The 70,899-nt window shown below is 51.4% G+C and overlaps 1 protein-coding gene and 1 long non-coding RNA gene across 4 annotated transcripts; both read left to right on the top strand.

Annotated features, from left to right (window-relative positions):
- Nucleotides 1–40,472: 40,472 nt before the first annotated feature.
- LOC132244203 (DLA class II histocompatibility antigen, DR-1 beta chain-like) lies at nucleotides 40,473–47,647 on the top strand. Of its 3 annotated transcripts, XM_059715280.1 has the most exons (7): nucleotides 40,473–40,629; nucleotides 41,013–41,239; nucleotides 41,297–41,342; nucleotides 44,477–44,758; nucleotides 44,933–45,043; nucleotides 46,541–46,564; nucleotides 46,942–47,647. In XM_059715280.1, the coding sequence occupies exons 1-7, from the start codon at nucleotides 40,524–40,526 to the stop codon at nucleotides 46,953–46,955; spliced, it is 810 nt and encodes a 269-aa protein (XP_059571263.1). In that variant the 5' UTR covers nucleotides 40,473–40,523; the 3' UTR covers nucleotides 46,956–47,647. The 3 variants fall into 3 exon arrangements, with proteins under 3 accessions (XP_059571263.1, XP_059571264.1, XP_059571262.1); XM_059715281.1 differs by lacking the exon at nucleotides 41,297–41,342 and having other exon boundaries at nucleotides 41,013–41,282; XM_059715279.1 differs by having other exon boundaries at nucleotides 41,013–41,342.
- Nucleotides 47,648–69,408: 21,761 nt separating this feature from the next.
- Nucleotides 69,409–70,633, top strand: LOC132244202 (uncharacterized). Its single transcript, XR_009455772.1, has 3 exons — nucleotides 69,409–69,638; nucleotides 69,730–69,885; nucleotides 70,058–70,633. It is a non-coding gene; the product is annotated as an uncharacterized LOC132244202 (long non-coding RNA).
- Nucleotides 70,634–70,899: the final 266 nt, after the last annotated feature.

Below are 70,899 nucleotides of genomic sequence, written 5' to 3'. Positions count from 1 at the left end.
AGCATTGGGATCTCCCTCAGTCAATAATGCTCTAATCTCAGTTTCCCTGTGCTCTGGTATTTCTAGGTAAATGCCATCTGGATTACAATAGATTATGCATTCCTGTTTACAAAGTAAATCCTTCCCTAAGAGGTTTACAGGTGCACAGAGGCTTAAAAGAAAAGCATGGCTTTTGGAAAGAGGTTCGATAGAGACTGAAACAGTTTTGGAGATGGGGTGAGGAATAGGTTGACCACCTATACCCATTGCACTGACAGTTTCAGAAGACTGAGGCAGGAAAGGAAAATAAGCAGCCTTGCGGGTGGAGCGAGATGCTCCAGTATCAATTAAGCAAGAGACAGGTTTTCCCACGACAGAGCAATTAACATAGGGACCAGACTGGTCAATAGAAAGTAATGGGGCAATGATGTCACTATCCCTCAGGCTATCCTATCCATCACTGGAGACATTTATACGAGGTGAGGCAAGAGCTGGGAGCGGGTCTGTTGCCCTGGGCGGTTGGGGCATTCGTCACCGCCGAGACAACAGACATCAGACCCGATGCCAGATCATGCAGTGGAAGTGGGGGAGGAAAACACAAAAGGGGTCCCTTGACGTCTGACAGGCAGAAGTTACAGGGCTCATAAATGGAGGAAAGATGTTAGGGATTGCTCATTCAACCAAGGCTGTAAGATTCACGTTGCACCCGAGTCCTTAACCGCTGGAGCAGAGCTCCTTCGTGGCGGGCAGCCAGGCTTGGCTGACGGGTGCCCCTAGGGTGACCCCCCGTCCCGGAGCTCTTCCCTCTCACAGGCTTTTCATTCATCTTTCAGTCATACGGGAACACTCACTCATTTTGACCTCCTTCCCACCGTCCCACTCTAACTTGACCTGAGCCCGGTGTTGTGTTGGATGGAGGTGCTTAAAACAGATTCTCCCTGTTAGAACGATCTTTCAGACCAGATATTATACGCAGGAAGTTTGCCAGCTACATGGTTCTGCGTAGTTAAAGGTCTGAATCCAGTTGCCAAGGGGTGGGCAGGAACCCTATGGACAGTCCTCCTCCGAAACCCCTATAGAGAGTTAAAGAGTCTCTTACCTTTGGGGTGGCGCCGGGGTTCAGCGGGGAACGGTCTGCGGTCCTTCCTACGCGACATGTGTTTTGGAGCCGAGTCACGGCACCAAGAATTGTTGTCAAAACACACGCAGGATACTTGTAGGTCAGGTCAGCAGAAGCTTTTTATTTAGATGAAACTACAGCTGTAGGAGAGACCTCAAAGTGACATGGATTCACCAAGCACTTGGAAGAGATCTCTCTCCAAAAGCAAAATCAGGCAGCTTATATACCTTTAAACAGCCACAACAACTCACATGATCGTATCATGGCATTTCTTAGAACAAGCAGCTATAGACACTAATCGCGTACTGTCTTGCTGTTATCGGGAGGCAGTTACGGGGGAGACAGGGTTTGCTAGAACAAACGCTTTGTGCTAACAACTGAAAGACAAAAGTTGTACTTTTCCACTCACATCCTTTTTCTTACAAAGTCTGGTCAAAGTTTACGGCCAGCGATTTCTGAATTCCATAGAGGAGAACTACATCCGCTGGGAGACTAATGGATGGGTTTGGACCAAGGTGCCTATTAGCTACATCAACCGGAGAAGGAGAGCTTGCAGTTGGGAGCGTGGATAAGCTGTCTTGCTACAGCTGCTATACATGCATGTGGATACAGGCCAGCCAAGTCACCCAGCTTTGACCCTGAATGAAGCAGACTGAAGTCAGAATCATAGACAATTAGAGTTGGAAGGGACCTCAAATGGCCATCTAGACCAACCCCCTGCTCAAAGCAGGACCAGCCTCAAATAGATCATCCCACCCAAAGTTTTGTCTAGTCGGGTCTTAATAACCTCTAAGAATGGAGTTCACAACTTCTCCAGGTGACCTTACAGTGCTTTACTGGCCTCCTCTTGAGAGATTTTTCCTACTATCTAACTTAAACTTTACTTGCTGCAACACGAGACCATTGCTCCTGTTCTTTCATCTGGCACTACTGCGTGCATCTACACATGCCTGCCATGGTGCAGTTGTAATTGTGCCTCATTTAGGATTTCCTAAAACAAGAACTAAATGGTGGCACAGTAACAGCATCTCAAAGGTGCATGGTTACTTTAGCAGCTACGTCGCTGTAGTGACATGCTATGGCAAGGTTGATTGTCTCTACAGTGATGTTGCATTGGCATCACTGTTTGCGCTTGCTGAAACTACATCATCATAGTGATGAGCTATGTCACGGTAGCGCACAGCTGTGGTGCCATGGCATTACATGTAGATGAGTCCACTGAGAACAGTCCAGCTCCATCCTCTTTGGAACCACCCTTCAGGGAGTTCAAGGCTGCTAGCAAATCCCCATCTTGTCCCCCAGTCTTCTCTTCCCCTGTCTCAGTTGTAGCAATTTTGCTATGGCTGCAGAGGTAACACTTCTTTTGGAACAACTCACTTGTCTCCTTTGATTGTGATAGTTGTTGCATCTGCCTGTGCTCACTGTTTCCCCTCTGGCGCAGAATCTTTTAGACGGGCTCAAAAAACCAAACAGACACAACTCAGTTCTCAAATTGATTTTTGAAGGCTGGAAAGACCCCAAAAAATTAACAAGAATTGCAATGCTTCAGTTCTTGGTCAAAAGGTTGGCCTGCGCAGGTGGCCACAGCAACTGGATTGGAACAAACTCCAAGGGTGTGTGCACTGCGTGTGCACCCATATTACTCGCTTTGCTTGCCACAACGAGACCCATAAAATGTTTCATGTGTCCTTCAAGCGTGAAAACTGTTGTGTTGTCTGAGGTTGAGGAAAGTATTGCAGAAAGAAAGTTCAGAGTCCTTGTACCCACCAGACCCCAATAAAGAGTACACATGTCCTGGGCATTTATAAGAGCATTGATCGGTCCCATTTTCTCTGACATGTTCCCATAGACAGCACCCAAGGGCGATATATAATGAAAGTAACAACAGTGCCTGAAGGGAAAAGGACCATGCTTCATGTTCTTTCAACTTTTGCTTAAGTATGAATATGAATCATTCTGGGAAAATGAAGGTTTGACTAACAAAGGTTCCTCTTCCCCCACTCTGTCTAGCAGAGAGAAGGTGTGGACCCAGAAGGAGCTTGTATGTGGCTATGTTAGGGGGTCCATAGGGAAGTTTCTGTTCCTTCCCACCTTGCCCCAATGGATCTGGGCAGTTTCAGCCCCAAACCTCAATGGCTTCTTTACATGGCCAGTGTATCAGTTAGTATAGGGGTGGGCAATTATTTAGGCCTGGGGGACACATGGGCATTTTTGGGGAGTTGCCCATGGGGCAGGTCAGCACCCTGCCTCCACACACAGACACAAGAGTTTAAGAAACTCCCCTGTGTGGAATAGGGCCACGAGTGGTTGGGGAGGATGCGTGGGCATTGGTGGGCTGGCATGGATGTGAGGGCTGCCCAGTGGCTCCTCCCCACTGCCCCACTGGACATAGGGGCTTAGGGTGGTCTGGATGTGGTGCTGGTGGTGGCAGCGATGGCAGTAGGGAGGAAAAGCACTGGAGTGGGATCCAGGTCCCACTTTTTCCTCCTGCAGCCACCGCTGCTCATTATAGCTGGGGTGGATGGGTCTAGAGCACATGCAGGGGTCCAGAGAGCATGCTGGAGGGACCCAGACCCCCAACATGGGGTGGGCTAGGCTGGGCCCTGCCCATGTGGGTCCTGCCTGTTTTCCATGGGGCTGGTGCCAGTGGTGGTGGCAGCCTGAAGGAGCTGCTACTTCTGGGAAATGAAATCCACCCATGGAGCTGCCTTAACCCCAAGAGTGTGGGACATGCCATGTGGCAGATGGTGCCTGGACCAGGTGACACTGAAGGACCCGCTACAGGCTGGACAAAGTCCCTACATGGGTCGGATCTGGCCTACAGGATGTATTTTGCTCACCCTTGGCAAGTTCAATGAGTTTAGTTAAGGTCTTTAATCCTCAGGATATTGATACTCCTGAAACACCTCTTCCAGCTTACACAGCATGGCTCTTAAACTACGGATTTATAGTTCCCAGTGCCATCCTTCTGACCCTTCTTGAAGACTGAAGACCTGTCATGACCAGGACATTTCTCCAGGTTTTCAAGACTTAAGAAACATTGACACAAATGTCTTTCTGAGAACCCCTCAGCCAGGTGCTTTCAGACCTTCTGCTGTCTTGCTCTTTGCTTCCTGACTCACACATTTGCATCTTACCAGATATTTCACATCCTCCTTTGTTCCATGCTCTCAGCTTGCTTTTTCCATCCACAACAGCGTACAGGATGGATACATCCTTCTTCCTGGTTCCAATAAATGCACCACAAAAGGAGCTACCAATAGTTCTGCCTTTTCCTCACTGCTAACTACAGCTTCACCAGCTGTGGCTTGAACTGCAGAAATTAATACAACTGGAGTGTGTGTGTGTGTGTGTGTGTGTATAAAAATAAATTTTAAGAAAATTATCAGTAGCCAATATCTGATTCTTTTTGGCTTCCTTTAGGTTTAGACTATATTGCTTTTATTTGATATGTGTAACTTATATTTAATAACAAATGCAACTTATCAAATAACAAATTAAATAGTAAAAGCTGAAGCCAGTCCTCTAAAATTTACATAAAGAAAGACATTGATCTTTCACCAACACTGCTCTCTTAGTCCAAGTAAATGATCATGGATGAATCTTGCATGCTTTCCTTCTCTTTTCAATCTCTCACCATTCCTTTACGATTTGATCAATGTTCAGCTTGGGGGTTCCTTCACTGCACATAATAATTCACATCTTTTTTTTTTCCCCCCTCAGAAGTCTGCATAGTACAAAACTTACTATCTTCTTCTCATCTCTGCTTCATCTTCCTTCCAAATTTGTTCTTAGGACTTAGCTCATAGAACTTGCTCTTTCCTTCAACATTCAGAAACATTTCTCAAACGTTCTGGTTTGGAGGCAGGAGAAGATTCTTTGTTCTGGAAACCTCAAGAATGTCCATCAATTTTCTAAGCAATCAGCTTACCTCCCATCTCCCCTGTAGAACACAGCCTTAACGGGAACATTTTTCCATTACTTAAAACTTCAAAACCTTTGAAACCAGCTGGTGATTTTAGGGGTGTCACTCATTCCAGAGTTTTGCAAGTGAAATTTTTGCAGCCGCTAGAAGATAAGTTTGCTCATGAGACTCGTGTTGCAGAGGTGTCAAGGAGGTTCAGTAAGAAGAACACTAAGGCCGCGTCCAGACGAGTGCAGACATTTGGCTCTCTGGAAACAACTAGCACTGTTAGCACCACTACCACCTTGTGTTGCTACTGGTTGTCCCCAGGGAACACCCATGCCTTGCACCCTGTGGTGTGCGCCAGGTTACCCCAGGTGGGGTTGGGGATACGGGGGCAGCAACTGTGCTGGCCCAGCAGCCTGTCCTGGGGGCCAGGGAAGCTGTAGCCGCATCGCTCCTGAAGCTGGGAGCCTGGCTGTCAGCCAGAGTGCGGCTTGGGCTGCCAAGTCACTGGATTTTGGTGGTGCACACTGGCTCCATGTGCACCGCACTGCTTTTTTTCTGTGCAGGTTTTTTTGACCCCAGGATGTATTTCTTCAAAAGACCTAAATCTATTTTATTTGAATAGTTGTCCAAAACTTATAATAATGATATGTTCCCAGATATTAAAACTTTGTAATAAATTACTAGTATTTCAATCCAATATTATTATATACTAGCCAATTGCCCTTCAAGAATCATGGTTGGGGGGGCGGGGTCGGTGGGCGGGGGTGGAGCCCCGTGCCCCTCTGCCCCGTCCGGGCCCTCTTCCCGCTCCCCCCCGCTGTTCGAGGTCTGGGTCTGTTCTCCGCTCCCCAGTGCAGCAGTGGTGGGAGGGAGGAGAGGGGAGGAGCGGTCTGGGCCTGATGCGGGGAGGACTGGGCCCCAGGGTGGGGACAAGCTGGGCATCTGCAGCGGTGGGAAGGAGCAGCAGGCCCGGGCCAGCCCAGCAGTGGTGGGGGCAGGAGGAGTGGGCTCAGGGCTGAAACAGGGGAGGGGCGCTGTGGGAGAAGTGGACCTGGGCCCCGGGCCCGACACTGGGGAGGAGCCAGCTCTCCCCCCCACAGCTGCTGCCTGCCCAGGGTAAAAGCATGCCCGCCATGGCGGCGGGGGAGCAGTGGCCCTGGGCGGACCCAGCGGTTGTGGCGGGGGGGGGTCGGGAGGAGTGGGCTTGGAGCCGACGTGGGGGAGGGGGGCCTGGGGAGGAGTGGGATGGGGCCAGCCTCTCCCCCCTTCAGGCCCAGTCCCATTGTTCCCCCGCTGCCCCCTCTCCTCCCTCACCCCACCTCCTCCCAGCGTCGGCCCTAAGCTCGCTCCTTCCACCCCCTCCCACCACAGCTGGGTCGGCCTTGGCCCACTGATGCCCCTGCCATGGCAGCCCTGCTTCTCCCCACCCTCGGGCCTGGTCCTCCCCCACAGCGGCCCAGGCCCACTCCTCCCCTCCCCACACCTCTGCCGCCAGGGCGGCACAACCCCTGTCCCCCCACCACCATTGCATCGTCCTGCGTTGGGCCCTGCAGGCAGCACATGCACGCTTGAGCCAGAGCCTTATGGACAGACAGACAGATTAAGTCCTTTATTATACTAGAATTTTGATTCTTTCAATCAAAGGAGCATAATTAAGCTGTATTATGAGTCCTGCCATTTCTTTCAGGAATATTCCCCTCTTACGTATTTTAATGAAGTATTTACACAAAGAGACAAAAGATACGGGTATCTGGTCCTACTACAACAATGTCCAGGACTTCTGACTTCTTAGTTTTAAATCCTGGAACTTTACCAGATGTTATTATTTCCTTCAGTAGTTCAGATCGGGGTGGATCTGGGATTTTGAAGAGGGGTGCAGAAGGTGTGGCACATCACACATACAACACATTATTTATCTAGTTCATGGGAAACTAGAAGTTTTGCTAATTGTCTAGGGGATAGCACTATGTTATTCAGTTTAAGATCAATGCACAAACAAAAATAACGTTATTAGATTCAGTATTACCAACCCACTGTGTCAAACATCATGAGAAAAACTCTTTAAAAAGACATGAGATTGGCACGTAAATCATGAGATGCTCTTGTTGAAGTGTGTGTGCGTGTGGGAGGGGTGTTGCTTGTGAAGGTGTGGGGGGCTGTGGGTGTGTGTGGAGTTTGGAGCTGGGGGTGGGCGTGGTCTCCACACACTCTGGCAGGATGCAGGATGCCGTGGATCAGGAGTGAGAGGCAGCAGCAGGACTGGGGGGCTCTGGCTTGGGAGTGAGGAGCAGACACACAAAGACAGAGACAGCGCCCAGCTGCTAAGTGGAGGGGAAGGGGTGGGGGGTCAGGAAAGATGGGGGCAGATCAAGGCCCCCATGGTGAGGGAGAGAGTGGGTCAAGAGCAGGGACTGGGGTGATGGGGCCCTGGGGCTGGGGTGGGTTGTCCAGAAGTGCGGGTGAATGGTGAAGCTCCCCTCAGCAGTGCGTAACCTACGGGGAGCCATGGGGGGGGGGGAACATGCCCCCCATGGGGCAGAGATGGTTTGCCTGCTGTGGGCTGGGGCTCTGCACCTTGCTGCCTTTGCCCCAGGAGCTCAGCTGTGCAATGCCAGTGTGCTTCCTGCTGTTGGGCTGGGAGGGGACGCATGGTGGGGCCAGTGCGCCCCACGTCCCCTGCCCACCTAGCAGGCGGCAATGGCATTACACTGCAGAGGTTATAGCCCAATAAAGAAAACACAATGAAATATGAAAAGAAACAGTCAAAGGATACTGTCATAAGTCCTATAGTCATACTTAAATGAAAGCATTTTATTCATATTCATAAAACAAAATTTAGTCTTTTTGCATGTCTTGAGTGCCTCCAGTTGTCAGTCATTTCTACACCTGAGCTAACATGACCACACCTGAGGTAAGGTGTTTAGCTGGAGCTAATAACAGTCTGCCAGGCTTTGAAATAGAAGAGGGGCATTGCTAGGAATGGCTAACAGGCAGGAACACTGAAGAAGGAAACACTAGTGTGAATACTGGAACTGCAAAACCATTACAAAGGAGAGACGGGTGTTATCACCTGTGGAGTAGAGAGATTACCAGGAATCAGGGACAAGATAATGAACCTTGAAGCCAACTGATTCTCTCAGCATTGCCTGAATAGAAACGCTGCTGGCCTTCCCACGAATCTCGCCCCCGCCCCACATTCACCTATGGGTTGGATAGTGGTAATTGGTTTGTTAACAAATAACATAACATCATCACCTGATGCTAGTTTATGATCCTCTTGTCCTAGGTTTATTGTGTATATAGTGCAATAGTTTTTGACTCATTGGGCAGACCATCCCATTTCCATAACAAAAGGAGGTATGATGGAGGGCTCCCTAGATATGGACCTCTGAAAAGGGGAACTTTATTATAATAAGTGTTTGCTTACTGTTATGGTTTGTTTTCATTTAGAGTAGAGAACCAATGGCTAGTTTTGAAAATTTGGTCCTAGTCCAAAAGCATTTAAATAAAATGCTTTTTCTTCATCCAGTGATAAAAAATTGGTGAAGTTCATTAAGCGGTTCAGCATGAAAAATCAAATCTACTACTCTGTGGATCACTTGAGTTCAGGCCTGCTCCTCAGTGAAGATGCACAAGTGAGCAGAAGAAGGAAGAAGTAGAGAAGAAGATGGAGGAGAAGGTGGCCATCAAGAATGCTGGCCACCAAGACCCACCCAGAGCTACATGGAAGATGGTCATCTCAGGCTCCAGGGCATACAGGGCTAGGGCTACTCCCCTGGCACTGCACAACAGGTATGCTCCCCTCACCATACATGAGGAGTCTCCAATGGAGACATCAGAGGAGGAGGTGAGTAGTCAGCGAACTACCACCCCTAGGAGGAGACGCAGGGTGGGGGACTCCCTCCTGCGGGGCACTGAGAGACCCATCTGCCGTCCGGACCCCCTAGCCCAAGCAGCCTGCTGCCTCCTTGGGGCCTGCATCTGGGATATTGGGGAGAGGATCCCTTGTTTTGTTCAGCCCTCCAGCCACCAACCCATGCTCCTCATTCATGTGAGCACAGATGACACAGCCAGGAGTAATCTGGACCAGGTCATGAGTGACTACAGGACTTGGGGACTAGGCTCAAGGGGTTGGGAGTGCAAGCAGTCTTTTCCTTTGTGGTCCCAGTTGCAGGCCATGGACCTAGGAGGGAAGGATGTGTCAAAGAAGTGAAGCGATGACTCTGGCAATGGTGCTACCAAGAGGGCTTTGGTTTGTTAGACCACATGGCACACTTCGGGGAGAGTGGACTCCTGGGAAGAGATGGCATCCACCTCACACAGAGAGGTACGTCCCTGTTCTTGGCCAGGATGGCCAATCTTCTGGATATGGCTTTAACCTAAGATCATGACGGGGAAATTCTGCCTGGATCATGCTGAAGGAATGGCACACAAGAAAGCTCTGATGTTGGGAACACTAGGATAGCCACTTTTGGAAGAGCTGAGGGAATAGTTCTCCCATAGCGTTTCAGGAAATTGAGGATGTCAATTGGAGGACTCAGGTGTCTATACATTAATGCCAAGAGCATGGGGAACAAGCAGAAAGAGCTAGTCCTTCTACTCTCCAGTTGGCATTACAGCCTAGTAGGGATTATGGAGACCTGGTGGGACTCCTCACATAATTGTGTAATCCTGGTGGTACTCAATTATGTACACCCCTCTCCAAATGAAGGGCATAATGGTGGGGCAGGTGCGCTATGGGAGGCAAAACTGCCTGCAGCATGCAGTTTCCCTCCCTCCCCTATAGAGCAAGGCCCAGACACATGATTAGTTTAACTATATACAAATTTAATAAGTTATAAAATCTATAAAATTAACATATTACTGTGTGTGTGTGTGTGTGTATATATATATATATATATATATATATATATATATATACACACATATATGTGGAATCAGAAAAAATAAATGCCTTAAACTTTGATCATATGAGTTATAAGATGACATAACCGATTTGTGGAGAATTGCTGGCTCTGTACAGTAGAACAGATAAGGGAAAGTGTTTGTTCTTTGTAACTCCTCTGCAACTGCTTTGCTCACCACGGCCTTGAAGATTGCAAAAAGTATGTACAACTCTGTTTTCCAGGTGCAAGAAGGAGGTTTGTGAACTAACCTCGCCTCCCCCATAAGTTCCCATCCTGATAACAGCAAAGCAGTATGAGCTAATGTTTGTTTGTAGCTGCTTTTCCTAGCAAACTGCACTATATGATCACGTGAGTTGTAATCGACTGTCAAAAAGTATATAAGCCTCCTGATTTTGCTCTTGTGGGGGAACCCCTTCCAAGTGCTTGGGAAATCCATGTCACTTTGGGGTCCCCCCTACAGCTGTAGTTTCTTTTAAATAAAAGCTTCTGCTGACCTGACCCAAAAGTATGCTGCGTGTGTTTCCATGACATATATATATACACACAGTGATATGTTAATTTTATAACTTTTATATATATAAAAACTTTTATATATACATAAATTTATATATATAATTTTATAATTATATATAGTTACAGGAACTATACACAAACTATTTACATATCTATGCAAATGCTCTATATACAGGTGAGGAATCCAGGGTTCAAAGCAAAGGTCTTATTAAAAGACACGCAATCTTATACTCCAATGGAATGCAAGTACACAAAATATGAGGCGCAGGGTTCACAAATGAAATGGTGCAGGTCTTAGCGAAAATGAAGAATACCCCATGTTGCCATAGAGCAATAACTCTACCCAAAGATGATAAGAGGGAAGGGATACCCCAATGCCATGTGGGCCCCCTGTAACCCTACTTGAAACACCCAAAAGGTTGACCTTAAACCCAGGAGCCCTCCCCCATCGGGGGGAGGGGGGTGGATTCCCTTCCAGCAGCAAGCCAGAGAAATGGCAGGAAACCCTCCCCATGGGAATTCCCTTCCCAGGCAACTCACAATTCTCCGAGCCTGTTGAGGACACTCTCATTCCTCAGACCGAGGCATCTCCTCCCTCAGCAGGGGGACCTCAGCTGCTCAAGGCTCTCCTGGCCTCTGCCCTCTCTTGGTCCTGTGCACCGGTCCATGCACAGGTCGCCCCTATACCCCATGCACCTGGCCTTGTGCCGAGGTTGTAGACCTGAGCTGCCGCGTGCAGCTCCAGGGTCTCGGTCCATTCCCTGACCCTCTGTGCACTGATCTGTGCACCGTGTTCCCTGCCTCATGCAGGGGTTGGAGGTCTGACCTGCTGAATGCAGCTCTGAGGCTTCAGTCTACTCCTGGACCCTCCGTGTACCACCTGTGCACTGAGTGTCTTGCCTCATGCAAGGGTTGGAGACCCAAGCTCCTGCCTTTTGCTCCAGGGTCTCAGTCTGTTCCCACACCCCCCGTGCACCAGCTGTGCACTAACACCATGCTTCCTCGTGGTGCAGCTGGAGAACACAGCCGCTTGTGGTTCCCTGTTCGAAGGGTCATCTTCGGGCTCTTCCGGGGCAACTGCTCCATCTTGCTGACCAGCTCTGCCAGCTCTTCTTTGCCCTCTTCTCCATTCCTCATTGAAGCCGTCCATGTGCTGGCATGCTACCTTTTTATTCCCTTCAGGGGCTCTTCCCCAAATCAGAGAGAGAGGAGGTTAGTCCCCTCTCTGGTCCAGCTATTCACCTCACCCCAGGTAAGGGTGGGGCAAGCCTCTTCTCTGCCATCACCTGATTGGTGGGGGAAGGGGAAATAACCCACCAATCATTTTGAACTTCCTTAAAGCCGGCAAACTCACCACAACTGGAATGTAGCCAGAGAGCGCTAAACTGCACAGAAGGGACCGAGTAGGGAAGAAAGGTGGAGGTGCAGCTCTCTATGTGAGGAAGCAGTACACCGCCTTGGAGGCTAACAATGGCTCCAAAGAAGAATGGCTCAAAACCGTTTGAGTCAAACTATGGGGAGGGGAGGGGGTGGCAGTGCGATGAGAGAAACCTAACTGTAGGTGTATACTACTGACCACCAAACCAGGGGGAGGAGTTTGATATGGACATCTCTTGAGAACTGGCAGAGGCTGCGCACACACAGGACATGGTCATTATGGGCAACTTCAGTTACCTAGACATCGCTTGGGAGGAAACCTCAGCTAATTCAGATTGGTCACATAGCTTCCTGACCTGTATTGAAGAGCTCTATCTGACTCAGGAAGTGTAAGGGCCAAGCAGGGGTGATACTCTCCTAGACTTGGCTTGGCCAAAGGAGATGTTCTATTGAGTAACTTGACTATTTGGTACCAGCAACCACAAGATCATCACATTCACTGTCCATCACAAGGCAGACAAATCAGCTAGCATGGTTAAAGTTTTGGACTTCAAATAAGTGAATTTCAGCAGGCTCATGGCAATAGCAGGGGAAGCGATGCAGGACCAGGGAGCGAAGGTGAATGGAGTACGTGAAGACTGGTCATTCCTCAAGGACATTATGCTTGAAGCACAAAGGAAGACCATTCCTGTGGTAGCAGAGGGCTGGCAAGCGCTCTTAGCTTAATAGGGATATCATGGTCCTCTTGAAAAAGAAGAAAGAGGCTTACAGATAATGAAAGCTTGGGACAGTCCACTAGGAGGACTGAACAGCAAAAGCTTTGTTATCTGGCACCCATTGGGGATACGGGGCCATTACCATTCAATATATTTTGCTCACAAGCCTGAGCCTTGTTCGGCTCCTGTCTCTGCCCTTCTTCTGGGCATGAGACCTGTCTGGCTACATCTCTGCCCTGCTCCTAGGCCTGCTGATACCACCACCACCCACTTCTCACTCCCTAAACCACCAGCCCCTAATGCATCTCTAAGTCTGCCTTGTCTTAACCCCTGGCAGTGCAGCGTCTCCCTCTGTCTATTGCTGTCCGCAACCTCTTCTTTCACCAGCAAGCGCTGCTGACCTCCTCTCCAAACCGTGCTGCCCAACGCAGTAGTGTGGGAGCTGAACTTGCCTGTGAAGACTAAGGCAAAAATGGCATTGAGCACTTCAGCCTTTTCTGCATCTTCTGTTGAAAGGTTGCTGTAATAGGGAGCCCACTTTGTACACATCCCTTCAGGGCTTGATATAACAGAAGCCCCTTCTTGCCTGCAACTCCCCTCCTCCCCCCACTTTTGTGCATTTCTTTTTCCTTCTAAGTATTGGCAGAGACCTAGCACACTCATTGCATGGCTGTGGCAAGGCTCAGAGCAAGCCAAAAAGCTGAAGTGGATTTCTGTAGGAGAACCCTACAAACTCCATCTACATCTCAATTGAGCTAAGTGTCACTAAGGAAAAGAAAAGAGCTGAAATATCCACTTAAAAGGAAAGTTTATAAGAGACAAGAAAAGCCAAGGTGTATTGAACGCATGACTGTAAATATACCCTTATTAACGTGTTCCCCCTTTGATTAAGACCTATTTCCCAAGGCAAACTTCCCATATCTGTCTAAAGTTTTATGCTAAATCAGTCTACGTGACTGCATCTAACCTCATTCACTCACTGTCCCCAGTGGCCTTTGATCCTCACTACCTCTCCTGGCATTTTTATATATTTCTCTCAGCGTGTTTTTATATTTCCTCTGTCTCATCTGTGGCCTGGTATTCTACATTTTATGTTTTATATCTTTTAACTTTTAATGAATGTATTCCTTAGAGTAAGTTATACCTTGTATTACTAAAATTATTATTATAAGAATACATTGGAATTGTAATCACTGGACTTGTATTGCTATATTGGGCTGGTCTCCTAAGTGAATGGAGTATATATGAGTTAGTAGATAATTTAGTGACAAAGCAAGAGCCTCTGGCTGTTAATTGACAGTAGGCTAGCCAGAGGAAATTACCATTACAAAACTCTACTCTACAAGCCATTTTAAGCTAATCCAGCCACCTGAAACCTGCAAGATCACTGCCATTAAGTCAATCAAGTCAAGGGTGGACTCCCAAAACTGCACTGTGGGGTGGAACCCCCAGTGACTGTGACTGACAGCTGTCGTGCGCTATGCAAGACCCACGTGGGACAGCGACCTCTGGACTGGGCAGCCAAGATGATGCTGGGGGATCACAGCAGTCTGCCAGAAAGGGATGAAAGGCAGTGAAGCGTGACCGTCAGTGGTGCCCTCTCATCCAGCACCGGACCTACCACGACAGAAGGACAAGCAGGCAACCCCCTTCTGGAGGAGACATCACCTTGGAGGAAGCTGACCGTCGACAGCAGACTCCAGCGCCCTGGATAGGTATAAACCAACACTGGTACTACACTACTATTGCAGCAATTGCGTGTATGAGTGTATGGATGTGTGTCAGTGTGTGTTAAGGTGGCCAGTACTCCTCATACCTCAAAGTTTGCATTTATGATTTTATTGGTAACTTCACATCCTGTACAATAGGCTAGAATTTATGGTGATCCTGTGAGTTGGTCCTTTGTAGCCAACATTGCCTCCCCCATTCACTAAGGGATCCACACTTTCCCTGATCCTCCTCTTGCTGCCAACAGACCTGTAGAAACCCTTCTTGTTGCCCTTCACATCCCTTGCTGGCTACAACTCCCATTGTGCTTTGGCCTTCCTGACTTCATCCCTGCGTGCCCGAGCAATGCTCTTATATTCTTCCCTAGTTATTTCTTCAAGTTTCCACTTCTTACAAGCTGACTTGTTTTGATTTAGTCAAGCTGTTCTTCTGCCGTACTTGCTAGTCTTCCTGTGCAACACAATGGATTGTTCCTGCAATCTCAGTCAGGTTTCTGTCAAGTACAACCAGCTGTCCTGGACTCCTCTCCTCCTCAGTCTGGCTTCCCAGGAGATCCTGCCTATGAGTTAGTTCCCTGAGTGAGTTGAAGTCTGCTTTTCTGAAGTCTGGTGTCCTTACTCTGCTGCTCTCCATCCTTCCTTTCCTCAGGATCCTGAACTCAATCGTCTCATGGTCATCTCTGCCCAAGTTGCCATCCACTACTACATTCCCCACCAATTCTTCCCTGGTCGTGAGCAGCAGGTGAAGAAGAGCAAGACCCCTAGTTGGCCGCTCTATCACTTCCATCAGGAAGTTGTTGCCAACATTCTCCAAAAACTTCCTAGGTTTCCTGGGCACTGCTTTGTTGCCCTCCCAGCAGATGTCTGGGTGATTGAAGACCCCCACGAGAACCAGGGCCTGTGATTGGGAAACTACTGCTACCTGTTTGAAGAAAATCTCAACCACCAGTTCCTCCTGGTGTGGGGGTCTTGCAGACCCCCACCACAACAGCACCCTTATTGCTCGCCCCTCTAGCCCTAACCCAGGGACTCTCCACAGGCCTGTCTCCAGCTTTGTACTGGAGCTCTGAGCAATTATCAGGTTGCTCTTTTCCCTCTGCCTAAGGGACCCCCATTCAACTACAGGCAGTGTTTACATGAGGCAAAGGATCCCTTGGGGAATGAATGGGGGGTGCATGGGCGCAAGCTCTTCTTTAAACCCCTTATTGGTCTGGGTGTCATGAAGAAGGGAGGAGGGATTGTAAATCAGAGTATATTAAACACATATGACTGAGCTGGTCCCTTTCAATGGCTGCTGCCACCTGTTTGGTTGGCACCTGAAATAAGGTCCACGGTGTCAGGGCTGAGGGTAGTCAGTATAGAGTTTAGATTATGGTTGTGTGGGATGGTTTGGATAGGGATGATCCTGCCTCAGGCAGGGGGCTGCACTAAATCAGTGCTTCTCAATCTTTTTTGTGCCAGGACTCATTTATAAACATCAATGGCAGTCCCAAACCAGTGCCCCTCACTCCTGACCCACTGCCCCCTGGTCCCAGACCTCAGCCCCCACATGTGTGGTAGGGGTGGGCATGTGAGGCGGGGTGCATGTGTGTGTGGGGGGGGGGGGCATGAGGGGCCCTAAACAGCCCCTCAAGGCTGGAACTATGCCAGCCCGCATGGCAAATGTCACTGTTTCCCACGTTTTTATCCTTTAAAGTTTTTTTTTTTGTGACCCCTTCATATATACTTGCAACCCACTTTTGAGTCATGACCCACGGGTTGAGAAATGCTGGACTAGATGACCTCTGGAGGTCTCTTCCAGCCCTACTTCTCTATGACTCTATGATCTTGATGGGACTGGTGAGGAAATGCTTAACGAAGCAACCAGCCAATCAGGATGCAAGCCTTGTTAGGGTTGCCGATAAAATGGAGGGCCAGGAAAGGCTCAGGTTGGCTGCACCTCCTGCCCCCTGACCTGCGGGCAGCATGGCTCCAGTAGAGCCAGTTTGGGGGGGAGGATGCAGGCTGCCTGCTGCAGGCTTGGGGATCCCCACCCTGCTACCCTCCCTCTGGGGGCCTCCACAGCCCAGCGGGTGGGACCCGGCGTGGAAGGTCGGGGAGGCTCGGTGCCACTGCTGGGAGCCCCAAGTCAACTGTGCTGCATGGCAAGGTGCCCCTTCCTGTCTAGCAGCAGTGGTGAAGATTTGTGCCCCTGCTGCTGCTGTGTGGGCAGGGGGCACCTCCCCATGGTGGCATGTGGGGCTCCCAGCAGTGGCACTGAGCCTTGGCACCCCACTCTGTTGTGGGGACCCTGTGGGGAGGGCAACAGGGCAGGTAGTCCTGAGCTGGCAGCGAGCAGCCTGCATCCGCCCCTGCCCTGCACACACATCTGGGGGCACATGCCCCTCATGCCTCCCTTCTCAGGAGTATGCAGAGCAGTGAGGAGCCAGCCCCCTGCCACCACCTGTGGTTGTGTCCTGCTCCCCAAGCCGGGCCTTGCATTCCTACCCCGGCTCCAGGCCCCAGGCACCACCCTGGCTGGGCAGCACCCCCAACCCCAGCTCTGCTCCACTCCCACCCTCAATGTGGGGGCCTCAATCTGCCGTGCCCCCCATAGACTTACCTGGTGGGAGCTGTGGGAGATGCTCTCTATGCTGCCTGGCTGCTAAGTGCATGTGTGTGTGCACATGTGCACATGGTGCCTCCTACCCTATCGCCCTCCTCCCGCTTCCCCCAGCCACACGCAGCCCCTTGCAGGCTGGAACTCTGCCATTTTCCTGCACCGTTTCCTGCTTTTTTCTCCTTTAAAAGAGAAAATCTGTGTTTTTCTGCAATGAAAGGAAAATCCAGATCCCTGTATAATTGAACAACACTGTTGAGTGTCTTTGTGACTCTGTTTTTTATCATTGTGACCCCAAATATGGTCATGACTCCAAGTATGGGAACTTCTGCTGTAGCACCAAGCTAGGAACATAGAGCGTGGGTTGCCCCCCTCAAAGCCTTGAAGATGGTAGGTTTGGGGTTGGTTGGTTGTTTAGTCTTTGCTGTGGGGATGAGGTTGTCCCACATAAAAAAATACAAATAAGAACTGGCTGGAAACCCTGAATGCAGAGCTGACTGACCTAGAGAAGCAACCTGGGAGAGTGACCCACTTCCAGTGTCCTATAACTTACAACTAAATGGCCTATTTTGATGCTGGAGGACGAGCCTCTTGACTTGTGTATTCTGGAGAGCTGTGCTCAAGGGTCCAAGAAGTACATTTGATTATAATAACTTGTTTCCTCCACAGTGGTTGGGGGCAGGATGACCTCAGGAAAGAGCACATAACCCAGTGTTTCTTAACCATGGTGCTGCAGGGGGCCACACAGTTTTAGTGCCCTTAGGTGAGCAGACATGGTTTGCAAGATAAACCCGGAGATTTCCAATAGGAATCCAGAGGGTCATAAGCATCCTTCCCCGTTGTAGTCTTGCTGAGCTCTTTGCAATAGAAGAATGGCTCTATTTTTTTTTCTGTAGTCAAAAAATGAGTGAAAGCTCAGAACTGGCATTTTCTGCAGGGGGGCTTTGAGTCTAAGAAACCAGGGCTGATATCTTCATAGTTTTGAGCAGGAACTGGAAACTGGAAGTGAACATGGCACACGGCATACTACAGTGCAACAGTTGATAAACAATAACATCAAGCATTTGGCATCCATCATGTGATCCCCTACCTATCAGTAAACCTGTATAATGTTGGATCCTAATCCCAGCACCTTTACCCCCACTTGGTGTTAAAGTTTGAACATGCCTTTATGCTAATTGTAGAAATGTTCCAGAAAGATAGGACAATACGGCAGGTGCTAGCAATGTTCACAAAACATGTACTCTGTACCAGGGATGGGTGAGTAAACAATTGACTTTATGCTGACTGAATTTCTAGCATGTTTATCTCGATGAGATAGAAAAATGGTGTACGAGACTATGGAAGGAAGATTCCTTCCTTGCATACTTTTTTACATAACACACTTAACGTTTGGAGTTCATTGCTACAGGAGGTGGGAGAGGCAGGAGCAGAGTCAGGGGCACCAGGGGACTGGATAAATTGGTGGATGTTCAGTCTATTCATGGTTATTGGACAGAGTGGTAGGAGATGTTTCCTTTGGGATCTCAACCCCAGTAAATGGTGGATCTCAGGGAGGGTACTGAACAGGGGGATAAGCCACTCTAGAGAGATCTGGTTCAATGCTCTCCCTCTATAGCATCCAGTTCTGTCACTATTGGAGATGGGATGCTGGGCTAGACGAACCATTGGTCTGACTCAGTATGGCACTTGTATTCTCATTCCATATATTCAGAAGCTGTAAGGAAGAGGTTATAAATATGTATCCAGTGAGATGTAGGGTCTTTCCAGTTGCTGATCTGGCTACCCCCATAAGCCACTCTGGGTTGGTAATGCATTGATTTTTAAGCCTGGGTCACTGGCAGTGGTCTCTCAAGCACTAATCAGTATAGAATCATAGAAAATGAGGGTGGGGAGGGATCTCAGGAAGTCACATATAGTCCAACCTGGTACTCCAAGCGGGACTAGCCTCAACTAGGTCATCCCAGCCAGGGCTTGGTCAAGCCAGGCCTTGAAAACCTCCAAGGATGGAGATTCCAGCACCTCTCTGGGTAACCTGCTCCAGTGCTTCACCACCCTCCTTCGAAGGACGTTTTCTTCCTAATATCCAACCTAAACCTCTGTTACTGCAACTTGAGACCATCACTACTCCTTGTCCTGTCCTCCGTCATCACTGTGAACAGTCCAGCTCCATCCTCTTTGGACCCCACCTTCAGGAAGTTAAAAGCTGCTATCAAATTCCCTCTCAGTCTCCTCTTCTGTAGACTAAATAAGCCCAGTTCCCTCAGCCTCTCCTCATAAGTCATGTGCTCCACCCCTGCACCATTTTTGTTGCCTTCCACTGGATTCTCTTTGACTTGCCCACATCCTTTCCATAGTGCGGGGCCCAAAACTGGACACAGGACTCCAGATGTGGCCTCAGCACTGCAGAACAGAGGGGAGTAATTACTTCCCTCAATTTGCTAGCAACGCTCCAGCTTAACTAAGCTGGGTTCTTGAATCCTTCATACAGACTTTCTCATTGTGCAATCAGAGAGAAGTAGGGCTGTAGAGGACATCCAGAGGTCATCTAGTCCAGCCCCCTGCCTGAGACAGGATCATCCCTGTCCAAACCATCCCAGACAAATCCATTGTCCAACCTCTTGGCAAAGCGACATTCAGCCCTGACACAACGCAAGATGTCACATCTGCCCCTACCCCAGAGAAAGCACGGGAACCATGGTGGCCACCACCCTGCTGCAGCAAAGATTGTTATAATATGCTCAAGGAAGCCGAGGGAAACATCTAGCCATCAGTTCCCAGCAGATGTAGCTTTTGCTTCCCTGCTTCCTGACGCTTCTCAGTTGATGTCTAAATACCTGCATTGTACAGAAGGCTGACTTTGATCCGGTTCTGACTCGAGCTTAGGTGGTGGGGGAGAGGGATATTTAATCAGAGAACAGGAGTGGCTGCTCTGGAGTGTGCATCTGCTGTGACAAGGTAACACATGATCCTGTGCTGAAGCAAGCACAGCCAAACTGGTGAACTTGAAACCTGCATGAAACAGGGGTTAACAATGCAACTATTTTACTACATGCTTACCTCCACCGAATCCTGCACAGGTAACAACAGTCACATCATAATTGCTTGTTTTGCTGGCATTTGATGCCAATACAGTCGTTGCATGTACTTATGCCCCTAGGATACAGACAAAGCTTCCCTGTGGGTGTGTTTACACATGCAATTATGCACCTGAATTGTCTGCACAGAAAATACAGGGCATTAAACTGTCCCAGGGCATGTGTCTGAACGTGTGCTTGTGTTGGGAGCAAATTTGCTCCTGATGGGAGCAGTTCAGTCCAGAGCTTCTGCACTGCTCTGCCTTCTGATGTTCCCAGCCCCTACCCATCCCCTGGAACTCGTGTGGTTCAGCACATTAGTTTAACGCACTGTTTTCTAATACTTGTATCTACTAATACTAGAAAATGAGGAATTAATCTACTGTGCAGTAATTGCTGCACACATGTAGAGGGTGATGCTTTACTGTACTGCACATTAGATTAGGCTTATATGCAGCAAAACATCTCATGTAGATGCACCCTGTAACTGTAAAGTTACTCTTCCTACCCATAACACAAATGTGAATGGGGACAGTGACTGGAAGTCCCACCCCATGCCCATGGCCAGCTCCCCCACCCGGCATGCTGTGCTTCTAACCCTTTGGGCTGATCATGATGTGAAAGGGTTTTTTGTGGGGACAAGGCTACTTCACTTGCCTACTCCCCACCCAACGCCCCACATGGGTCCATAATCCAGTGTCCTGAAATCTCGCTCTGCAGCTATTCTGGATGTCAGTCATCAAATGGATTTTGTGAGATGTTCCTGAGGATCTGATCATCCTCACCGGGTGGGAAACTGGTTCACAAGATTGTGATGCATGTTTGGGGTATGCAGTTGGTATAACTATGCACACCTTGAAACAGGGCTCAGATTGTGACATTGAGGTGAGGGAGCTACAGCAATGGGTGGATCCTTTTGGGTGACTTGGAATGACTGAAAGAAGGTCTGACGTCATCCAGAAATGCTGGTTTTAATGTAGTGCTGGATGGATGAAATGGGGAGCCTCTGCTAGAGGTGTGGCTGTGATCTCACCTCGGTGCCCAGCACTGGTAGGACCAGGCTTAGGACACTGCATCAAATTCGAAGCTTCAAGAAAGATGCACACATACCGGAGGGACACAGAAATAACCAGGGGGATGGAAAACCAATGTCACAACCCGGGGGTGTCAGAAGCTCAGTCTCCTTAGCTTGAGGAGAAGGGCTTCTATCCCTGGGTGCAGCCACTCACAAGTAGCAAAGGGGAGGCCTTATGCCCTTGTTCACACCGGCATAAACAGAGCCACCAGCTAGAAATTGCAGTGTATAAGGTAAGTGTTGACATCAGACCAACTTTTCTAGCAGCAAGTGGTTAATCACTGGAACAGCATTACCAGGGTGGAGTGGACTCGCTGTGGCTTGCAGTCTTTTTAGACTTGTGCATATCCAATTTTAGCATGAGTTTACGCAGCAGATACCATGTTTTTCCTATGCCCTGAAGTCAATGGGAGAGGACTTGAGGAGGTCCTTTCTTGCCTTGTGCTTGTGATTTTTCTATTGTGGTGTGAAAGCTTTATCATGACATTGTGCATGCCCCTCAATGGCCTGCTCTACTGCAGTTTCTGGGAGAAACTCTGCTCTTTGGAGGCTGGGTGTTGTTACAGTTCTCTTGGCCTTGGGAGTCTGTGACATCTAACCCCGCTCCTCATTCATCCCCTCCTTTTACTCCTGGGGGTAGCATCAGACTACACTCATCACAGCAGCTCGCACCACTGTTAGGTCGGCTATGAAATAACTACAATCTACTCTCGAGATGCAGGGCAGCAGCCAGCCAGCTGCAGGGACAGGAGTGAGATTTGTGGTGGTGTACAAATTAGCGTGCAGCCTTTTCCTCTTGAAACATCAGTAGATTGGCTATGGCTGGACATGGGACAGGGTGGGTCAGTGCTCTGAGCGGGTGCGGAGAATTCCCTTGTTTGATGACAGGAAGGAGGGTCTTGGTCACATGCTCAGAGTGACCCTGATCATTGGTTTTGAGGCCAGGAAGGATTATCTCCTCCAGTTCAGACTGGCAGGCCCCTGGAGTGCACTGTGTGCGTTTTGGGGGCTTGGTCTGCCCCTATGCAGTTTGGGGCATGGTCACATGCTGAGGCCTTCTGATCACATATTCCCTAACGAATTCCTCCTGCCTCAGTCTTTGCAGGAGGATTGGGCCCTGGGATCTCCTAGATCTCTGCCTGGGGCTCCTCCAGTCTGGTGTCCCGGGGACTGGAACGCTCTGGTCCAACTACAGCTCAGTTCAGGAGTCGTCTGGAGAAGGTCTTTCACCGGAGACACCTGGCAGATAGACCAGGCCATCCATTGCTCTCTGTCTGTAGGGGACAGAACCAGGAGCAATGGCCTCAAGCTGCAGCAGGGGAATTGAAGTTGGAGATGAGGAGGAACTTTTTGACTGAGGGTGGTGAAGTCTAGAGAAACTGTGGAATCTCCATCCTTGGACGTCTTCAGGAGAAGGTTGGCCAGACATTTGGCTGGGATGGTTTATTCAGGGATGATCCTGCCTTGAGCAAGGGGCTGGACTTGATGTGACTTCAGGATGCCTTTTCCAGCCTGGCTTTCCTATGGATCCGTGATCCATTGGTCCCAGCTGGCATGGAAGTCCAGGAAGCTCCCTGGCAGGGGCTCAGCACTGACTACGGAGGCATTCCTCCCTCACCCATCCCAGCTGGGATCTGGGTGAGGGCTGGGGCTGCCTCGACTGGAGGGGGCACACAGACCCGAGTCTCCTAAAGGTGAAAGCAGCCCAAATCTTGGCTCTGGGTCCTGCTTCTAAGCATAACCCTTGGTACTAACTCTTCCCTCCAGCCCCTATTTCTCTCCTTAAGCCAGATCCCAGTGCCAACCCCATCTTTCAACCCCCTGGAGCCCCTGCCTAGGTTTCTAAACTGACCAGTGCATTGATAGTACTAGCCAGGGCACCCAACCTAAATCCTAACTCCCATGTGTACCTGGCTTTGTCACCCCAGCTCCCGACTTTTTGGTATATCAGGGTGAGAGGGAACCCATGGTCCAGTCTCCCCTCGTGCTCAGACCTTCCCCCACTGCTCTGCACTCCTAACCCCTGTAGTGGCTGAGCATCTGCCGCTGCTCAGGGGGGAAGTCTGCACCACTGGACACAAGCATCACCCCCACCCCTGTTCAAGAAAAGGTCCAATTTTCTCAGAATTGCTTCCTCTTCAATGCTTTGCCTGCAAGTTACTGCAGTCTGGGCCAATCCTCCAGCAGCTCTCGGCAGCATCATCAGTCTCTGGCAGACTCCATCCGGGCAGGGTTACAGCAGACACCAATAACACTCCACACAAGCTGCATACGGACCTGCTGCATCAATGTTCAACATTTTACAAGTGACATCTTTGAGGCTGAATCACCAGGTTTGCATATCGTTATTTGCTAATAAATAGCTTGCATGTGTGGTAATTTATAATTTATCACCCGATTAACACATTCATCACAGGAGAGTTGTAACACGTCTTGGTAAAATTGGCTGGAAAGAGTCAAATCTAGTGTAACCCTCTGTTCATCCCTTTCGAAGCAATCCTAGAAAAGTGTGCGTCTCCCAGACCCATGGATTCTGTGCAGACCCCGTTCCAAGGAATGTGACCCTAGGGACTTTGGCACAAAGCTTAAAATTCAGGTCCTGAGATCCCCCATTATTGCTTCCTGACAGGAGCAGGGGTTAGGGGGCGGGGGATGGCGGCAGCGCTACTTCCACATAAGAGCCCTCCCAAATGCAGCAGTGACTTGGCCTTCCCTAGAGCCCAGTTCATTGCAGAGGGATCGGGCGCAGAGTGGATGCCTATTTTTCACATTGGACTGATTCAGTGTATCCTGCAGGCTTAGAAGATGGGGATATAGAGTCCTTCATCCCTGCAGCTCAACTCCCAGCCCTGGAGGATGCTCTGAGAAAATGCCTTTCAGGCACCTACATCTAAGATTGGCCCGTCAGCCTCGTGACTCATGGAAGGCGTCAGCTGCCTCGACCACCCTGCCTGTGATCCCTGCTAGACCTGCATGGGGTTTTGTTGATGCCGTTGTGCCCGGACTCCAGAACAGCTCCTGTGACTTCTAGGGGGTTTCCCACTTTCTCTGTAGTGATGGGATCTTCTCTGCCAGTCCTGTTCTTATAGCAGCAAGGCATGATCTTGATGTCATACCGAGCTTTCTGCTTCTGTTACATCTCATCCTCCTTGAGACTCTGCAGTCTCAGTTGCAAATCTCAGAGAGTCCTTTACTCAACCAGCTTAATCTGACACCAACCAGGAAGAACTGGGGTGGGGAGAAAAGGGGTGGAGGAGAGCTTCATCTGCTGGGAGACTAATGAATGGGTTTGGACCAATGTACCTATTAGCTACTTCAGCCGGAGATGGAGAGCTTTCAGTTGGGTGCATGGATCAGCTGTTTTGCTGTAACTGTGCATGTGGATACAAGCCAGCCGAGTCACCCAGCTTTGACCCTGAATGAAGCAGGCTAAAGTTAGAATAATAGAAAATTCGAGTTGGAAGGGACTTCAAGAGGTCATCTAGACCAACCCCCTGCTCAAAGCAAGACCAGCCCCAACTAAATCATCCCACCCAAGGTTTTGTCCAGTTGGGTCTTAAAAACCTCTAAGAATGGAGTTGACAACCTGTCTGGGTGACCTGTACAGTGCTTTACTGTCCTCTTGAGAGATTTTTCCTAGTATCGATCTAAACTTCACTTGCTGCAACTTGAGACCATTGCTCCTGTTCTGTCATCTGGCACTCCTGGATGCATCTATACATGCCCCCCATGGTGTGGTTGTTACTGTGCATCATTCACTACTTGCTTAAGGTAATACTAAATGATGGCACAGTAACAGCTGTTACTGCGACATCCCAGGGGTGCATGGTTCTTTTTAGCAGCTACGTTGCTGTAGTGATGTGCAATAGCAAGGTTGCTTGTCCATACAGTGATGTTGTATTGGCATCACTGTGCTTGACGACACTGTGTCACCATAGTGACAGGCTGTTACCATATAGCTATGGTCCCATGGCATCATGTGCCCACAGAAAACAGTCCAGCTTCATCCTCTGTGGAACCACCCTTCAGGGAGCTCAAGGATGCTATTAAATTCCCTCCCCCCCGACCCCCCCCCCACACACACCTGTACCCCCCAGTCTTCTCTTCTCCTCTCTAAATTGTAGCAATTTGGCAAGGTTTGTATGGCTACAGAGGTAACACATGCATTGGAACAGCTCACCTGTCTCCTTTGATTGTGATAGTGGTTGCATCTACCTGAGCTCACTGTTTCCCCTCTGGGCAAAATCTTTTAGATTTAGAAGGGCTCAAAAGACCAAATGGACGCAACTCAGTTCTCAAATTGATTTATGAAGGCTTGAAAGACCCAAAACAATTAACAAGAATTGAAATGCTCCAGTTCTTGCTCAAAAGGATGGCCTGCACTGGTGGCCACAGCAACTGGATTGGAACAAACTCCAAGGGAGTGTGCACTGCGTGTGTACCCATATTACCCACTTTGCTTGCAACAACTAGACCCATAACATGTTTCATATATCTTTCAAGCCTGAAAACTGTTGTATTACCTTAGGTTGAGGAAAGTATTGCAGAAAGAAAGTTCAGAGTCCTTGTACCCACCAGACCCCAATAAAGAATGCACGTGTCCTGGGCATTTATAAGAGCATTCATTGATAGGTCCCATTTTCTCTGACATGTTCCCATAGACAACACCAAAGGGGGATATATAATGGAAGTAACAACTGTGCCTGAAGGGAAAAGGACCATGGTTCATGTTCTTTCAACTTTTGCTGAAGTATGAGCATGAAGCATTCTGGAAAAATGAAGGTTTGACTGACAAAGGTTCCCCTTCCCCCACTCTGTCTAGCAGAGAGAAGGTGTGGACCCAGAAGAAGCGTGTATGTGGCTATGTTAAGGGGTCCCTGAACTCATTGCTTTAACACAGCTGGCCTCATAATTTTGTGACGGGCATCTGTCTTCCACAACAGTTCTCCTACAGCAGCAGTGTCAGAGATGGCCACAAAGCCATAGGGAAGTTTCTGTTCCTTCCCACCTTGCCCTAATGAATCTGGGCAGTTTCAGCCCCAAAGCTCAATGGCTTCTTTACATGGCCAGCGTATCAGTTAGTATAGGACTGGGCAATTATTTGGGTCTGGGGGACACATGGGGATTTTTGGGGAGTTGGCCACGGGCCAGGTCAGCACTCCACCCCCACCCACAGACAGAACAGTTTTACCAAACTTCCCTGTGTGGAATAGGGCCACAGGTGGTTGGGGAGGTTGCATGAGCATTGGTGGGCTGGCATGGGTGTGAGTGGCGCCTCCCCACTGCCCCCCTGGCCACAGAGGCCTGGGGTCGTCCAGAGATGGTGCTGGTGGTGTCAGCATTGACGGTAGGGAGGAGCAGCCCTGGAGTGGGATCCAGGTCTCACTTTTTTCTTCTGCTGCCACCGCTGCTCATTATAGCTGGGTCCAGAGAATGTGCAGGGGTCCAGAGAGCATGCTAGAGGGACCCAGACCCCCCAACATGGGGTGGGCTAGGCTGTGCCCTGCCTGTGTGGGTCCTGTCTGTTTTCCATGGGGCTGGCACCAGTGGTGGTGGCAGCCAGAAGGAGCTGCCACTGCAGGGAAATGGAGTCCACCCATGGAGCTGCCTTAACCCAAAGAGTGTGGGACATGGTGCATGCCCAGCAGTGCGGGACATGCCACGTGGCAGATGGTGCCTGGACCAAGCAACACTGAAGGACCCACTACAGGCTGGACAAAGTCACTTCATGGGTTGGATCTGGCCCCCAAACTGTATTTTGCTCACCCCTGGCAAGTTCAAGGAGTTTAGTTAAGGTCTTTAATCCTCAGTCTATTGATACTCCTGAACCACCTCTTCCAGCTTACACAGCATGGCTCTTAAGCTACGGATTTACAGTTCCCAGTGCCATCCTTCTGACCCTTCTTGAAGACTGAAGACTTGTCATGACCAGGACATTTCTCTAGTTTTCAAGACCTAGGAAACATTGACACAAGTGTCTTTTTGAGAACCCCTCAGCCAGGTCCTCTCAGACTCTCTGCTGTCTTGATCTTGGCCTGCTGACTCAAACATTTGCATTTTAGCAGATATTTTACATCCTCCTTTGTTGCATGCTCTCAGCTTGCTTTTTCCATCTGCAACAGCGTACAGGATGGATACATCCTTCTTCCTGGTTCCAATAAACACACCACAAAAGGAGCTACCAATACTTCTGCCTTTTCCTCACTGCTAACTACAGCTTCACCAGCTGTGGCTTGCCCTGCAGAAATTAATACAATTGGATTGTGGGTGTGTGTGTGTGTGTAATACATTTTTTTAAAACTTATCAGTAGCCAGTATTTGATTCCTTTTGGCTTCCCTTGGTATTGGCCAATATTGCTCTTATTTGATATGTTTAACTTTTATATATTGACAAATCCAACTTATCAAATAACAAATTGAATAGTAAAAAGCCAAAGCCAATCCCCTAAAATATACATACAGACAGACATCTTTCATTAACACTGCTCTCTTAGTCCAAGTCAATGATCATGGAGGAATCTTGCATTCTTTCCTTCTCTTCTTTTCAATCTCTAACCGTTCCTTTATGATTCGATCAAAGTTCAGATTGTGGGTTCCTTCACAGTATGTAATAATTCATGTCCTTCCACCACCCCTGTACCTCCCCCTCAGAACTCTGCATAATACAAAGCTTACTATCTTCTTCTCATCTCGTCTTCAGGATTTCACAGTCCTTCCAAATTTGTTTCATAGATTCATAGATTCATAGATGTTAGGGTCGGAAGGGACCTCAATAGATCATCGAGCCTGACTCCCTGTTCTTAAGTGTTAGCTCATAGAACTTGCTCTTTTCTTCAACATTCAGAAACGTTTCTAAAACTTTCTGGTTTGGAGGCAGGAGAAATTTCTTTTTCTGGAAACTCCAAGAATTTCCATCAGTTTTCTAAGTAAGCAGCTTTCCCCCTTTCCCCGCTGTAGAACACAGCCTTAACGGGACAATTTTTCCATTACTCAAAACTTCCAAACTTTTTGAAACCAGCTGGTGATTTTAAGGCTGTCACTCTTTTCCAGAGTTTTGCAGTTTAAGTTCTTGCAGTCGCTAGAAGATAGTGTCATAGTAGCTAGGGTCAGGAGGGACCTGAACAGATCATCTGGCCTGACCCCCTGACACAGGCAGGAATGAATGCTGGGTTCACAAGACCCCAGACAGGTGATTGTCCAACCTCCTCTTGAGTTTGCCAAAGGTAGGAGTGAGAACCATTTCCCTGGGAAGTTGGCTCCAGTTTTTGGTCACCATAACTAAAAAATTGCCTTCTGATCTCTAACCTAACCCTATTCTCCATCAGCTTATGACCATTGTTCCTTGTCACCCCAGGTGGTGCTGGGGAGAAAAGGGCTCTACCTATTGGCTGTTGATCTCCCCTGATTAGCTTGTAGGCAGCCTCCAAGTCCCCCCTCAGCCTCCTCTTGCTGAGGCTGAACAGGTTCAGGTCCCTCAGTCTCTCCTCATAGGGCCTGTCCTGCTGCCCTCTCACCAAGTGGGTGGCCCTCCTCTGAACCCTCTCCAGGCTGCCACATCCCTCCTGAAGTGCGGCGCCCAGTACTGGACACAGTACTCCAACTGCAGCCTGACCACAGTCGCATAGAGGGGGAGCATCACCTCTCTGGACCGGCTTGAGATGCACCTTTGGATGCATGACAAGGTATGGCTGGCCTTGCTGGCTCCGGTCTGGCATTGGCGGCTCATGTTCATCTTGGAGTCAATAATGACTCCAAGATCCCTTTCCGCCTCTGTGCTTTCAAGAGGGGAACTCCCCAGCCTGTATGTATGCTGTGGATTCCTTCTCCCAAGGTGCAGCACCCTGCATTTGTCTATGTTGAACCCCATCCAATTCTCATCTGCCCACTTTTGTAGTCTGTCTAAATCTAGTTGCAGCCTCTCTCTCCCTTCAAGTGTGTCCACCTCGCCCCACATCTTAGTGTCATCAGCAAACTTGGACAGCGTGCCTTCCACCCCCTCGTCCAAGTCGCTGATGAAGATGTTAAACAGTGCGGGCCCAAGGACCGAGCCCTGGGGTACCCCACTGCTCACATCTCGCCAGGTTGAGTACAACCCATCCACCATTACTCTCTGGGTGCGCCCCATCAGCCAATGTTTTACCCGTCCAACTGTGTAGGCATCAGTGCCGCAGTCACTTAATTTGTTGATGAGGATGGGGTGAGAGACAGTGTCAAAGGCCTTTTTAAAGTCTAGAAAGACTACGTCCACGGTGACACCATCATCCAAGGATTTAGTTACTTCGTCGTAAAAGGCAATCAGGTTGGTCTGGCAGGACCTGCCTTTGATGAGCCCATGCTGGTTTCCCCTGAGCGTGATCTCCCCTGCAGGCCCCCCACAGATGTGCTCCTTGATGATCCTCTCCAAGAGCTTCCCGAGCACCGAGGTGAGGCTTACAGGCCTATAATTACTTGGATCCTCCTTCCTCCCCTTTTTGAAAATAGGGACCACATTAGCCAGTTTCCAATCCCCCGGCACCTGGCCAGATGACCACGAATGCTCATACAGCCGGGCCAAGGGCTCCGCGATGACCCCTGCCAGCTCCCTCAACACCCTTGGGTGGAGGGCATCTGGACCTGCAGATTTAAAAATGTCTAGCCCTTCCAGAAGATTCCCGAACTACATCTGTGCTGACTGAAGGCTTGATAGAGCTATAAGTCTTTTGGTTATGACTCTCATGTCGCAGAGCTCTCAAGAAGGTTCAGTAAGAAGAACACTAATGCCGTGTCCAGATGAGTGCAGATGTTTGGCTCCCTGGGGACAACTCGCATTGTTAGCACCACTACTGCCTTGTGTTGCTACTAGTTGTCCCCAGGGAACACCCATGCCGCACACCCTCTGGTGTGTGCCAGGTTACCCCGGGTGGGGTCGGGGATACTGGGGCAGCAACTGTGCTGGCCCCAGCAGCCTGTCCTGGGGGCCAGGGAAGCTGTAGTGAGCTGTCAGCCACAGTGTGGCTTGGGCCACCAAGTCTCTGGTTTTTGGTGGTGCACACTGCCTCCACGTGCAACATGCTGCTTTTTTTGTGTGCAGGATTTTTTGACCCCAGGAGATCTCTCGTGCCCTCCTCCTCCAAGCCACAAGGTAGCAGTGCAAGAAATGCCTGAATGTGCAGTACGTGGGACTGCAGACAAGTCTGTAGCACCACATACTGCACAGCAGTGCTTATCTAGACACAGCCTAAAGCAGGGGTTGACAACATTTTTGGGCAGAATGCCAAAACCATCCATAACTTCAACTTGTACGATGTTGGTGTGCCAGGGACACACAGTGGAGGCCCACTCCTTGTTCTGGCAGTGCAACTCTGGCCCCTTCCCTGCTGTCCGCCCCACGGCGCATGTGCCAAGCAAAATGCCTTCACGTGTCACACTCTTGCACCCATGCTGGGGGTTGCCTACAAAGGCTGACGTCCAAGTAGGGTGAGACCACATCAATATGGGATTTCAAAATAATTTTTATCATCATGCAGATGGATATGTGAGGACCATTTTTCCAGATTGTTCCTGTTCTCCAGCATTAATTTCTGATCCAATGTCAAGTCCTTTTGTTATAAACTTTGTATTTTTTATAAAGCTGTTTAATTTTATTTTTTTTTTAAATACAGACGATAGGCATATACGTTTCCTAGTTGTGATCAATATTTTTTTTCAAATTCTGTTAGATTTCTATCTAGGTTTACCTTTATTTTGGGCATGTGTTGATTAGTGTCTCAATGGAAGCTATGGGGATGGGGAGGGGATAGGATTGTAATGTCTCCTGTCATACCTCTGTATTTCTTCAAAAGACCTAAATCTATATTATTTGAATAGTTGCCCAAAACTTATAATAGTGATATGTTCCCAGATGTTAAAACTTTGTAATAAATTATTAGTATTTAAATTCAATATTATTATATATAGGTGATAGAGGTAATGGTTAATTTCTTTTATGCTTTATCCCAAGTTTTCATTGAGACTCTCATAAATGGGTGTTTTATATATTAAATTTGGCCTGGAAGATTTCTTTAGCCATGGTAATATGTTAAAGTTTGACTGTCGGATAGGATGTTTGATCTATCTGGACCCAGTGTTTATTGTGAAATGGTGTTGTCTAATATATCAGATTTAAGATGATTGGCTTGACAGTAATATTTAATATTTGGACTGATCGATTTCCCCTCTTTGGCAGAGGTCTTTGTGGGGTGGGATTTCTGAATCTTGGTTTCTTATTTTGCAAAATAAATGTATTTCTCATAGTTTGCATGCATCTAAGACTTGTTGGCACTAGTAGGTAGTTTGGAATAGAAAATTAATTTCACCTAGACTGTTCATTTTAACTGGTACAGTTTTATCCAGGGATGACGTTTCACATTTTGATGAATTATTTTCTAAGTCTACTAGCCAACTGCCCGTCATGAATGAGGGATTTCAAAGGAGCATTTCCATGGCCAGTCCCGAGGGGTGCCCCTGCCCGTTCTGTTGCCCCTCACTACCAAGCCACAGCCCCCCCAGCCCTGCTGCTGCCCCTCACTCCCAACCCACTGACCCCAGCCCTGCCAGTGCCCCTCGCTCACCAAACTGCAGTACCCTGCCCCCAATGCCCTGTGCCCCCCTGTAACTCTGCTTGAATCCCCCCAAGGTCTGACGGCAAACCCGGAAGCCCTTCCCCATCGGGGGCTTCCCTTCCAGCAGCTAGCCACAGAAATGGTGGGAAACCCTCCCCTGTGGGGATTCCCTTCCCAGGCAGCTCACAACTCTCCCAGGCCGGACGAGGCTGCTCTCATTCCTCAGACCGAGGCATCTCCTCCCTCAGCATGAGGACCTCAGCTGCTCAAGGCTCTCCTGGCCTCCAGCCCTCTCTTGGCCCGGTGCACCGTCCCACTCACCAATGGCCCCTATACCCCACACGCCGGGCCTTGTGTGAAGGTTGGAGACCTGAGCTGGTGCATGCAGCTCCGGGGTCTTGATCCACTCCCTGATCCTCTGTGCACTGATCTGTGCACTGCATGCCCTGCCTCATGCAGGGGTTGGAGGTCTGAGCTGCTGAGTGCAGCTCAGACCTCCAACACTGGGCACTGCCATACCCTCCATGCACTGCCTGTGCTCCGGGTGTCCTGCCTCATGCAGGGGTTGGAGACCCAAGGTGCTGCCTACAGGTCTGGGGTTTCAGTCCACTCCTGGACCCTCCACGCACTGGCTGTGCACTGACGCCATGCCCCCTCATGGTACAGCTGGGGAACACAACTGCTTGCTGTTCCCTGTCCCATGAGTCATCTTTGGGTTCTTCCGGGGCAACTGCTCTGCCCTGCTGGCCAGCTCTGCCAGCTCTTCTTTGCCCTTTTCTCCATCCCTCGTTGCAGCCACCCATGTGCCGGGCACGTTGCCTTTTTATTCCCTTTCAGGGCTGTGCCCCCAATCAGAGAGAGGGGGTTAGTCTTCTCTCTGGTCCACCTCTTCACCTCACCCCTGGGTAGGGGCAGGGCAAGCCTCCCCCCTGCCATCACCTGCTTGGTGGGGAAGGGGATACACCCCACCGATCCTTTTGAACTTCTTCGAAGCCGGCAAGCCCGCCACAACGGGAATGTAGCCAGAGAGGGCGACACCCAGCACAGGAGGGACCGAGCAGGGAAGGAAGGTGAAGGTGTAGCTCTCTATGCGGGGGAGAAGCACACCTCCTTGAAGGCTTACATCACCTCCAAAGAAGAGCGGCTCAAAACCCTCTGGGTCAAACTATGCAGGGGATGGGGGTACAGCGCAGTGAGAGAGAACTAAGTGTAGGTGTATACTACAGACCACCGCACCACGGGGAGGAGTTCGATCTGGAGTTCTCTCAAGAACTGGCAGAGGCTGCACACGCGGGACATGGTCATCACGGGCAATTTCAATTACCCAGACATCGCTAAGGAGGAACACTTGGCTAATTCGAATTGGTCATGTAGCTTCCTGACCTGTATTGAAGAGCTCTATTTGACTCAGGAAGTGCAAGGGACAACCAGGGGTAATGCTCTCCTAGACTTGGTCTTGGCCAAAGGAGACGATCTGGTGAGTAACTTGAAAATACAGGATAGCCCTGGCAAGAGTGACCACAAGATCATCATGTTCACTGTCCGTCACAAGGCAGACAAAGCAGCTAGCATGGTTGAAGTTTTGGACTTCAAAAAAATGAATTTCAACAGGCTCATGGCAACAGTAGGGGAAGTGATGCGGGACCAGGGGCCGAAGGTGAATGGAGTATATGAAGAGTGGTTGTTCCTCAAGGACATAATCCTTGAAGCACAAAAAAAGACCATTCCTGTGTGGAGGAAAGGTAGCAGAGGGGCTGGCTTACTAGGGATATCATGGTCCTTGTGGTGGTTGTGCTTAGGATGCCTCCTCGTACCCTCTTATGATCTCCCAACGAACTGTAGGTACCCCAACTTTCCTGCCTGCCACATCTTGGATGTTACTATTATATGCTCTAATTTATTATGTCACTAGTCGGGAGGGTTATTATATATAGTTTGGGCTTGGTTTTTTGTGGGGATTTGTTGTTGTTATTTTTTGTATGTCTCTAATAGGGGTCCAGGTACTATGGATAAAATATCTTGATCGCTTCCCTGAATATCCGCACATGCTCGCCGATATATATATTTGCAGTCTGATTCAGATTAACACTTGTCTTTATTTTTATCTTTTATCACTCTGTACAGCTTTCCTTCAGTTTCAGGCAGAAGCTGTCTTTTGTATCTTTCTTTTCTTTTAATCTTATCTGTAATATCAGCTGAGTAATTCTACTTATATAATGCTCTTATGCTATCACTGTTAACCTGGATGACCAGAACTTAGTATTCTTAAGCAACGTCTCTTTTGTTCTGGTTCACTTGCTCTTCTATTCTCGTTACGTTCCTCTGTCTTCAAATCTCTCTGTTTACTCTCCACTTGTCCAGATAACTTATGAATCGACCTTTTATCCCGAGTGTAGTGGATGTCCCGACTCTTCTTGAAGGGTAATCAGACATAGTCCGAGTCAAATTCACTCACTTTTTTTCTTTCTTTATTTTCCAGGCGTGCAGCATGTGATGTGTCCCATGGGGCTTGACTCTTCGGGAGCCCACCCCTCTCCTCGGCGCTCCGTTCTCTCCCGGCGCAGTGAGATGTTTCATGTAAGATGAGGATCCCTTGAGGATCCTCTTTCCTCCTTCTTTTCTCTTTCAGTCTCTACTTTTTTTCCCCTTGAAACTCCTGTCCCACCGCCTTTCCCCAATCTCGGAGCTTCCATCTTAATATAGTAATGGCTCCGAAAGTGGCATTCTCCGGGTCTTTTTGCCGCATCCATGTTTACTCCTTCACAGTTCTTTTGAAAAGACGAAAGAGGCATACAGACAATGGAAACTTGAGACAGTCTACAAGGAGGACTATACAACAATGGCCTGCACTTGTAGGGAGATTAGAAAAGCTAAGGTGGCGACTGAATTTAAGTTAGCAAGGGGAATCAAGGGCAATAAAAAATCCTTCTTTAGGTATGTAGGGAACAGAAGGAAGACCCATGGAAGCATGGGGCCACTGCTTAATACCTAAGGACAGCTGGTTACTGACACTCAGGGAAAAAAATGAACTCCTGAATGACTACTTTTCTTCGGTATTTCATCAGACCAAGGGGAAAATCATGCAAGATAAGGTTCAGAGTGGGCATGGTGGGACTGACTGCCTTCCTATTATTGATGCTGAGCTGGTAAGTGATCAGTTAGAAAAGTTAAACATTTATAACTTAGCAGGACTGAATGAACTTCACCCAAGAGTGCTGAAGGAGCTGGCTGAGGTCGTTGTGGGACCTTTGGCGAAACTCTTCCAAAACTCATGGCACTTGGGGGAGGTCCCTGTAGACTAGAAGAGAGCCAATGTTGTAGCAATATTCAACAGGGCAACTACAGGCCAATTAACTTAACTTCAATCCCAGGGAAAATCCTGGAAAAGTTCATCAAGTAGTCTATGTGCGATACACTTGTGGAAGGTAAGATTCTGAACGACAGCCAGCACGGCTTCATCACAGGCAGGTCTTGTTTTACCAATCTTATCTCCTTCTACAACCAGGTATCTCACCACTTGGATAAGAGAGAGATGGTCGACATCATATACTTAGACTTCCAAAAGGCCTTTAATCTGATATCCCATGATGTTCTCATGGGAAAATTGGAGGATTGTGGTCTTAACTGCTGGTTAGGTGAGTAGGAAACTGGCTGCGAGGCTGGACCCAGAGAGTTTTTCTGAATGGATCTGTATCGTCCTGGTGAGAAGTGGCCGGTGGTGTCCCTCAGGCGTCGGTGCTCAGTCCAGTGCTTTTTGACATCTTTATCAATGACTGGAATATGGGGGTGAAGAGCTCATTGGCCAAGTTCACAGACGACACCAAGCTATGGGTGAACGTGGTCAGGCTTGAAGATAGGCTGCAGATTCTACTTTTTTATACATACGCATACACATTTTTTAATACACTTTGTGAGTGATTGATCTGAGATGAATGTGAGTGATTGATCTGAGGTATAGAATCTGCATATCTGATCTATATATATATATAGAGAGAGAGAGAGAGAGAGAGAGAGAGATCTGATATATATATGATATCTATCTGATATATATATATATTTGTGCGTATATATATGTATACATGTGTATGTGTGTGCATATACATGTATGTGTGTGTATATATGTATGTGTATATAATGTATGTATATACATGTGTGTATATATACAGATATATGTGTGTAGATATATATATGTGTGTATATCTGTATGTTTATTTGTATATATGTGTGTGCGTATATGTGTGTATGTATATACACGTGTGTGCATATGTATATATGTGTGTGTATGTATATACACATATGTGTGTGTATGTATAGATGTGTGTGTAGATATATATATGTGTATATATATGTATATATGTGTATGTATATGTATGCATGTATTATTCATTGACACTCTGGACACTTCTTATTGACAGCCAAACCTGTTTACTGATATGTTTTATATAACATAAATGTAACTCCTCTGCCAGGCCTTGCCCTGTTGCCAGGCCCATTAGAAAGGCTGGATTCTAATTTAGGGGTTCAACATCTCTGTCTGAAATGTGCTTGTTCTTCAGAGTTGTTCTCTAGCAGCTTTGGTCTGCTGAGACTCTGAAGTCCTTTTGCTGTATCTTTTGTGATTTGCTGTTGTCTTTCTTGGGTGAGCAGAAGTGCAAAGGTGTAGCCCCTCCTGCTGCATTTCATTTTTGCTTCTCTGAGTCGAGACAAATGAAGTCAGTCCCAGGGCTGCTGAGATGGACGGGGCACCTTAGATGCTGTGCATCACTGGTGATTCCTCGGGCAGTCTATACAAGATGTTTCTTGCGCAGCACACTGTTCACTGTGCAGTAAAATGGCCCCGTCTACATGTGCAACACTGTTAGGTCTCAGTAGATTGATAAATGCTGCTGCAGGGTAGTCCTGTTAAACACAAGTACTACCCTGGGGCGGCCTGGTTTCATATGCCAGGGTGCACATGTAGATGGTGACAAGGCCGGCTGAGGCAGGAGGATGCTACAGGATGGGGCTGCCAACTAGCTCCACACTGAAGCACCCTCCTGCCTCAGCCAGCCCCCTCCCTGCTGCACATGGAGCCCGGTCAGAGCAGCCTTGGCTGTCAGGCTGCCCCCTGGGTCCCCTTCACACCCAGGCTGCTCCGACTGAACTCCAATGTGCTGCACACATTCAACTGGCACACCCACGAGCAAAATGCTCCACAACAATAAGTTCTGGAGTTTATTCATGTACATTGATTGTACGTGTAGACGTGCCCAGAGACAGCTTTTTGCTTCACAATTTTTTCTTGTGATCTTTGGAGGAGAAACCTTCTCATATATCAGTCTTCTTTATGTGTGGCTACCCTCTAACATGTAGGGGAAAATGTTTCTGAGTCTAAAAGGAAGAACCGAGGCCTTTGCATTGTGTTGGATTCTCCCTAGAGCTCTGGCTTTAAGCAGCCATCTCTCCCAGAGACACCATATACCCACTGCTGCCCAGACTGGCATTTTGGGGCTCTTTAATTTACATTTGTTGCCACTTCCCTTCCCTGCCATCCTCTTAGGTTGCAGACAGATTACATTTATCTAATTGGGACAAACTGTTTTGTCCTGAGACAAAGTACAAGCCTGCAGATGTCCATGTCCGCTGCCAAGGATAAATCCTAACAAAGTTTCCTGGATAAGAGGTAGTAACATTTTATCCCAGGATATTGCCAAATGCATCTGCATGGTTATCCTGGGATGTCATCATTAAATCAGTGACTGAAAAGCAGCACTGCATTCAGCCACTCACTAAACCCTGATTACACGAGTGAAGTGTGTGCACATCAATCCAGGATGTTTTTATCCCAGATCAAACCCAGGCACAACTTATCCAGGGACCAATGCAACTTCTGTGCCTAGATTTAGAGGTTTATTTTATCTCTGCATTTAACACTGCCAGATTATGGCTCACTTTCTCACTTCTGTTGCATTGTGGTTTTGAGGCATTCAGAAAGATGCCTTTGAACAAACCCCAGCTTTCAGTCACATCCTCCCACTTTAAACTGCTGTTCACATGCCGGTGACTTCAACAGCTGCATTAAGCCTTAGAAAATGGTCCCCTTAGAGCCCCCATAGCAGTGTGCATGCTCTTGGCTGTGCCAGATACTGTCTCACAAGGCAAATGTAGGCAGGGAATGCGCTCTACTACCAAGCCTTCCTCTGCAGCTTGCTCCAGACAAGGCTTGCTGAGCTGCTCTGTTTTGGCTTCACCGCTAGGGTACCATCGAGGTACCTCAAGAATAGAGGAGTTACATTTAGTGCATAGTGATTTTTTTTTTTTTTAACTAAATGTAGTGCTAATCCATGAGAACCACATCTTTCGCTTGGGCATTTTGAATTAAGGGTAATGTCAAACTGATGTTGAAGACAAACGTTTAATGACCGCAAGACACAGTCGTAATGTAAGGACCATTAGGAAGCATGACAAATAGGATCTTTATTGGCATTCACAGAACCAATACAAACACAGGATTAATTAAATGACAAATATATTAACCAATGAAGACAAACAATCTGAAGTTCAATAGTGTGGTGAAAAATAGAGGACATCAAGGCATCCAGTTTCGTATCAACAGAGGACAGAGTAGCAGAAAACAGGACAATCCTCTATAAAAAAGGAGGCATGGCCACCCTAGCACCACTCCTGGCACCTCTCCAGGCTGAGGGCTGCTCCCCGATATGTGGCTTTGAGCCTCTGGGAGCTGCTCCCCGCCCCCACACTGGGTTGGCGCCAGGGGCTCTCCAGGGTTCGGTTCCCTGTCCATGCTCCCAGGAACCTGGGACGGGGGAAATAGGGGAGGAAATGGGGAACCAGGGCTCAGATTGGGTCAGGGACTTTCCAGTGGGTGTGCTCCCTGCTCTGGGTCTGCACCAATCCCATGCACCAGAGCTGCTTTGTCACCTGTTACCAGGCAGACCTGATGCCAGGAGATCCCAAGGCTGGACTTGTCTGATTTCTGCAGCTGTATCCTTGTCCTGGGGCTGCCGGCACTGGGGAGAGACGCTCCTCTGCTGGGGGCACCAGTGTCCCTTCAGCTCCAAACACCACAGAGGTGCTCCCTAGACTCCACATTGTGGTCAAGGGGTTCCCAAGTGCCAGACTCTGCCAGGGGGGTTTCCCCAGTGCTGGGTGCACAGGGACCCCCTTGCCCTGCTCCTCCTCCAGACCTGAACCTGCCAACACTGCCCACCTTAAGCCCCCTGCCCCGCAATAACCTAGAGAAGCACCTCACTTCTCAGCACCGGGTCACGAGCCCATGTTCAGTTACTTTCCTGTTTGAACCCACAAAACCCCAATGTCCTCCCAGGAGTGAAGATAGAAACCAAAGCCTGCTGGTGCACAGGGTCCAGTGATGACTCACAGGGGGAATATCCCCTCCCGAAACCCCCATGGCATGCCTGACTCCTGGACAGGCACTGGAAAATCATGGGGCCGGGCCAAGCCAGGTTCTCCTCAGCTGGATGTGGCCCTGGGATGTCCCTGCAGAAGTCCTTGCTCCTCCTGTATACTGCACATGAGTGTCCCGCTGGGGGGAGCGGGGTGTCTGTGGTCCACTCCATGGAGGTTGTGAAGTACAAAAAACACATCTCCTTACCCAAAGCCCTGGGCTGCCTGGGCCCCAGCCTTCCCCTGCAGGGCCATGTTCCCCAACAGGTCCCTCTCCTGCCCCCTCACCAGCTCCTGGTGGGAGCACAGGCTCAGCATGTGGAAAGAGGGGGCTCCACTTCCCCGCTCCCATTCCTGCTCCAACCATTGGTCCAGGTGTCCAAGACCCTGTACTACAAGTGGCTTTGACCACCCTGGTGCTCTGCATTGCCAGCTGGGTGCACAGGGCCAGCTAGGCCCAGAGGAAGCCCCATTCTCTATCCAGCTCCTCTCTTGGGGGCACTTGCACTGGGCACAAGGTCAGGCAGCTACAGAGAGATCAGGGTGGTGGGGACACACACAACTCTCCCCTGGGCAGACAGCAGGGGCTGGGAGGGATCCGCTAATGGGAGAAATTCCTTGTGCTGATGAAGCGATGGCAGGGAGAGCAGCAGCCCAGAGGAGATGGACAAACTCCCACCAGACAGCAGGTACCATGGATGGGGCTCAGGGGAGATGGGACATGGGGCCCTGCCTTTCACCAGTTCCAGTCTGGTCCCAGTGACCAAACCCCTCCAGCCCTGCACCCCTCTTTAGTCCCTTTGTGCACAGAGTGGATGGGATTCCTCAGCGCGCACCCTTCCTGCCCACCCTCAGCACCCAGTTGCTGCCTCCGTCTGTGGGACTGTGTGGCCACAGGAGGCTGGGCAGAGGGGCAGGGAGTGGAGATGGGTGCACAGTCCTGAAGGTTGCCAGGGACTTTTGTGCACAGGTCCTGACTTTGCCCCAGATGCCCCATGTACCGCACTGCACAGCATTGTTCAGTTCTGGGGCTCAGCTCCCACCTGTGACATGGGGAGAACAGCCCTGCCCAGGTGCCCTGGGTGTGAGGGGGAAATGCAGAGGGGAGGGGAGAAGTCAGGGTTTGGGAACCATCTGGGAGATGAGCTGAGGGAGCCCTGGGGTGGTTGAGCCCTGGAGACAGGGCTTCCCCCTGGGGTGGGTCCCTGGGAGCAAAACTGACTCCTCTGTGGATGTGGACCCTGGGCTCCCCCCTCCCCCCAGCACCACCCAGCTGCCATGGGGCCAGTGCAGGTGCTGGGGCCAAGCACCGACTCTGCTGCAGCCGGGACAAGTGTGGAGCGGAGCCCTGCTGAGCCCGGCTTTACCTGGTGACAGATGACACCGCTCAGCCCCGATGCTGATTGGTGTGCGGGGCTGGTGCTGTCCTGTCCCCGGGGCTGGGCAGCGTCCTGGGAGCTGGTGCTCGGAGCTGGGCAGAGCAGTTCTCATTTCGGGACATCGAGGGGTGTCAGCTGTGTGTCCTGCGCAGCGATGGGGCCCGGGGGGATGCCGGGGGCCGGGAGGCGCTGGGCTGGGGCTGTGCTGGTGACACTGGCGGTGCTGGGACCCCACGTGGCTCGTTGCACGGAGCCCCCAGGTGAGCAGGGCTCGGGGTGGGTCCGGCAGGACCTCGAGCCGCGGCAGCTCTGGGCTTTCCTGCAAGGGGAACCGATCTCCGGCTTTAGGGACAGGGATGTCGGGGGTTTCTGTGCGGAGGGACCGCAATGCACGGCCGGGCGATGCTGCGGGGGAGCAATGACCCCCGATGGACACCCGGGTGCTGCACAGGCAGTGGTCTGAGGTGGGGTCACTGGGGGGGCAGGATCGGGGGGCAGGGGGGGGGCAGGCAGGAGGGGGGCAGACGGCCGGGGGGGGGGGCGCCCCCTGTGATCCCAGAGCAGTGAGTGCCCGGGCACTCTGCCCCCCGGGGGTCTGCTGTGGGGAGACCCTGACCCGCCTCCTCTGTCCCTCCCCCCACAGAGCACTTCCTCTTCCAGGGCAAGGCGGACTGTCTCTACACCAACGGCACCCAGCGCGTGAGGTATCTGGAGAGGTACGTCTGGGACAGGCGGCAGGACGTTCACTTCGACAGCGACGTGGGCGTGTACGTGGCCGACACGGTGTGGGGGGAGCCTGAGACCAAGTCCTGGAACAGCCAGAAGGACGTGCTGGAGGATGCACGGGGCGCAGTGGACACGTTCTGCCGACACAACTACGGGGTGTACGAGAACTTTATCAGCACGCACAAAGGTGAGTTCTGCCGATACAACTACGGGGTGTTTGAGCGAGGCCACGTGATCGGCCGCAGCGGTGAGTCCCCGGGGTCTGGGGCCGTCGCTGGGTGCGGAGGCGGTGGCGGTGGCGGTGGCGGTGGGGGCGGGGGCAGGGCCAGGCCCTGGGGTGATTGCCGGGCGCAGAGGACAGGTTTTGCCGACACAACTACCAGACAGCGGAGCAAGGCCTTGTGGTGCACCGCAGCGGTGAGTCCCCCGGGATCGGCTCCTTGCTGGCCCCACAGAGGTTGGGGGCAGGGCAGGCACTGGGGCGACACTTCCCTCACCGCTCCTCACTGTGCTCCCAGCCCGTGCCCACACAGACCGGAGGGGACATGGGTGGACGAGCGATGGGAGGGACCAGGACACGCGTGATCCCAACTTTTTCCATGGTCAGGATTGGTGCATCCCCGGGGTCTGCAGCAGTCATAGCCCCCACACTGCTGGGCAGTGGTGAGCACCAGTAACTGCAGGGGAGCCTTTCCAAGTCCCCCTCCCCACATCCATCCCCGCTACTGCCCAGGGACATCTGCCTCCACCCACACCGCCAGGGCAGGGGCAGAGCTGCGCCATGGGGCGCGGGCAGAGGAAGGGGCAGGTGTTTCGGGGAAGGGAAAGAAATGACATGGTGGGGCACAGGAGGAGGTGGGAGTGCAGACCCCAGGGGAGGTGTGGGGGGCACGTGGTGGGTGCCGGGTGGTACTTGGGGTCACACTGTCACACTGTGGGGGCACGACCCATGGGGCAGTCAGGTCACACCTGGGGCTGCAGAAGTGACCCAGGAGCATCAGGCCCCCAGGGCTGGGAGGGGGAGGGGCGCAGGGGTAACTCATGGTGAGGACGGACAGGAGCCCAGGCACGGCCTGCGATGCAGTGATGGGAGCTGTGGGGTCAGAGGGGCTCTGCCCGTCTCCACTTGCAGGACTGCTTTGGCTGGGGAGTGGCTGTGGGCCCTGGTCCCGGGGGCCGGCTGCGCAGCATCCACCAGTGCCTGAGATCAGAGCTCCCTGCCCTAGAAACCAGTCCCTGCAAAGAGCTTTGCCCAAGGCCTGCAGGTGGGTCCAGGCAGGGGCACTCGCGCCACAGGCAGGACCCAGGGGACTCAGCCCTGTGGAGCCTTTCCCTGGGGCGGGGGCAGGTCCCTGCGGTGTGGGAGGGGGCACCACAGCTGGGGGTTTCCTGGGCCCAGACAGCTTTGCCTGCCCAGATCCTGGGGAACGTCCCGTTTCCAGCAGCGTAGAAAACCAGAAGGGTCAAGCTCATCTCCTACAAGACAAGCTTGTTGTTCTTGGCATGAGGCAAGTGGCTGCATTCAGGGGTAACGGGAATCTCATCCAGATGAGCCGGGGTCCTGGTGTCCTGCGTTTAAAAATCCCAAATTCTCTGATTAAAAAACCCCAAATCCACATTTTTCCATGATTAAAATGAAACTCCCCTGTATATAGAGGTGTCAGCTGCACACAAGGTTTATTGAGATATTTACTGTTTTAAACCAATTTGGAAACCAGCCAGTGCCTCAGTCCTTACAATAAAATAACATCTAAATACCTCTATATTTTGGCATTTGATTTTGGTCATTGATCATGGAAAATGAGAGCTTCCCCTGCCTCCTTCACTCACCAGGATGTGGGTCCAGCTGCAGCTGCTCCCCCCGCCCCTCCGGTGCTTTGTGCTACTGAGCAGCCCTGATATGCCAGTACCCCTCACTATCAAGCTGTAGCCCCCCCAGCCCTGCTGGTACCCCTCATTCCTGACCTGCACCCCTCATCCTCACCAATGTCTCTCACTCCTGACCCACAGCCCACCGTCCCCACCAGTGCCCCTCAATCCTGACTCACAACCCACTAGCCCTGCCGATGCCCCTCACTTCTGACCTGCACCTCCCCATCTTCACCAGTCCCTTTGCTCTCGAACCGCAGTCCCTCATCCACACTGGTGCCCCACACTCTTGACCCACAGCCCCCCATCCCTGCCAGTTTCCCTCTCTCCTGGCAACCCCCCATGCACCTCAGTCCTGCTGGTGCCCCCACTTTCAATTCACTTCCCCCTCCCCCAGGCTGCAGCCCCTCTGTATATTGGGAAGGGGGTTGTATGGGGCAGGGGAGGTGCCCAACCATAGGCAACAGCATACGTGATGAGTTGGGGTGGTATGGGGGGACATACCCCCCCCCCCAGATTTGTATGCCCACAGCAGGGCATGAGGCTATAGCTTGGCCGGACCACCAGGCAGGAGCTGCCTTTGTGGCCCAGCGGGTGGGACCTGGCACAGGAGGGTGGAGCAGGGTGGCAAGACTCACTGCTGCCACTGCCGCCAACACCTCTGCACCAGCCCTGCCACCATGGAGTAAGGCCGCGCCACCAGCAGGGTGAGGAGTAGCAGACCAGGGGAACTCACATGCGGGGCTGCATCTCTACCCGGCCACCTTTTCTCTTTAAAGGAGAGCATCAACATTCTTTTGCAGTAAATGGAAAACCCGAACGTCTGCTTATGAGACACATAATGCGGTCTCCTGGGGACAGGGCTAGGTCCCAAACCTGGGATATCTTTGCCACTCTCTGGCACTCCCAAGCAAAGCCCCTGGCTGTCCACAGCTGGAAGCCATTAATCCAGGACAGGACACTTGGTGCTGCAGCCATAGAGCTTGGCCTCCAAAACGGAGAGGTCTCCCCCTCACATCTTGAAGGAAAAAGGGAATCCAGAGCCTTTGAAAGACACTCCTGGATTCAGGTCATTTGCAACTAAGAAAAAGAAACTGCAATACAAGTTTAGCTTTAATGATAAAAAAATAGCATATTTTCTTGAATGCAACATGCAGCAGCAACAACATGCATCAGGGGAGAAAAACACATTTTCTTAAAATAAATAAGCAAGTAGTAGCAGGGAGGCTCCCACTTGCTCCGCTTCTTGAGAGTCCAGAAACTGCTCTTACCGAATTCCTCAGTTCAGATTCACATTGCAAAGTCCAGTTATTTGTTCTTGGGGAAAAGAATGTGTGCTGCATGTGAGGAAACACAGCAGTTTTATAGTGGCACCAAAGTAAAGATTTAACTAAACTCATTGCTCAGGGGTGAGAGAAACTGTGGCGGGCAGGGGTTGGGGGGAGAAAACTTTCCCTGATTGAGGAATCGCTATTTCTCCCAGCTCATTCTCTCCATCTCTTTCCCCCTCAGTGAAGCCCAAGGTGAAAGTCTCCCCAACAAAATCAGGGGCCCAGGTCCACCCAGACACACTGATTTGCTCCGTGACGGGGTTTTATCCTGGCGGGATCGAGGTGAAATGGTTGAAGAACGGGCAGGAGCAGACGGCCGGAGTGGTGTCCACGGAGCTGATGCAGAACGGAGACTGGACCTTCCAGATCCTGGTGATGCTGGAAATGACCCCCCGGAGCGGGGACGTCTACACCTGCCAGGTGGAGCACAGCAGCCTGCCGGACCCTGTCACTGTGCTCTGGGGTAAGAAACTGGGAGCCTGGGGCAGCCCCTGAGATCTTGGAGGGGACGCGTCTCCCTTTGTGCAGCCCCACAAGGGCTGTCCGTGGTCAGACCCCTTTCCCACAGCGCACAGGGGTGTGAGCAGGGGGTGGAAGCCCAGACTGAGCCCTTCACCTCTGGGTCCTGTCTCCACAGAGGCGCAGTCAGACTCGGCCAGGAGCAAGATGCTGACAGGGGTCGGGGGCTTCGTGTTGGGACTAATCTTCCTGGCTCTGGGACTGCTCATCTACCTGAGGAACAAGAAAGGTGAGTGGGGCACGGCTGGGGTGCTGGAACCAAGGCATTGTTGGGGCAAAATGCTCAGCCTGTCGGTCTGTCTGCAGGCTCCCCTCCCTTTCAGACCCCAGTATGAACTGCCCTGGAGTCTGGCAGGGTCTTCCCAGTTTCTCACCTCCTGGGGCTGGGGCTGGATCCTACTGTTTGTCCCTCCTCTAAGGGGCAGGGCAGAGCAGGGGCCATAGGTAGGCAGAGCTGCCACTGCCTTGACTCTGGGCATTTCCTCTCCTCTGCTTAAAGGCAGTGACCCTGGGTTCGGAGGTGCCAGTCCCAAGGGGGTGGGGGCACCTGAGTGTACCCCACTGTGGGACTTCATGGGGCTGAGGTATCAGGGGGGTCTTTCTGCCCCAAACTTCTCTCTGTCCTGTTGCTTGTCTGCTGGCACAGAATCAGGTTTGCCCCTGGGAAGACTTCGTATCCCAGCAGACCTTAATCTCAGCTGCCCTTGTCTCGGACTTTGTTGCTCCAACAGAGAAAGCTTTGGCAGCTGGTGGGTCAGACTCATTTTGTTCAACCAAATATAATGTAGATCCTCAGCCCTGCAGGTGTGAAAGGCCTGCAAGTGTCAGTTGTTCTGGACTCACCATTACCCTAGACAGTCAGGGAGGGATGTGGGACAGGAGAAGGATTCTCTCACCTACAACAGACCAAAGGAGAAAATGTCCCCCTGCATTGTGACTGGCAGAGAAGAGCATAACAGACCTTTCCTGCAGTCAGGAGATGAGGAGCAGCAGCAGAAAGGAGAAAGCACTGCTCCTGGCTCTGCTCCCTGTGGGGCCCATGCAGCTTTCATGCCTACCTGGGAACTAGTGGAAGCTGCTCTTACCATATTTCTCACACATACTGCTCACTGCAATTTCTTGCACGTGGAGTTTTTGGTGTTATTTTTTCTTCCTTAAGGAAAAGTCCCTGCAGTATGAGAGGATAGTACATTTTCTCTTGCACCCATGCTTATTGGAATCAGTTTCCTTCTTTATGATACCCCTCGCCACTTTCTTCTTCCCTAAATTTTCAATTGCAGTTTTTGGCAGAAAAGAAAAACATAGCAAGGGCTCCTCCAAAATGTGCACAGCCATGGTCTGGTCTATGGGTGTACTGAACACTTGATTCAGCCCACATCTCCCTGCCTGCCCTTGGTCATATAGTGAAGATACAGACATACCTTCCTAGCTGACACTGTGGCTCACACAAGTGAGACCCTGGTAGAATTCATCCTCGCTGAATGTTCTCTGGGAATAGAGACCAAAGCACTGAGTAGTGAATCCAGTTCAGGGAAATATCTACACGTGCACACAATGAATCCCTATATCCAGCCCTGTTTGGGTGAGCCTGTCATTGGGTTTTTAATGGGGAAGGTGGGGTCCCTAATGTGGTCTGCTTTGCACCTCAGGGCTAGGGCAGGATCTCTGATCTCTCAGAGGGGCTGCCTCTGCTGAGACTCTCACCATGTTTCTCCTTGTTTTCCAGGCCGCCCCGTTCCCCAGCCGACAGGTAATTTCCATCTCTGTCTACTCCTATGAAGCCCCCTCCCCCTCAGGGACCACAGGCTGTACAGGGAGTCCATGGTGGGCTGCCCCTGCCCTTTCACCCCAACACTTGCCCAGCCCAGCATGGGTGGGAGCTGGAACATGGAGCATTTGCAGTGAGGAAGAGGAGGAGTCTCCATCTCTCTCATTAGTGCCATTTGGGCCAAACCTAGAGCTACTCCCAGGGTCAGAGCATCCTGGGCCCTGCAAAAGCATCTCCCCACCCGGAGGCTCCAGACAAGCCTCTAGGGAGGCCCTGGTGCCTGTCAGATCCCTGCTCTGGCCCTTCCCCAGTGCTGCTAGTCCCTGCCCTGGGCTGATGTCTCCCCTCTCTCCCTGCAGGGCTCCTCAGTTAGATCCTGCAGCTTCGCGGCCTGCATTGCCCAGCGTGATTCTCCAGCCCCATCTCCTGGCACCTGTCCCTGTATCTGGAGCTCTTCTCACTTTCCCTCTGTCCTCACCTGGACCCCTGGGGCTGATTCCTCAGAATTAACCCTTTATCTGCCTATGCCTGAACCACATCTGCACTCAGAAATGCTACTGCTTTTGGGGGGACCTTCAGGGGACTCATATCTGAAACACGGGGAGTTGTAACAAGGCTGTTTGCAGCAGTTGTCACAGCCCTTTGGATTGAGACTCCCGTGGGGCCCCAACTTAAGCTAATATGCCCAAGAAAGGACCAGTATCACCCTCAGCCCGAGCGGTGGAAACATGTTGTTAGGAAAGGACAGGATGGAGGAGCCCAGCAATACCCAGGGAACACATGTCCTACCCTTGGGCCAGGGTGGTCCTGGGGGGTCTCTGAGCTTGTAGCCACCTCGTTGCAATTGAGATCTGGTAAGCCTGGCCTGGGGTCCCAGGTGTCCCGTGGGGCTGTTGGAGAGAAACAGGTGAGGGGTGAATTGGGTGCATTGAAACATGTGCTGGAGCTTGTGCTATTTAATTGTTCCTGCTACTGCTCTGGATCACTCCTTTGGGATGAAAAGGAGCAGGTTTCTGTCCTGCTGGGGGCGATGGTGTTTCTGACCAATACATTGTCTCACCAGTGTCTGCGGTGTGTTGAGCCCTCCCTTTTCAGAGCTCCATTTTCCTGGGTCTGTTTCTGAAGCCTTGTGGGTTTACACCCTATGTAGCAAAGTCAGGCTCCCCCACACTCTCCTAACTGCACCTGGTGTTTCCCTCACCCCGTGGCTGCTACATTCCTTTTGATGGTGGGAGTTGCAATCAGGAATCAAATGGCAGCGAAGCTGTAACAAGGCTGACCTCGGGGGTGCCGCCAATCCCGCTGTGATTCACAGGCCTCGCTTCAAGTCACCTTTGGTGCCTTCCCCTGGGCTCACCCCACAGCTCTGCACAGGCTGTGCTCGGCTCCCCATCAGCAGGTGCCACCAGAGGCTGTCCCTGGGCCCTGCCCTGAGGGCTTTCCGCTGGCTTTGGAGGACATCAACTACTGTGAGTGTGAGCTTGTGAAGGTGTTGAACATGCACATGAGAATATCTGGTTCTTGTTCCTTGAACCTGCTAATGGTAATACAGGTCTCATGTCCCTGCATGGTCACAATATAGTCTGTGCCGGCCAGCCTGGCAGCTCTTTCCCATTCTCCTGGCGGTGCGTGTTGGTTTCTGGGTGTCCTTGGACATCATGAGCATGGCTTGTCCCTTACTGATGGTCTGCGAAAGGGGAGATCAGATCAGCCCACTTGGGAAATTCTGTTCTGGAGAAGGGGACCTGCCATTTCTAGCACAAATGAGGTGAAGGGTGCGATTCCCTAAGTTGGCAAAATTTCCCTCACTGTGATCAGGCACTGACTGGATGAGTCCGGTGCAGCTGAGGCACTTTGCACTGAAGAGTTGGTCCCTTGGGTCTAGCTCTCCTTTGTAAAACAGCAGACAGCAGAGAGGGGTCTGGGGCTGAGGGACTCCTGTGAAGGTGTGAGGGCTCCCCAGGGTTTCCCACAAAGGATGGTACTGTGGGCTGGTGGGGCACGTCTGAGCTTCAGGTGAGGGCAGGGATAACGCTGGGGCTTTTAGAAACCGGGGGAACCCATCACAGAGTGATGTGCCTAGAGCTGTGCTGAGACTTGTGCCCCAGGAGAGCAAGGGCCATGTCCCATCCTGCAGCTCCAAGTTGTTGGAGCCCCTTCATCCCCCTCCCTGGCAGGACCCTGGGGGTCTCCCACATGCACTCTGGAGACCCCAGGATGAGGAATTTCCTGAGGGCTGAGGTCCCGTCCAGGCCTGAATCCACACAGCCCTCCTTCGTGTATAGAGCCCCTCAGGGGTAGCCTGGGTCTAGGTCTCTTCCCCCAGGGGCAGAGGGCCCTGTAGCCAAGTCAGGCAGTCTCCAGCCCCGTAACTGCAACTGATGCTTCCTCCCTCCCCATGGCTGCCAGAGTTTCATAGATTCATAGTTGGTAGGGTCGGAAGGGACCTTAGGAGATCAGCAAGTCTGACCCCCTGCTATGGGCACGACTGGATGCTGGGGTCAAATGACCCCGGTTAGGTGTCTATCAAGCCTCCTTTTGAAGACCCCCCGGGGTAGAAATTCCCTTGGAAGTTGGTTCCAAATCCTAGCCGCCCTGACAGTGAAGTAGCGCCTCCTGATGTCTAGTCTGAATCTGCTCTCAGTCAACTTATAGCCGTTATTCCTTGTTACTCCCGGTAGTGCTCGGGGGAACAGGGACTCCCTCGGTGCCTGCTGGTCCCCCTTGGCCAGTTTATAGACGGCCACTAGATCCCCCCTCAGCCTTCTCTTGTGGAGGCTGAACAGGTTCAGGTCCCATAGCCTCTCCTCATAGGGCCTGTCTTGGTTCCCCCAGATCATGCAGGTGGCCTCCTCTGGACCCTCTCCATGTTGTCCACATCCCTCCTGAAGTGCGGCGCCCAGAACTGGACGCAGTACTCCACCTGTGGCCTGACCAATGTCACGTAGAGGGGAAGGATCACCTCCTTGGACCTGCTCGAAATGCATCTGTGGATGCATGACAAGGTGTGGTTGGCCTTCCTGACCGCATCCCCACACTGTCGGCCCATGCTCATTTTGTCATCAATACTGACTCCAAGATCCTTTTCTGCCTCTGCACTGACGAGAAGGGAGTTCCCCAGCCTGTAGGTCTGCTGCTGGGTCTTCCTCCCCAGGTGCAGCACCTTGCACTTGTCAGTGTTGAAACCCATCCTGTTCTCATCTGCCCACCCCTGTAACCTGTCTAGGTCTGATTGCAACCTATTCCTCCCTTCTAGCATGCCCACTCCCCCCACATCTTTGTGACCCATCTGACTGTGTAGGAGTCGACTCCACAATCTCCTAATTTTTTAACAAGAATGGGGTGAGAGACTGACTAGGTCCTCTCTGACCCTGGGCCTGGCTGCGCCTCCCCTGGGGCCATTGGGGGTCCCGGTGGTGGGGATGACCTGGTCCCTGCTCAGAAAAATGGAGGCAAAGAAATCGTTAAATAAGTTAGCTTTGTTATCTGGTGTGACCACCAGATTCCCAAGCGTGTCATTCAGAGGCCCCACATTACCCAGTACCCTCTTTTTACCCGCTTCATATTTAAAAAAGGATTTCTTGTTGTCCTTGATCCGGGCTGCTAGACCCAGTCCCATCTCCGCCTTGGCCTTCCTGACCGCCCCGCTGCAGCCCCGAGCAACCGAGGTGTAGTCCTCCCTGGTGATGGCCCCTCCCTGCCACTGGGTGTACGCCTCCCTTTTAGCTAGGAGACATTCCCATATGCTTTTGGTGAGCCATGAGGGCTTTTGAGCACTCTTGCCCCCTTTGATCCGTGTTGGGATTGCCACCCTTTGGGCTCGGAGGACCTTCTCCTTCAGGAATGACCACTCTTCTTGGACTCCCAATTCCCCACCCCTCTGGGACCTCAGTGCCTCTGTGACTAGTCTCCTTTGGTCAATTAAATCCACCCTCCTAAAGTCCAGGGTTGCTGTCTTGCTGCAGGCCTTTAACACCCTGTGCTGGATGGTGAATGCCAGCAGGCGATGATCATTGTTGTCCAGGCGGTCGAGCACCCGCAGACCCCTCACCAGGTCATTGCCTGTGGCCGGGACCAGGTCTAACAAGGCATTTCCCGTGGTGGGGCTGTGCACCTCCTGGGTTAGGGAGAGGTCCTGTAACATGGCAAGGAACCTATGTGAGTGGTCAGACCTGGCTGACTGCTCTTCCCAGCAAATGTCTGGATAGTTTAGGTCACCCATGATAACCACGTTCTTTGACTTAACTGCCTCCGTGAGCTGACATGAGAATTCCCAGTCCAGCTCTTCCCCCTGGTTGGGAGGTCTGTAGCAGACCCCCACCATCAAGTCCCTTTCCTCCCGACCCCCTTGTATTCTAACCCAGAGCACTTCGGTGTGTCCCTCCTCTGACCCAGTGCTGCTCACTGAGGATGTGAATTGTTGTTTGACGTAGAGCGCCACACGCCTGCCTTTCCTCCCTCTTCTATCCCTCCTGTACAGCCTATAGCCCTTGATGTTCACCGCCCACTCATGTGTTGGATCCCACGATGTTTCAGTGAGCCCCACTATGTCTGTGTTGGCGTCAGCTAGCAGGAGGGCAAATTCTTCCTGCTTGTTCCCCATACTATGAGCATTAGTGTATAGGCATTTAAGGCCTCCTGAAGGTGTATGCACCGCCCCTCTAATCCCAGGACTATCTGGGTCTCTTACCTGGGTATTTCTTGTGCTCATTGTCAGTCTTGGCTGGGCTCTTCTTGTGGGTGACACTTGGTTTGGTGGTCCAGGGCTCCCTCCGACCTCATCCTCCCCTTCCACCAGAGAGCCTAGTTTAAAGCCCGCTGGAAGAGATCAGCCAACCTGAAAGAGAACACACGCTTACCTTTGGGGAGATGGGAAGCCCATCCCACCCGAGCATGTCTCTCGTCTTGAAGTATGGGTCATGGTCCAAGAAGCTGAAGCTCGCCTTGAGACACTGTTCACAAAGGCGCAAGTTGACCTCTCTGACGCAGGTCTCATGGTGTCGTCCACGTCCACTGACTGGAAGGACAGATGAGAAGACCACCTGTGACCCTGTCTCCTTCAGCTTGCCCCCAGTGCATGGTAGTCCTTCATCAGATGATCTGGGCTTCTCCTGGCCGCATCATTAGTGCCCACAGGAATTAGTACCATGGGGTAGTAATCAGTGGGATGGATAAAGGCCGGGATCATCTCCATCACATCCTGAATCCTCACTGCGGGCAGACAGGAGCCCTCGCATGTCAAGGGATCCTGGTGACAGGTGGGACCCTCTGTACCTCTCAGGGTGGAGTCACCTATAACAAGCACTCGGCGTCTCTTCTTCCAGGTCAGCTTGCCTCCTTCAGTCTGTTCAGTGCGTGGAGTGGCCTCTTCTCCAGAGGTTTCCTCCTCTCCTTCTTCCTCCTCCTCCAGTGTAGCCAGGGCCTCATACCTGTTCTCCAGCTGGACTGGGGGAACTGGTAGTGCACCACTGCGACCAGCCCTGGCTCTGAAGGGAACCTTCTGCCATTCTGCTGTGGAGGGCATCTCCCGGGGTGCTTCTCCCTTTGGTGCTTGGCCCTGCAGGGAAAGGCGATACCCACTAATTTTGTCCTCAGCTTGTCTGATCCCCCTCAGCCTGCTAACCTCCTCCTGGAGCTCCCTCACCTGCCCCTCCAAGGCCCTAAGATGGGCACCTGCAGGACAGGTGTGGGGGCCCCCATTCCCTGCCCTGCCCCAGCCCCCCTGGGAACTATATTCCTTTTGTCTGTGTTGGGCAGTGGAGGGGGAAACATTGGCGATCAGAAATCCACCATGATTGAAGCGCTGGCAGGGGCTGGTCTGGGGGTGGAGGGGCCACCAATTCCTGCCATGTTTCACACTAGGAAGCAGGGGCAATGCGTAGGGGATGCACACGGGTGCACATGCACCCCTGAACGTGGCAGTGCATCCCTGGTGGCATCTGCAGTAGCTCCCAGCTTATTGCCACCACGCTCCCACTGCCACCAGCACAGCCGTGCCCCCAGCCACCGGGGACATGCACCATTCATGCAAGGAACTTCTTGAGTCTCCCCCATGCGGCTCAGCCCACAGCTCAGGAGAGGCCGTCTGGACCTGCGGAGCAGGGACCTGAGCAGAGGCAGCTCCTGGTGCCCTGTTCTGTGGGCTCTTAGCTGACTTTTGAGGACGTCACCCCCTCGATGCAAGTGGGGGGGGGGTGTAACATGGAGGTGAAAATCTGAAGTTAGGTTTTGTTGAGTCTACTAATGGCAAACCAGGCCCCTAGATGTTCACAACACAGCCTGTGCTGTCCAGCCCGGCAGCTGTTTCCCACGCTTGTGGCTGGAGTCCTGTATTTCTGCCTGGCCTTGGACAGCCTTACAGAGCTTGTGCCTTACTGACCATGTGCATTAACTGTGAGATCAAAGCACTTGGGAAATCCCTGCTGCCTCTGCTGTGGAGGAAGGGAGCTATAGCATGAACATAATGAAGGGAGTGGTTCCCAAATCTGGCAATGTTTCCTCTGCTACGAGCTGCCAAGGCCTGAATGAGTCCAGTGGAACTGAGGCATTTGGCACCTGCGACGTAGCCCAGGTTGTTCTCAGTGCTCAGACAGGAGACAGCGGAGAGGGGTTTGGGGCTGAAGGACTCCTCTGAAGGTGTGAGGGCTCCTCAGAGAGTGTCCCAAAGGATGGTAATAGGGGAGCGTGGGGCATCTCCAAGCCCAAGGAGATGACAGGGGTAGTGCTGGGGCTGCTATGATCCAGGGGAGCCCTTCACAGAAGATACCAACTAGAGCCCAAGGGCTGGGCTGGGAGTTGTGACCCAGGACAGCACTTCCTTGTGCACCAGGCAATGAGCCCCCAAGCTGAGGATCACCCCTCCCTCACAGCCCCTCATGTCACTGGACCATGTGCCACATCCTGTCTTGCAGCTGCAAGTTGCTGGCATCACTCCATCACTCACAGGCTGGAGGTAGTGGGTCTCCCATGCCCATGGTGGGGACCCCAGGACCCAGAGAGTTGCAGAAATGTCCCATGTGGAGGGGTCCCCATCCAGTCCTTCACTAATCATGGGGCTGGGGCACCTTTGTAGCTGGTTACAGGGTGATGGTGCTAAGGACTTACACTGTGCACTCTCCTCCTGCCTTCCCAGGCAAGAGCAAGGGAGAAGCTTGAGTTGGGAAAGACCCTCGTCCAGCTGCCAGAGAGGAGATGACCAGCTCCCTGCTTCAGTGCAACTCTGAACCTGTACACTGGCACCCACCCCAGCTGCCCTGCCCCTGGCACCCCCTGAGACTGCATGTTAGTGCCCCTCCCCGTGTTGACAGGAAGGGTGGGGAATGGGCACACTTGTCCTTTCCTGTCTTTGAGGTCCAGTTCCAGTCAGACCCCAGTGATGGATGACTGTGAAACTCAAGCTAAGCTGGGCCTACTCACAAAAGTTAAAATACAAAATACTGATGACAGCTGCATAGTGCAAGAAGATGTGAGTTTGTGGCCAGGCTGTCTGACAAAAACCAATGAGATATTGCTTCCTGCTTTCCTTACTGTATTCATGATGAGTTTAAGCAGGCTCCTGTTGTCTGGTATGTAGATGCATAAAATGTCTGTCCTTGAATAATTAGTATGGTAAATATTTCTTTTGCAAAAAGTTAATGTTTTTGTGCAGGAAGAGTCATTCTCCATATGTGCTAGATGTTTCCTCCTGATTTACTCTTGTTTTACCTTAGTGGTTCCCTTAATCTCTGGAGGACGATTCCTCAAAACCTTGTGTTTTCCCTGGTTGTTAATCAATTACTTGATACATCCCAAACTTAGTAGAAATGGATAACCTCTTGTCACTGAGATGCCTCCTGGCTCCGGGGGGGCACACAGTTTGGGGGTGCAGCCCAGCACTGTCCCCAGCGGACCTGGAAATGGACCAAAAGCGCTTCCGGTCCACTTCTGGGTGTGCTGCTGAGCTCAATGGGGACTCCCCCACGTTCGCATAGGACTCTCCCTCCACCCCAGCATCTCAGCATTCACGAGCCATGCCTGGTACCTTGAGGTAGATAGAAAAAACATTGAAAGCTGTGTCCATGGCTGAATCACTGATTCTCTGAACCAGCATCAAATCTTCAGATTTGGATTTGGCCAAATTGAATCGGGACAGTGATCCAAATCAACGAATCAAATCACTGTCCCCAATTTGAGCCAACTCCAAATCTGAATCGAATACAGCCTGTTTTGTACACCCCTAATGCCCATCCCTCGCAGCCATTACCACTCAACATACCCTGCTCACAACCCTGAGCCTTCTCTGTCTCCTGTCTCTGCCCTTCTTCTGGGCATGACACTTGTCTGGCTACATCTCTGCCCTGCTCCTGGGGCTGCTGAGACCACCACCACCCACTTCTCACTGCCTAAACCACCAGCCCCTAATGCATCCCTAAGGCTGTCTTGTCTTAACCCCTGGCAGCGCAGAGTCTCCCTCTGTCTGTTGCTGTGCCTAACCTCTTCTTTCACCACTGAGGGCGGCTGACCTCCTCTGCAAACTGTGCTGCCCAATGCAGTTGTCTGGGAGCTGACCTTGCCTGTGAAGATTATGGCAAAAATGGCATTGAGCACTTCAGCCTTTTCTGCGTCTTCTGTTGAAAGATTACTGTAATAGGGAGCCCTCTTTGCACACTCCTCTTCTGGGCATTGATATAACAGAAGCCCCTTCTTGCCTGCACCTCCCCTCCTCCCCCACCTTTTGTGCATTTCTTTTTCCTTCTAAGTATTGGCAGAGACCTAGCACACTCATTGCATGGCTGTGGCAAGGCTCGGAGCAAGCCAAAAAGCTGGAGTGGCTTTCTGTAGGAGAACCCTACAAACTTCAGCTACATCTCAACTGAGCTCAGTGTCACAAAGGAAAACAAAAGAGCTGAAATATCCACTTAAAAGGAAAGTGTATAAGAGACGAGAAAAGCCAAGGTGCATTGAACACATGACTGTAGATATACCCTGGTGAACGTGTTCCCCCTTTGATTAAGACCTACTTCCCAAAGCAAACTTCCCATATCTGTCTAAAGTTTTATGCTAAATCAGTCTACATGACTGCATCTAACCTAATTCACTCACTGTCCCCAGTGGCCTTTGATCCTCACTACCTCTCGTGGCATTTTTATATATTTCTCACTGTGTGTTTTTATATTTCCTTTGTCTCATCTGTGGCCTGGTATTCTGTATTTTATGTTTTAAATCTTTTAACTTTTAATGAATGTATTCATTAGAGTAAGTCATACCTTGTATTACTAACATTATTATTATAAGAATACACTGGAATTGTAATCACTGGACTTGTATTGCTATATTGGGCTGGTCCCCTAAGTGAATGGAGTATATATGAGTCAGTAGATAATTGAATGACAAAGCAAGAGCCTCTGGCTGTTAATTGACAATAGGCTAGCCAGAGGAACTTACCATTACAAAACTCTACTCTACAAGCCATTTTAAGCTAATCCAGACACCTGAAACCTGCAACAACACGGCCATTATGTCAATCAAGTCGACTTCCAAAACTGCACCATCGGGGCGGGGGTAACCCCCAGTGACTGTGACTGACAGCTGTCATGCGCTACGCAAGACCCATGTGGGACAGCAGCCTCTGGACTGGGCAGCCAAGTTGATCCTGGGGGATCACAGTAGTCTGCCAGAAAGGGATGAAAGGCAGTGAAGTGTGACCCTCAGTGGCATCCTCTCCTCCAGCACCCAACCTACCAGGACAGAAGGACAAGCAGGCGACCCCTTTCTGGAGGTGACATTGCATTGGAGGAAGCTGACCATCGACAGCAGACTCCAGCGCCCTGGATAGGTATAAACCAACATTGGTGCTACACTACTATTGCAGCAATTGCGTGTATGAGTGTATGTATGTGTGTGTCAGTGTGTGTTAAGTTGGCCAGTACCCCTCATAACTCAAAGTTTGCATTTGTGATTTTATTGGTAACTTCACATCCCATACAATAAACTAGAAATTATGGTGATCCTGTGAGTTGGTCGTTTGTAGCTAACATTGCTTCCCTCATTCAGTAAGAGACCCACACTTTCCCTGATCCTCCTCTTGCTGCCAACAGACCTGTAGAAACCCTTCTTGTTGCCCTTCACATCCCTTGATGGCTACAACTCCCAATGTCCCACTTCCAATAAGCTTCCTTGTTGTGATTTAGTTAAGCTGCTCTTCTGCCGTACTTGCTAGTCTTCCTGTGCATCACGATGGATTGTTCCTGCAATCTCAGTCAGGTTTCTGTAAAGTACAGCCAGCTCTCCTGGACTCCTCTTCTCCTTGGTCTGGCTTCCCAGGAGATCCTGCCTATGAGTTCCCTGAGTGAGTTGAAGTCTGCTTTTCTGAAGTCCAGGGTCCTTACTCTGCTGCTCTCCATCCTTCCTTTCCATAGGATCCTGAACTCATTTGTCTCATGGTCACTGCTGCCCAAGTTGCCATCCACTACTACATTCCCCACCAATTCTTCCCTGGTCGTGAGCAGCAGGACAAGAAGAGCAAGACCCCTAGTTGGCCGCTCTATCACTTCCATCAGGAAGTTGTTGCCAGCACTCTTCAGAAACTTCCTAGGTTTCCTGGGCATTGCTTTGTTGCCCTCCCAGCAGATGTCCTGGTGATTGAAGTCCCCCATGAGAACTAGAGCCTGTGACTGGGAAACTACTGCTAGCTGTTTGAAGAAAGCTTCAACCACCACTTCCTCCTGGTCTGGAGGTCCTGCAGACCCCCACCGCGACATCACCCTTATTGCTCGCCCCTCTAGCCCTAACCCAGGGACTCTCAACAGGCCTGTCTCCAGCTTTGTGCTGGATCTCTGAGCAATTATCAGGCTCCTTTACACACAGTGCAACCCCTCCTCCTCTTCTCCCCTGCCTGCCCTCCCTGGACAGTTTGTACCCATGCATGACAGTGCTCCAGTCGTGCGAGCTCCCACCAGGTCTCTGTTATTTCAATTCTAATATAATAAAAGGCTTAGTCTGTCTGTCTGTCTGTCTGTCTGTCTGTCTGTCTGTCTGTCTGTCTGTCGATATTGATCCAGGCCAACTTCACATGTGCTGCCAGGAGGATGGGCATTGATTGGCTGGGCAGCCCGGGCTGCGTGGGTGAACAAGCCATGGCCATCCAAGCAACTAGGTTTTGCCCTCTCGTCTCCCTGCCTGAGGGTGCAGGGGGGGATGATGGTGGCAGCCCCCACTGCTGCCCAGCCCTACCACCCGCCAGAATAGCCGGCAGGGAGAGGGAGGCAGTGGGCAGGGATGGAGGTAGGTGTGGGGCTGGGGGGAGCAGGCTGGGGCCTGGCCCACCACGACTGTCATGCCGCACCATGCCTTGGGAGAGGTGGTGCACAGGGAGGGTGGGGAGTGGGGAGGGGAGGCAGGTGGATGGGGGTCAGGCAGACCTGGAGGGCAGGGTGGGAGGGGAGAGGCATCAGACCCAAAGTGGTGGCGGCAGGGGGAGGACCAGACCCGAAGTAGTGGAAGAGAGGGGAGGAGTGGGACTGGAGCCAACGCAGGGGTAACAGGGGAGGGGGAGTGGTATTCAACCCAAACAGGCAGGGGGAAGTGGGGGTTGGGGGGAGGGGGGAAGCCAGACCCAGACCCGAAGTGGTGGGGTGGGGAGAGTGAGGACAGGGGAGGAAGCTGGACCTGGACCTGAAGCACCTGGGGGTTGGGGGAATCAGGTCTGGATGCGAGGCAGAGGTGGGGAGGGGGGAATCCAGACCGGGACCCAAAACAGTGGTGGGGTGGAGTGGAGCCTGACCCAGACCGAAGTCATGGAGGGTGGGGAGGTGGACCCGGACCTAAAACAGCAGGGTGGGGATATAGACATGGGCCTCTGTCCCTGTCCCCAACCCCAGTCATTCTTCACAGACAATTTGCTAGTCACATCCCAGTGCAATGCCTGTGAAAGGACTTCCAACTCTTCCTCCTTGTAGAGTCCTTGAGGATCTGCTCCATGATTTTTCCAGGGGCTGAGGTGAGGCTGCCAGGTCTGTATTTCCCTGGACCCTCCTTTTTCTTTTTCTTAAATATGGGCACTATCTTTACGCTTTTCCAATTATCTGGGACATCTTCCAATCACCATGAGTTATCAGAGATGAAGGCCAGCAGCTCTGTAATTATAAATCCATAAGCTGTAAGGAAGATGTTATGTATCCACTGAGATGTAGGGTCAGTCCAGTTGCTGCTTCATCCCCCACAATAAACCGCTCTGTCTGGGTTGGTAATGCATTGGTTTTAAGCCTGTGTGACTGGCATTGGTCTCTCAAGTCCTAATCGGTATCTTTAACTAAGCCAGGTTCTTGAGTCCTCATAAAGACTCTCTCATCATGCAAACATAGAGAAGTCAGGCTGGAAGGGACCTCCAGAGGCCATCTAGTCCAGCCCCCTGCCTGAGACAGGATCGACCCTATCCAAACCATCTCAGACAAATCCATTGTCCAAGCTTTTGGCAAAAGTACAGTCAGCCTTGACACAACACAAGATATCATACCTGCCCCTGCCCCTGCCCCTGCCCCTGCCCCAGGGAAAGCAGGAGTACCACAGTGCCCAGCAACCTCGTGCTGCAAATGTTGTTAAAAATATGATCAAGAGATCCCAGGGAAACATCTGGTCATCAGTTCCCAGCAGATGTAGCTCCTGGTTCCCTGCTCCTGACGCTTCTCAGCTGGCATCTAAGTACCTTCACTGCACAGAAGACTGACTTGGTTCTGGATCTGACCCCTAGCCTAGACGATGGGGGAGAGGGGTATCTAAAAAAGGAACAGGAGTGCCTGCTCTGGAGCATGCATTGGCTGTGACAAGGTAACACACAATCCTGTGCTAATGCAGGCACAGCCAAACTGGTGAACTTCAACCTTGCATGAAATGGGGGTTAATGTTGCAATTGTTTCACTGTGGTCTTACCTCCATGGGATCACGCCCAGGTTACAACAGTTACATCATAACCCCTTGTTTCCCTAGTATTTGACATAGATAAAGTTTTTGCATCTGCCGATGCCCCTAGGACACAGAGAAAGCTTCCCTGTGGGTACGTCAGCATGTGCAATTAATGTGCTTGACTTTTCTGTACAAGAAATTTAGGTGTGTTTAAATTGCGCCCAGGCACACGTCCGAATGTGAATCTACAGCTGTTCAGTTCAGGGCTGCTCCTGCCTGCCCTCCCCTCCCCTCCCCAAAAGCAGCTGTGGGGAGGTCCAGACTGTCCTGGGTGCCAGACCAGGGTTGGCAGGGGACACTTGGAGCAGCCCCAGGCTGGCAGAGGACGGTGTGTTGGGGGTGGTAAAGCCTGGGTGCCAGGAGGAGGTGGGAACAGCTCCCCACCCACTCCCCAGAACAGCTCCAGTCCTTCTGTCCAGCTCCCCATCCACCCCTCGGAGCTTAGGACTAACCTGTGCCACCCTGCTGCCTGGGCTGATTCATTGCAATCTGCTCTGAGTCAACGTCTACATGTGCACTTTGGCGCCTTAATTTAAAGTGCCATTTTCTAGTACCTGTATCTACTGGTGCATTAAACTACTCTGCTATGCAGTAATTGCTACACACATGGAGACAGTGATGCTTTAATATGCATTAGATCAAGGGTCAGCAACCCCTGGCACGTGTGCTGAGCCCGGCAAGTGAGGCCATTTTTCTCAGCACGCCACCACCAGCCGGGGCTCTAGGCAGCTGCTGCCAGCCACCAAGCCTGGGCTGCTCCCAGCAGGTGGCTGGGTGGCTGCAAGACCTGCTGCAAGCAAACCAGGCTCTGGGGTTGGCAGCAGCTACCCAGAGCCTGGGCCGGTTGCAGCTGGGACCTCCAGGCTCCGGCATTAGCTCCATACCACCTGGTGCATGTGCGTCTTGGAGGGGACTGTGGGAGAGGGGCATGAGGCAGTGCAACCCTGGCCTCTCCCCCACTGCCGACACAGATCTGATGACTGGGCTCTGGAGCCTGGCGCAGCTGTTAGTAGCCAGCCTGCGCTCTGGGCAGCTGCAGCAGGCTCCACAGCCCTGGCATCAATCAGCTCCATGCTGGCAGTGACTGCACGTGCACCTCAGATTGGAGAGCAAGAGGGCTGTGCTGCCTCAGGCCCAATCCCTACCGTCTGCTCCGAGGTGCGCACGCACTCGCTGATATGGAGCTGATGTCGGAGCCTGGAGCAGCAGTTTGAAGCCTCCCAACTGCAGCCGGCCCAGGCTCTGGTAGCTGCTGCCAACCACGGAGCCCAGGCTGCTTGCAGCAGGGCTTGCAGCTGAGCCCACCTGACTCCCACCCACTCTGAGTCCAGCCCCAGTCCCCCCCCCCCCCCTCCCCCCCGAAGGATGAGGCTGGCATTGCCCCTTGCCAGGAGCACCATGCCTTTTGCGGGCTTAGCTGTGCGGGGTGGGTGGGTGGTTGGGCTAATGGGAAGGCTCTGGGCTGGCTGCAGCCTGGGGGCTGACTCCCTGGAGAAGCACAGGGGCTCTGGTGGGACCAGGGCACTGTTAGGTCAGACTTTGTCCAGCAGCCCAGGAGCCCAGCTCCATGTACCCATGCATCTGGTTCTGTGTGTCTGTGTGCACACATGTGTCTGGTTCTGGATGTGTGTGTGCATGTGTCTGTTGTGGGTGTGCTCTGGTTCTCTGTGTCTGTGCACATGGTTCTCTGTGCGCGTGTGTCTGGTTCTCTCTCTGCTCTCCTTTTTCTTTCTGTCTCTCCTCTTTCTCTTATTTGTCTCTTTTTTCTGTCTCTCATTGCAACATGCTCAACAAAAAAGGAATACACAATGACAATGGCAACATTTATAATTATTAACTATACTAATATGCAGTGCACCCTGCCATGTTGTCCCCCCCCCCCCCCAATTTTGTTTATCTGGCATGCTGGCACTGACAACTTCCAAGGTCATCATTGTGGCTTTTTCAGCACTCCGGCCACAAAACATTGCCTACCCCTGCATTAGATTAGTCTAGTGCAAAGCAAAGTCTTATATGTAGATGCACCCTGTGACTGCAAAATTACCTTTTCTATTGATAAAAAAATGTGACTGGGGACAGTGGCAGGAAGTCCCACCTCATGCCCATGGGCATCTCCACACCCAGGATGCTTTTCTTCTGAGCCCAGGGGCTGACTGTGGTGTGGAGGGATCTATTTGGGAGACAGCTCCTTCCCTTGGCTAATCCCCACCTGATGTCTGATGCGCTCCCATAATCCAGTGTCCTGAAATCTCACTCTGTAGCTCTTTGGCATGTCAATCATCACGTGGATTGTGTGGGATGCTCCTGAGTATCTGACCATGCTGAACTTCTGGTCTGTTGGCTCAGGGGATGCTTCAGGGTCTGTTATGCTACATACCAACCAAGTGGGAAGTTGCTTGACAAGATTGATGCATGTGTGAGGTATGCCAGTGATATAATTATGGCTACCTTGAAACAGGACTGAGCTTGAGATGTTGGAGTTGCAGGGGGCACAGCAATGGGTGGCTCCTTCTGGGTGGCAACACTTGCTGCTTACAATGACTTGGAGAAGGTCCCAAGGTCACCCAGGTTTTTAATCTAGTGTTCAATGGCTGAAATGGGGAGCCAGGACTGTGGGGATGAGGGGCGGGGGTGGAGGTGAAGGATCTCACCTCTGTGCCCAGCACTGGTAGGACCATGCTTAGGACACTGCATCCAATTCTAAGCTTCAAGAAGATGCACACATACCAGAGGGACACAGAAATAACCAGGGGGCTGGAAAACCAATGTCGCAATCCAGGGGTGTCAGGAGCTCAATCTCCCTAGCTTGAGGAGAGGGGCTTCTATCCCTGGGTGCAGCTACTCACAAGTAGCAAAGGGGAGCCCTTTTGCCCTTGTTCACACCTGCATAAACAGAGGCACCAGCTCGAAATTGCAGTCATGTAAGTTCAGTTTTGACAACAGACCCACTTCCCTAGCAGCAAGTGATTAATCACTGGAATGGCGTTACCAGGGTGGGGTGGACTCGCTGTGGCTTGGAGTCTTTTTATACTTGTGCATATCCAGTTTCATCCTGTGTTTATGCAGGGGATCACATGTCTTTCCTATGCCCTGAAGTCAAAGGAAGAGGACTTCAGAAGGCCCTTTCTTGCCTTGTGCTTGTGACTTTTCAATTGTGGTGTGAAAGCTTTATCATGACATTGTGCATGCCCCTCAATGGCCTGCTCTACTGCAGTGTCTGGGAGAAACTCTGCTCTTTGGAGGCTGGGTGCTGTTACAGTTCTCTTGGCCTTGGGAGTCTGTGACATGTAACCCCACTGCTCATTCATTCCCTCGTCTTCCTCCTGTGCGGAGCATTGGACTGCCCTCATCACTGCAGGTCAGCTGTGAAATAACTACAGTCTACTCTCGAGATGCAGGGCACCAGCTATCCAGCTGCAGGGAGCAGGAGGGAGATTTCTGGTGGTGTAGAAAATGCTGGGCAGACTTTTCCCTCTGAAACATCAGTAGATTGGCCATGGCTGGACATGGGACAAGGTGGGTCGGTGCTCTGAGCGGGTGTGGAGAATCCCCTTGTTTGATGACAGGAAGGAGGGTCTGGGTCTCATGTTCAGCGTGACGCTGATCATTAGCTTTGGGGCCAGGAAGGATTATCCCCTCCAGTTCAGATTGGCAGGCCCCTGGTCAGAATGGTCACAAGCTGGGGCCTTCTGCTCACATCTCCATTAAACTATGTCCCCCTGCCAAAGCCTTTGCAGGAGGATTAGGCCCTGACACCCTCTAGATCCATTCCTGGGGCACCTCCAGTCTAGAGTCCGGGGACTGGAAAGCTCTGGTCTAACTACAGCTCAGTCATCACTCCAGTTCCCTGCCCCTCAGGTATTTCAGGGCGAGGAGAAACCCATATTATAGACCCAGGGGTTTCAGACCCTCTCCCACTGCTCTGCACTCCCAACCCCCTGTCACGGCTGAGCTTGTGCTGCTGCTCAGGGGGGAAGTCTGCACCACTGAGCACAAGTGTCACCCCCTGCCCCGCTCCAGGAATATGGGCCTTTTCTGAGAATTGCTTCCTCTTCAATGCTTTGCCTGCAAGTTACTCCCGTCTGGGCCAATGAGCTGTCAGCTCTGGACAGTATCATCAATCTCTGGTAGGCTCCACTGGGCAGAGTTGGAGAAGACACTTAGCAGCACTGCACACAAGCTGGATACAGACTCGCTGCAACAAGTTCTACCTTTTACAAGTAACATCTCTGAGGCGGGATCACCATTTTTCAGGTTGTCATTAGCTGGTAAATAGCTTGAACATGTGTCATGTTATAATGTATCACTCAATTAACACGTTAATCACAGGAGAGATGTAACATCTGCCAGTGCCCTTGGGAAAACCTGGCTTGAAAGAGTGGCATCTAGTATAAGCCTCTGTTCATCCCTTTCTAAACTATCCCGGACAAGTGTGTGTCTGACCTGCCCAGAAATTCTCCAGTAACCTGTCCCAAGGCTGAGCCACCCAGTTATGAACCTCTTTGTCCTCACTTTAAGTCTCCTCTGTTGCAATTTAAGTGAATTAATTCCTGTCACATCTCATTGAGGAAGCTTTGGGGTAGTGGGCGCTGGCTCTTCAAGACCCATGGACTCTGTTGCAGACCCCATTTCCATGCCTCTTATACCGTAGGGACTTTGGCATGAAGCTTAAACTCCAGATCCTGAGACCACACTGCTGATTCCTGTCAAGGGGGGCGCTACTTCCATATAAGAGCCCTCCCAAATGCAGTAGTGACTTGGCCTTCCCTGGAGCCCAGTTCTTTGCAGAGGGGTTGGGCGCAGAGCGGATGCCTATTTTTCACATTGGACTGATTCTCTGTATCCTGCAGGCTTAGAAGATGGGGATAGAAAGCCCTTCATCCCTGCAGCTCAACTCCCTGCCCTGATGGATGCTCTGAGAAACTACCTTTCAGGCACCTACATCTAAGATTGGCCTGTCAGCCTCATGATTTATGTAAGGCTTCAGCTGCCTCGATCACCCTGCCTGCGACCCCCTGATAGACCTGCGTGTGGTTTTGTTGATGCCGTTGTGCCGGGACTCCAGAACAGCTCCTGTGACTGCTAGGGGGTTTCCCACTTTCTCTGTAATGATGGGAACTTCTCTGCCAGTCCTGTTCTTATAACGGCAAGGCATGATCTTGATATCATGCCAAGCTTTCTGTTTCTGTTGCATTTCATCCTCCTTTGGACTCTGCAGTCTCAGTTGCAAATCTCAGTGAGTCCTCTACTCAGCCAGCTTAATCTGACACCAACCATGAAGTTTGGGGTGTGGAGAAAAGGGGTGGAGGGGAACTACATCTGCTGGGAGACTAATGAATGGGTTTGGACCAACATGCCTATTAGCTACATCAACCGGAGAAGGAGAGCTTCCAGTTGGGAGCATTGTTACGTCTCAGCTCTGTGTTCTTGGGAACCCTGGCACAGGACACAGTCTGTCTGACTCTCAAAGAATCCCCCCACCCCGACCCCCAAAAAAACCTGATTAAGATGCAGTGGGAGACACACCTAAAACCCTCCAGATCAGGGTGACAAGAATGACACAACTGCCCTAGGTCTCACGTGCATCCGAGATGGACCCAGATGAGCATTCATTCACATTGGAGACTGAGAACAGAAAGCCTGAAGCAGAGCCTGCAGTGAATTCTGGGAAAGTATTACAGAAAGAAAGTTCACAGTCGTTGTACGCACCAGACCCCAATAAAGAATGCATGTGTCCTGGGCATTTATAAGTGCATTGATAGGTCCCATTTTCTCTGATATCTTCCCATAGACAGCACCCAAGGGGGATATATAATGCAAATAACTGTGCCTGAAGGGAAAAGGACCATGGTTCATGTTCTTTCAACTTTTGCTTAAGTATGAGTATGAAGCATTCTGGAAAAATGAAGGTTTGACTAACAAAGGTTCCTCTCCCCCCACTCTGTCTAGCAGAGGGAAGGTGTGGACCCAGAAGAAGTTTGTATGAGGCTTATGTTAAGGGATCTCCGGACTCATTGCTTTAACACAGGTGGCCTCATAATTTTGTGATGGGCATCTATCTTCCACAATAGTTCTCCTACAGCAGCAGTGTCAGGGATGGCCCCTAAGCCATAGGGAAGTTTCTGGTCCTTCCCACCTTGACCTAATAGATCTGGGCAGTTTCAGCCCCAAAGCTCAATGGCCTCTTTACATGACCAGCGTATCAGTTAGTATGGGGTGGGCAATTATTTGGGCCCAAGGGAAAAATGGGCATTTTTGGGGAATTGGCCATAGGCCAGGACAGCACCCTGCCTCCACACACAGCCACAACACTTTAAGAAACTTCTCTATGTGGAATAGGGCCATGGGTGATTGGGGAGGTTGTATGGGCATTGGTGGGATGGCATGGTTGTGCGGGCTGCCCAGTGGCTTCTCCCCACTGCCCCCCTGGATGCAGGGACTTGGGGGTCATCCAGTGCTGGTACTGGTGGTGGCAACATTGGCAGTAGGGGGGAGCAGCCCTGGAGTGGGCTCCAGGTCCCACTTTTTTCTCCTGCTGCCACCGCTGCTCATTATAGCTGGGGTGGATGGGTCCAGAACATGTGCAGGGGTCCAGAGAGCATGCTGGAGGGACCCTGACCCCCAACATGGGCTGGGCTAGGCTGTTCCCTGCCTGTGTGGGTCCTGTCTGTTTTCCATGGGGCTGGCGCCACTGGTGGTGGCAGCCAGAAGTAGTTGCCACTGCTGGGAAATGGAGTCCACCCATGGAGCTGCCTTAACCCCAAGAGTGTGGGACATGGTGTGTGCCCAGCAGTGTGGGACATGCCATGTGGCAGATGGTGCCTGGACCAAGCAACACTGAAGGACCCACTACAGGCTGGACAAAGTCCCTTCATGAGTCGGATCTGGCCCACAGGATGTATTTTGCTCACCCTTGGCAAGTTCAAGGAGTTTAGTTAAGGTCTTTAATCCTCAGTCTATTGATACTCCTGAACCACCTCTTCCAGCTTACACAGCATGGCTCTTAAACTATGGATTTACAGTTCCCAGTGCCATCCTTCTGACCCTTCTTGAAGACTGAAGACCTGTCATGACCAGGACATTTCTCCAAGTTTTCAAGACTAAGGAAACTTTAATAAAAGTGTCTTTTTGAGAACCCCTCAGCCAGGTCCTTTCAGACCTTCTGCTGTCTTGATCTTGGCCTCCTGACTCAAATATTTGCATTTTAGCAGATATTTCACATCCTCCTTTGTTACTTGCTCACAGCTTGCTTTTTCCATCCACAACAGCGTACAGGATGGATACATCCTTCTTCCTGGTTCCAATAAACGCACCACAAAAGGAGCTACCCAATAGTTCTGCCTTTTCCTCACTGCTAACTACAGCTTCACCAGCTATGACTTGCACTGCAGAAATTAATACAATTGGATTGTGCATGTGTGTGCAGACCCTGTACTGCAAGTGGCTTTGACCATCTTGGTGCTCTGCATGGCCAGCTGGGTGCACAGGGCCAGCTAGACCTGGGGGAATCCCCATTCTCTATCCAGCTCCTCTCCTGGGGGCACTTGCACTGGGCACAAGGTCAGGCAGCTACAGAGAGATCAGGGTGGTGGGGACACACACAACTCTCCCCTGGGCAGACAGCAGGGGCTGGGAGATATCTGTTAAAGGGAGAAATTCCTTGTGCTGATGAAGCGATGGCAGGGAGAGCAGCAGCCCAGAGGAGATGTACAAACTCCCACCAGTTAGCTGGTACCATGAATGGGGCCCAGGGGAGACGGGACACAGGGTTCCTGCCTTTCACCAGTTCCTACCTTGTACCAGGGACCAAACCCCTCCAGTCCTGCACCCCTCTTTAGTCCCTTTTGTCATGACCCAATGGGTATGATTTTGTGTGTGCTTCGGCACTGCAGAATTATTTCCCGCCACATGGAGCTTTCTTTGCACGGTGCTTTCTCAGTTGCATAGAGAAAACCCCAGTGCAAAGGTGTTCCCGCCACACGTATGCAAATTAGTGTCCCACTATTGGCTGTTTCTAAATTATTCCCACATGGTGGCTAGCGATTGGCTTGCTAGCCGTATAAGAGGCTTGAGCGGTTTCCGCCCAAGTTGGAGGAAGAGGAGGACTTCACATCCATCTCGTGAAGAACTCTAAGCGTGCTGCGGAGCCTAACAAACTCCGCGCGTGTGCCTTAAAGGAGGATATAGGGGCCTGATCAACCTCTAGTCTCTCCCCCGTCACCGAATGCTATCCCTCGACGAACCCCTAACCTGCGCGCTCGTTCCACGGAGCCTAGCAAACTCCGTGTGTGTGTATCCATAGCTCTTTCAGGTTTGTTAACAAGAGGCTCGAGTTTTCTGCGGGTCTTGTTCGAGTTCGTGTTGCGGAGCCTAGCAAACTCCGTTTGTGTGTCTTCGGTGGAGCCTAGCAAACTCCACATGTCTGCCTGTAACTGCAATGCAAGCACGTTTTCCTGCCTGCACCGCGACCATCTACAGTGTAAGTAGAATAATCTTTAATCAACCTCTACGCGTCCGTGCCTAATTCTAGTTCGTCGTGCCGAATTCCCTGACCCACGTGCCAGGGCTGCTGGCCACAGCCTGCCGTGCGCCCCCGAAGACCTCGGACCGCTCCCGGCCCACACACCAGTGTGTTTTTATATTTCATCTGTCTCATCTGTGTCCTGGTATTCTGTATTTTATATTTTATATCTTTTAACTTTTAATGAATGTATTCCTTAGAGTAAGTCATACCTTGCATTACTAAAATGATTATTATAAGAATACATTGGAATTGTAATGACTGGACTTGTATTGCTATATTGGGGTGGTCCCCTAAGTGAATGGAGTATATATGAGTCGGTAGATAAATGAACGAGAAAGCAAGAGCCTCTGGCTGTTAATTGACAATAGGCTAGCCAGAGGAATTTACCATTACAAAACTCTACAAGCCATTATAAAGTAATCCAGCCACCTGAAACCTGCAAGGACACGGCCATTATGTCAATCAAGTCAAGGGTGGACTCCCAAAACTGCACCGTCGGGGGGGAACCCCCAGTGACTGTGACTGACAGCTGTCATGCGCTACGCAAGACCCACGTGAGATAGCAGCCTCTGGACTGGGCAGCCAAGATCGGCGGCAGCGGATCCCCCCCAGCGGGGGAGCGTAGGGGGCGGAACTGCCGGCAGGCACTTCCGGATAGACCAGGGCGCCTGATTGGTTGTTGGAGCGGGGCGGGAAATTCAAACCGCAGGCTTTAAAGCCGCGGGGTGACGTAGTTCCCAGCACTCGGGAACCAGCAGCGGGAAGGAGAGGAGTCAGCACACGTGTGTCCCGCACGCACGTGTGCCCCTTGTACCAACTGACTGACCGGAGGCAGTGGCAGCAACAGCAGCAGCAGCAGAGGAATCAGCAGCGGGGGCAGCAGCAGCTGATCCCCCGAAGGTAAGTGGGGCGGAGGGACCCGGCACAGCTGAGCCGGATCCGGAGGGGAAGCCCCCCAGGTCCCATATAGCTGAGCCGGTAGGGAGCCGCGCTCCCGAGCCGTGCGGCGCGAACAGAGCGCGCAAACAGGCACGCTCTGTAAGAGCACGCCGGCGTTTGCGCGGACGTTCGCGTCGGAGGGCGGGCAGGAAGGGTCAGGAGGGAGACTCCTGTAGGGGTAGGGCGTAGACACCACACAGATCTACAAACAGCAGCTTGTAGAATGGTGTCTGCGAGGAGTGCTGCTAGGGCCTCTGCCCAGGGGGACAAGGCTACCCGGGGCAGGTCTGAGGCCTCCACCCAGACCGAGCCCATGGGGGAGCTGATGTCCCCCTACCTCCTGGCCTGCGGGGGATCCCCAGCAGGGCCGGGGGGGGCAGAGATTGGGGGCCCCCACACGTGTCCGGCAGGAGCCCGTCTTAGGGCTCTGGAGGTGCAGGTGAGGGAGCTCCGGGAGGAGGTTAGCAGGCTGAGGGGGATCAGGGAGGCGGAGGATGAAATTGATGGTTATTTCCTTTCCCTGCAGGCCCAGGCATCCAAGGAAGAAGCACCCCAGGGAGTGCCCTCCACAGCAGAGTGGCAGACGGTCACAGCCAGGACCGGAGCAGCTCGCAGCAAACCGGTACCAGCTTCTCCAGTCCGACTGGAGAACAGGTACGGGGCCCAGGAGACCCTGCAGGAGATGGAAGGGGAGGAGGAAACCCTTGGGCAGGAAGAAACACCACGTTCTTCACGGTCCGAACAGGTCAAGAGATCCAAGCGAACCCAGAGGAGGAGGCAACAAGTGCCCGTCATAGGCGACTCCATCCTGAGAGGCATGGAAGGGCCCATCTGTCGCCAGGACCCCTCAACACGAGAGGTCTACTGCCTGCCCGGAGCAAAGATTCGGGATGTGACGGAGGTAATCCAGGCCAGGATCAAGCCCACCGATTACTACCCCATGGTCCTAGTCCATGTGGGTACTAATGATGCGGCCAGGAGAACCCCCGATCACCTGATGGCGGACTACTGTGCTCTGGGCGGTGTGCTGAAGGAGTTCGGTGCACAGGTGGTTTTCTCTTCCATCCTACCAGTGACCGGACGAGGAAGACGGCAGGAGAACTGCATCAGAGAGACCAACTGGTGGCTTTGGCAATGGTGTCTCGAGGCAGGCTTCGGTTTCCTAGACAACGACCCACACATCACGACGAGGGACATGCTCAGCTGGGATGGGCTTCACCTGTCCCCCAAAGGTAAGCGTGTGTTTTCTTCTAGGTTGGCAGATCTCCTCCGGCAGGCTTTAAACTAGGCTCGTCGGGGGGAGGGGAAGATGAGGGCAGGGGAAGCTGTGGACCACCAAACCATGTGGCACCCACAAGGACAGCCCAGCCTGAAGAAGGAGAACATTGGGAACCTGAAAGCCATGGGGCGGCCAGCACTATGACACAGGTAAGAAACGAGAAGGTAAGAAACAATGGGCCCCTTGGGACTTGAAGTGGGGGGGCAGCAAAGGCACCAGTGGCAGGGCTCAAGTGCCTATATACTAATGCTAGGAACATGGGGAACAAGCAGGATGAACTAGCGCTCCTGCTTGCACAAAACACCTATGACTTAGTGGGGCTAACAGAGACCTGGTGGGATTCATCCCACGACTGGGCGGTACATATTGAGGGTTATAGATTGTACAGAAAGGACAAGGTGGGGAAGAAAGGGGGGGGGGGTTGCGCTCTATGTCAATGAGCAATATACATCGACCCTCATCAAGACGGAATCCAAGGATGAGGAAGTAGAAGGATTGTGGGTTAGGCTACATGGGGGGCAAGGAGAAAGGGATTTGGTGGTAGGGGTCTGCTACAGACCCCCACATCAAGGGGAAGAAATAGATTCGGGGCTCCTGAGGCAGCTCTCGGAGACCATAAAAGCTAAAGAGGCGGTA

Source organism: Alligator mississippiensis, chromosome 11, assembly GCF_030867095.1.
Source record: "Alligator mississippiensis isolate rAllMis1 chromosome 11, rAllMis1, whole genome shotgun sequence".
Taxonomy (NCBI): domain Eukaryota; kingdom Metazoa; phylum Chordata; order Crocodylia; family Alligatoridae; genus Alligator; species Alligator mississippiensis.
Note: the sequence above shows the minus strand (reverse complement) of the source record. Positions and strands in the feature narration are given on the sequence as shown.

Excerpts from the sequence above, each read along its gene's own strand:
- LOC132244203 (XM_059715279.1), top strand. The coding sequence starts at position 40,524 with ATGGGGCCCGGGGGGATGCCGGGGGCCGGGAGGCGCTGGGCTGGGGCT. Across the intron at positions 41,343-44,476 it reads CCACGTGATCGGCCGCAGCG|TGAAGCCCAAGGTGAAAGTC; the intron begins GTGAGTCCCCGG and ends TTTCCCCCTCAG. Across the intron at positions 44,759-44,932 it reads CCCTGTCACTGTGCTCTGGG|AGGCGCAGTCAGACTCGGCC; the intron begins GTAAGAAACTGG and ends CTGTCTCCACAG.